At 37.3% G+C, this 72,089-nt stretch overlaps 3 protein-coding genes across 3 annotated transcripts in view; all 3 read right to left on the bottom strand.

The window, feature by feature from the left end:
* Positions 1-13,110, bottom strand: part of LOC128858580 (beta-parvin) — a 22,275-nt gene extending 9,165 nt beyond the window's left edge. Inside the window, exons 1-3 of the mRNA XM_054094973.1 lie at positions 12,888-13,110; positions 7,528-7,772; positions 6,451-6,567 (exon numbers count right to left, since the gene is read on the bottom strand). Of these exons, the coding sequence (XP_053950948.1) occupies positions 6,451-6,567; positions 7,528-7,772; positions 12,888-13,005 (480 nt within the window). The 5' untranslated portion in view covers positions 13,006-13,110. The remainder of the gene's footprint in view (positions 1-6,450; positions 6,568-7,527; positions 7,773-12,887) is intronic.
* Positions 13,111-24,402: 11,292 nt separating this feature from the next.
* LOC128858579 (ceramide synthase 6) lies at positions 24,403-57,477 on the bottom strand. Its single transcript, XM_054094972.1, has 7 exons — positions 57,185-57,477; positions 50,524-50,644; positions 46,353-46,574; positions 34,499-34,720; positions 32,629-32,744; positions 27,265-27,409; positions 24,403-24,622 (listed from the first exon to the last, which is right to left on the bottom strand). The coding sequence occupies exons 1-7, from the start codon at positions 57,367-57,369 to the stop codon at positions 24,503-24,505; spliced, it is 1,131 nt and encodes a 376-aa protein (XP_053950947.1). The 5' UTR covers positions 57,370-57,477; the 3' UTR covers positions 24,403-24,502.
* A 5,898-nt stretch (positions 57,478-63,375) lies between these two features.
* LOC128858578 (COA8 family protein CG14806, mitochondrial) overlaps positions 63,376-72,089 on the bottom strand; it is a 12,791-nt gene continuing 4,077 nt past the window's right edge. Inside the window, exon 2 of the mRNA XM_054094971.1 lies at positions 63,376-63,597. Coding sequence (XP_053950946.1) covers positions 63,391-63,597 — 207 coding nt within the window. The 3' untranslated portion in view covers positions 63,376-63,390. The remainder of the gene's footprint in view (positions 63,598-72,089) is intronic.

Here is a 72,089-nt window from a genome sequence, read left to right as displayed (position 1 = left end):
GCGTTGCACGAATAAAAAAGCAGAAGCTATGTATGAAGATTATAATAACAAAAATCCTCAAAAGGAGCCGCGCATATGGAAGAAAGTTACGGTAACAGAAATGTATTCTTTTTTTGGAATTTTGATATGTGCGGGTGCAAATAACTCGAACACAAATCACGTAGATGAAATGTGGAAGAAAAGCTCATTCCCTTTATACCGTGCAACGATGGGACGAAGAAGATTTCAATCACTTTTACGGTTTAAACGTTTTGATGATCATATTACACGCCGTATACGAGCAGCCACAGACAAAGCGGCACCAATCACTGATGCATGGAACATGCTGAATGCAAATCTAGCAACAATGTACACTTGACTATTGATGAACAGCTTTTTCCTTAAGTGATTTTGTTTTACAACAAAACCAAAGCCGTCGTTGATACTATGGATCAAATGTGCATGAGATACTCTACGCTATGGTGAACTTGCAGATGACCGCTAGCTTTCTTATACAATATGTTGGATATTGCTTGTGTAGCTGCTTACGTCATTTATTATGAAAATAATATGCTTTCCAGCAAAAGCAATCGACACAGAGTCTTTTTGCGCCAGACTTCAGAAGAGTTAGCTAGGACGGTGATTCAATAGCGAGCTTCCAACCAGCAGGTTATGCGAAACCACGCAACTAGGCTTGCAGTCGAAAGTTACTTCGAAAAACCAGTAGCGGTGGTAGTACCTGCTGACAACCAACGTCGAGACGTTACTGGCAGAAAAGTTGTAGTTGCAACGAGTAGCCTATTCGTAGGCGAAGATAGACAAGGAAGTGTTATGCCGAGTGCGAGAAGCCCGTTTGTGATGAGCACTCAGATCACTAAAGATCAATAAATGTTTACATTGCGATCAGTAATTTTGAATTACGCTAAAGATTAATCATTAAGGGGTTATACGCAGTTATGAAGCAAATAAAAGACGGGTTGTCAAGGATTTATCCTGAAAAAACTTCAGAATATTTTAATTTGAAAATTTTTGGCGGTTATAAAAGCATCCTTCAAGAACGTAACAAAATTTTTTATTTATGAAAATGTTGATTATAGAGCGCGCTGCAGGCGATTTCTGGAACCTCCTTTAAAAAAAGACGATTTACGGTGTACATCGTAACTCAGGATTGGATTATCTGAAATCAAAAAACCAAACAAATTTTGTTAATATATTAGATTATCTAGTAATTAATCGTTCGGTTAATCAAAATAGTGAATTTTCACAAAATGACAGCTTTTAAAAGAAATGATTTCGATTTTTACGTTAAAATTTGGCCGTAAATTGATTATAAAATGGAAAATAAGTATCAGATTTACAAAAGGAACGATTAATTACTAGAAAATGTATCTTTAAAGATTGAGTTAAAACGGTTGACCGATCAAACAAGCCGTTTTCGAGATATCGTGTACACCGACTTGAAAAATGCCGTTTTGAAAAAAACACGTTTAAAGTTTCAATACCTACCTTAAAACGTGCCGAGGCATCTCTACATATTTAGGTATAACTCCGAAAGTATTGCTTAGATCTACTTCAAATTTCGTGCGTATACTTTTGAATATATGTACATTACAAAAATGCAATAAAAAAATCGATTTTTTTTAAAGTCATAACTGCGTATAACCCCTTAAGACTTAATTATTTATATGTATTGCTCTGTTTATTACTTTCATTCTTTACTTTTATTAATTTTTCACGTTTTACTGACTGTGCAAATAGTGCAATGTCGATGTTTTTTTCGTAACAATCACATTGCAAAATGTAATAATAATTATTATATACAGTATATTTATTCAAAAACAATTTAAAAAGAATATAATTTATAATTAATTACTAATAATACTTATTTACTTTTTATTTGTATAAGTAAAGATATTTTCATGGCATAATACATGAATCTCTTGTTTTCTGTATAATAGGGGTAACCCGGGTACCCGGTGGCTTATACATTTACTTTTTTTCAAATGCAAAAAATTTTGATGTCAAACATTTTTTCAAAATATGTTTAATGCATATTTAGATATACAAAATAAGTCAAATCATGGGGATCCATAACGAGATAGGCCTATCTCTCCTAGGAAAAAAGTTATTTAACAAAATGTACGCCGATGGGCACCCGGGTACCCGGGTGGCAACACAAGGGTTAATCTCATTTATAAGCTTCTAAAAAGAACCTTCGAATTTGACTTCGAAAAGCTTCCAATAGTGAAAAAGTAGCAGTTATCCTTCTCAACACTGCCAGGTTGCAATCAATCCTCGAATATATTGACTGGCTATCTATTGCTAAGTAAGATGTAAAACGAATTGTGAAGAATTACGGATGTAAGAAACTCTACGTGTCACACCCGACTGTGAATATGTGAGAGAAAATTATTACCACGCGAAAGTTGCTGAGGATTTTGTCGTATTGGGATAATTTTGCACCAAAGCTACGCGAAGGCACACACAAACAACAGCTGATATTTTTGCATTGCCGCCATTCATCGGGCATCAAAAGTTCCACAAAAGGAAAAAACGGCGACACTCAGTAACGGACTTTTAAGCATTCGCCTGACCTAGTTTTCTTTTCCCTATTCGCTATTTCCAGCCGCCGTATCCGAATGAGTTATGTCATCATTTTTTGTGTACTTGTAGGACATTGTTATTATACGTAAGATATTTGATTGTTGTCGATGAATTTTGTTTATGTGAGGTCTTTTTGAAGTTTGTCCTCATTTATTTCGAAACTCCATTTCACAAACCATTTTTTTATATTGTTTGGGTAGATCTGTAATTTTTTTGCTGCGGTTGAAAGATTTTTTTCAGAAGACAATAAAATTCTGTTGTTGTTGTCATATATATACGGGGAATGCAGCTGAAGTAACAGTCCTTGGTCGGATATTAATTCGGGTCGTTCCGGTTACATAGCATCGTCTGTCGTGGAAACGCAAATTGGGTCGTCTGCAAATGTTTCTCTAGTTCAGTTAGTTAAATAAGACGAATAGCCGTGGTCCTAGAATGCTGCCTTGAGAAACTCCTGTTCTTATTGGATGTATTCGTTAGTATTTATCATTGTATTTTATGTACAATAGAACATCGTTCAGTAAGATAGCTCTTGATAATTAAATAATACGAGAGAATATTACAATATTAGTATAAGTAAGAGACCTTTGTGTTTATTTTCCATATCTGAAGTTATTTCTGGTTTACGCGATGTATTTGTTGAATAGTTTAAAGTTTTTTTAATTCGAAAATCGTATTGAGAATGCTATTTTTCGAGTGAAGGATTTACGTAATGTAAAAATTTTTCGGCCGCCGCAGCCCAATGGGTCGGTGCGTGACTACCATTCGGAATTCAGAGAGAACGTAGGTTCGTATCTCAACAAAAAAATTAAGAAAAAGTTGTTTCTAATAGCGGTCGCGCCTCGGCACGCAATAGCAAACCTCCGAGTGTGTTTCTGCCATGGAAATGCTCCTCATAAAAATTATCTACCGTTCGGAGTCGGCTTGAAACTGTAGGTCCCTCCATTTGTGGAACAACATCAAGAGGCACACCACAAATAGGAGGAGGAGCTCGGCCAAACACCCAATATATATTATATATATAAAAGTTTTTTTTTGCAATTTTTGGTATAGTTGGAAGTAGGCTTATAAGTCGATTTGAAGTTAAAGCTGTTGGATTTTTACCCGATTTTGGTAGCGAAATTATTTCAGCGACTTTCAATACTTTTGGAAAGTATTGTAAGCGGAACATACTGTTAAACAAATTTCTAAGGAATATGTATGCTTCAATTGGTAGCTCCGTAAGTGCTTTGCTCGTCAGCATATCATATCTGGCTGCTTGTATTGCTTATTTTTGTGCTGGTATCAGTATGAACATTATTATTCATGTCAATTTCGATAAGACTTTTTTGAAATAATTTACCAATGTCACTGCGTTTTCATCATTTTACAGATGCCCATGTGTTATCATCTTTTCTTAATAGTGGTTGATTGCTTTATCTGGTTTTTAGTTTGTACTTTTTGTACATTGCGAAATGTGTTTTCAAGCTATATCAAGTTTTCTGTGGAGCAAAAACCGCTTCAGTCGTACTGTACCAGTGAATACGAAAGGTAAGGTACGGTGCACGAGACAGGGCTAGTTCACTGAGGCGGCAACCCTTGGTCGGGAAACCGAGTCATTCCAGAAACGTAGAACCGACTGCCATGGGTATAGTATGGTGTCAATGGTGGCTTCAATCATGCAATAAATCGATTGTTAAGCGCAGTGTATGACAAGTTGTACCGTCTTGTTGGAACTAAATGTCGACGATGATTACCTGATTAATTTTTGGAAACAAAAATTCAGTCAATATGCTCGATAGCACTCGCCATTCACCGTAAGGGCAGCTGCTTTCGACCGATGATGCCCCAGTGCCCTATAAACTTCGCAAAAATATATATATATATATATATTTTTTTTTTCAAATAAATTTACACAGTTTATTGAGATTTGTTCTGGCGCTAAACGATTCATGATGACTAACAGTTCGGTTCATTTGATTAGAAGCAATAATTTTTACGTAAGAAAATTGTTATTAAAGAAACCGTATTTGACCTAGTAACTGACAATTCAAATGAAGATTGTCCTTTGCTGTTGTTGTTGTTGTTTTTAACAGCATAGGTAGCCCTGTCAGTGTAAGTATATCATCGGTCGCCTTCGTCTAGCTCATCTAAGGGTAGGCCCAGGAAACATGCTGTTTCGACGGGTTGGGTCCAGAGGGAGAGGGGGGTTAGATGAGTCGGTTTGAGGGGGCATGTGAAGAGGTGGTTAGTGTCGTGCGGGGTACCTTCACATGCCGGGCATGTGTTTGGTATGTTGGGGTCGATTCTGGATATGTCCTTTGCTCGAAAATATTACTTCAGCTAACGGTATTTCGCAGCAGTAAAACTTCAGCAGTTTTTATATTGTGCCTGATTATTGGCTTACTTGAGTAGAGGCATTAACCAAATAAAAAAATAATAATAACAAATATAGGAAAACATTTTTTTATGCGCGTATTTATTGTTTAAAGCTTAGTAGTTTATGCCGGCACTTTGTTTAAAAATTACTTCGATAATACGTTGATGAATGGATTTGTACAAATTCTCCAGATAGCCTAATGAAATTTCAGACCAGGCCGTTTTAATGATTCGAATTAAAGCACTTTTGTCTTCAAATTGTTGCCTATTCTCATACACCTTACGAGCAAGCCATCCCCATAATTTTTCAATAATCAGAATCAGATTCAGATCTGGGAAATTTGGTGAACATGTTAAAGTTTACACATTTTGGGAGGCAAATTGACCACACTTGTATTATCGTGCTGAAATAATGTAAAAAATCCAAATGTTTGACAAACTGTTTTCTGTCTTCTTGTTCTTCCTTCTTGATTGGCGCGATAACCACTTAAGCGATTTTGGCCGGGTTCAACAAAGCGCGCCAGTCGTTTCTTTCTCGTGCTAAAGGGCGCCAATTAGATGCACCAAGTGAAGCCAAGTCCTTCTCGACCTGATCTTTCCAACGCAGACAAGGCCTTCCTTTTCCTCTGCTACCACCAGCTGGTACCATATTAAATAGTTTCAGAGCCGGAGCGTTTGTATCAGTATTGTATTTGTATTTTTTCTGGCTGCAACATTTGCCAATTCTTTAATTCTTGCTGTTGGAAGTGCGGAATTTGAAGCAATCCAAAGGATTTTGCAGGGAAACCCAGTGTTAAAGCCATCGAAGTTCTGCCTTTATAGTTCATACCATAGGAGGCACATTGTTTCACGTAAAAACCGACAACGTTTGGACTTCAGCCAATCTTTTTGGCAATTTGGTGATTTGAAAGTCCCTCTGAGGTCAAGATATCTATATGTCCTTTTTCTCGATCTGTCAATCCTTTCTGCTTTCCCATTTTATTAGAATTAAGGAGTTTTCGGCCAAACACAAAGAGTGATTAAAAAACCTATCCCTTTTCACAGCTCTAATGCGCAAATAATGTAGGCAAACTGAGTGCCTTTATTCAAGTGAACCAATAAATCAAGCACAATATTAAAACTGATACAATTTTACTGCTGCGAAATAAAAATAGATAAAATAACATTTTTATGCATGTTTACTTTCGAGCAAAGTACAATCTTCACTTGAATTATAATAAACCCTTGGTTACTAGGCCAATCAATGCTTTAACATGCATTCCATGCATTCCATAAATCTTATTGTCTCTTTATCAAATGAAGCAGACCTTACTGAACATAAATGTCAACACATTTTGCCATTCTCAGCTATTATTCCATAGTTATCGATATCGAAATTTCTCATGCAGTCAAAAAAACACCCGATATAAGAGATTTTATTTGATTCAAGTAATTAATATTTTAATTAATCAAAAATAATTAAGTCATTCGGATATTTGATAACATATTATGTAGATGCATATTTTTACTTACATGATTAACTGCATTAAGAACAACATCAAGCTTTTGTCGTTGCCCTTCTTCAGACTGTGTTACTTCGAGTACATCAAGTTTTTTGCCTGTCAGTTTCTCCCATAATTTATGTAAAACCTAAAAGAAATTTGAAATAATTCTAAATTTTCAGGTGTGTACAGTTGCTATTTATATTTCTGGTATTGGGCAGTTCCAATGTTGTTTGCATTAGAAAATTGGACATATTTTACTATAAACGTACTCAGAACGATTTTATGATATTAGTGATCCATATTAATGTTGTTCACAGGGGCTTTGAAAATTCATCTTTAAGCCGTGAACGCTTTCGTGCGATTATTTTCCACAAATTTCGACGAGGATTAACAAGGGAAGAATTAAATAAATTAATTATACGGCGAGCCATTCTTTCGAGGAATACGAACGACTTAAATGAAACTTTTTTAAAAATTGACAAAATAGCCAACGATATTGGCCTCTTCGTTAACGAGTGTAAAACGAAATAAATGATGAAATCAAGGCGGCACACAAATGCACAGAATCTTCATGTAGGTGCATATACTTTTGAAGCGGTGCAACAATTTAAATATCTAGGTGTTATGTTCACTTGTAGCGGTAACTTAACACCCGCAATCAAAGATCGCGTCAACGCCGTCAATAGAGTGTACTATTCACACCTTAGTTTGTTCAGGTCTCGTCTTTTATCTAGATCTACGAAGCTGACCATGTATAAAACTCTTATACCACCAATTTTGACATACGGTTGCGAGGTATGAAAATTAATGGCAGTGCGCTTATTACTAACTTCGAAAGGAAAATTTTAAGGAAAGTGTTCGGACCCATTAAAAATTAAGATGGCAGCTACAGAATTAGGTACAACTCGGAATTGAACGAACTTATCCAAGACGAGACAGCTGTGCGTTTTGTAAAGGCGTACCTTGAAGTGGTAAAATAGATGTATTCGCGCAAGATCCCACACAATTAAAAAAATTAACATAAAACCGTTTTCAATCACAAATGTTAGATTTTCCATTACTATGCCAGAAATATAAATAGCAACCCGCATAATATAAGTCCAACCTGTCCGTCGTACAAATCTTCTTCAATGCTTTGTACTATAATTCGTTGCTCAGCTAATTCGTCATTCAGCCAGTCGATTAGAATTCGTTGGAGTTTAATAACTTGAGGATCATTTAAAGATTGCGGGTCTATTACCGCTCGTTGCTCCAACTCTTGCAATGTATAGTCTTCTGGAGGTATGTCAAACTGATTGGGCAATCCTGGCGATTCGATTGCATGTTTTCCTTCCTCTTCCACTTTTTGAACTTAAAATGTTAATGTAAAGATAAAAAGTGAAAGCTCTGTTAATGTTATTGAGATCGAAAATAAGTAATTTTTTAAAAATGGGTAGTGTTGTCGAGAAATATTAACATAATCTAATAAATTTATGAATAGCTATCATACGACACCATATCTGCTGCTAACCCTTTTGCATATTGTTGCCCCTATTATGTATTGGAGACATTTGTCAAGTTGTTGATCTAGTACTAGTATCGGTATTTGTATTATGCAATGCGATTAATATCGGTGTAAAGAAAAAGGCAGACAATATCCCTGAGTTTAGATGCATAGATAGAACAAAAAATGTGTCCTACTCATATAAAATTTACACGAGTAAAGAACAGCAGACCAACAACAAAATTAATTTTTGGACTGGATTGGATTTCCAGGTGTAATAGGTTGTGTGGAAGGCACCTATGTGCACATTTTAGCTTCTAAGGAGGAGTTACAACCCTTTTACATAAATCGAAAAAAAAATTTTAGCATAAACACTTTAATGGGAAGTAAATTGTCGTTTGTATTTATTTTTAATACATGTAAATTTCGTATAATTCAGGTTTACGACTGAACGAATGAACATAACTTAACATAACAGACATTCACGAACCACTCATGGCCTTTATATGGAATAACAGCACACTCAAGGAAATGATGTCAAATAATGCAGGAGAAAATACATGGCTTTTCGGTGACATATTTTTAAGCATAAACTAATGACTGTGATGACTAATGACAATTAACAAACGTATTTGTGAAGCCGGGTTTCCGTTGAAGACATACATGATGAGAGATGCAGAAAGTGGCAGCCGAGAAGGCCGACACAAAAAAAAGCGTTGAACATAATAGAGCATTGCCAAGAACATAATAGAGCGAACTTTTGGCGTTTTTAAGTCAAAATTCAAATGCCTATATTCCGAAGGTGGGCTTTATGTTGAACCAGTGAAAGCAACTATAGCTGTAACCATTTATAACATCGGGCGTCGCAGAATATGATACCTTAAATTATAACGAGGAAACAGATATACTCGTAAGTTCGGATTTTATATGAACCAGCAATAATCATATAGCTTAAGAAATTAACAATAGTTTACGTAATAATAATTTAATTGAAAAGTTCTTTATTGATTTAAAATCAACTAAAACAGTTAAAATTTCATTTAACAAAAAACAATATTTCATATTGCATAAAGCCTCTTAAAGTATTTACTTAAAACTCAAAAAATTCAAACCTATTACCGAAGTGTGTTGGCTTGGTCAACACAGCTTCGATGAGGGCGAAAACCAGCTTGGTCGTCTCTTAGGGAGAGTTCGTCGATATCTTTGAGCCTGCTTTGTATGATTACGGCTAAAATTGTGTAGATGGTGCTAAGTAGGGTTATTCCTCGCCAGTTGCTGCAGTCACGCAGGTCGCCTTTCTTGGGCAACTTCACTATGCTGCCTTTTGTCCAGAACGGAAGCAGCTTTTCATTGCTCCAGACGGCGGTGATGTGGGGATGAAGAATTTCCGCTGCTACTTGCGGGTCGGCTGTTATTAGTTCAGGCTGTATGCCATCTTCGCCCGCTGCTTTGTTGAGCTTCAGCTTCTTAATTGCATCCTTAATCTCCGTAGGCTGAGGCAGGTTGTTGCTATTTTATTGTTGGTTGTTGTGCTGCCCACTTCGAAGATAGGTATACTGCTGAGAGCGATGTTGCTAGTTGCTTCAAAGTGCAGCAAAGCACCATTCAGATGTCTGGTCGGCTGCTTGCTCTTACTCCGCTGGTTGGTTGGGCGGCCAACTATGTGGTACAGCTGTCTCATGTTGTTTATTCCTGCTGTCGCTTCGGCATCGCTAGCAAGGCCTTCAACGAACTTTCTCCTATCATTTCTGGCTGATTTTTTTTACTTGCTTCGCCACCTCCCTGTAGGCTGGCCGAAGGGAGCCATCGCTGATAAGTTGCGATTTAAGTTCGTTTCTGCGCTGAATGATGCCCCAAGTGGTGTCAGAGATCTACGGTTTGCTGTTGATGGTCTTTATCGTGCCAAGTTTTCCTGAGCGAATTGCCTGAGCGTGTCGTTTGTAGCTTCCCAATCAGTGTTGTTGTGGTTGGTGAGCAGCTTCTAGCGAAAGGCGTTAGTTGTTTTTTTTTTTTGGTCGCGGGATCGCGCAGCAGGTGGACGTTGATTTGCTTCTGCATGCGCGGTGTGTACTTTTTCTTACTGCATTTCAGCTTGATCTTGATGTCACCGGTAATTAGCTCGTGGTCGCTGTCTATGTTGGCTTCCCGTCTGTTCCTGACTTAAGTCACGAGCCTCTCCACTTACTCACGCAAATGGTTACGAGTTGTCCCAACAGGTGAGGTCCAAGTAATGGATTTCCTTGTGGGAGTAGATTGAACCACCAATGATAAGCTGAAACGTCTGGCACACATCAATTAGTCTGCTACCGTTGTTATTACGTGATCCGCAGCCATGCGCGCCCATGATTTGTTTTAGGCCAGAGTTGTTATTGCCTATTTTCGCATTGAAGTCACCCATGAGGAAAGTTATATCGCCTCTGCGGATGGAGCTAAGTGTGGCCGTTAACTGTGCGTAGAACTCAACTTTGGCAGCACAGTCATCGTCCTCTCTCGGCGCGTAGCATTGTACAATGCTAACGTGTCGATAAGCGTTACTGCAGAAGCGTGCTAGGATTATGCGGTCTGAGATTGGCTTCCAAGAATGCAAGGTGTTACGCATTTTCCTAGAAATTATAAGGCCAACGCCGCTTTCACCTCTGTCATCCTTTCCGCTGTGCAGGTTTGTGTTGCCATACGCTGACGTGCAGGATCGCACAGATGGTTGAGGACTTCGCTAAATTTGGTGTGTCTGCGCGCCACTGATGCAATGTGTAACTGTGTGTTTTTCTTTTTGATTGTTTAGCTGACAGAATGCAAATAATGCGTAGATATTGTGCGGGAGTAGGGATGGAAAGGATAAGGGGGTAAGTAGGTAAGTTCGGAAAAGTGCGAGGACCGTGCTTGACGTGGGATTCGAACCCACAACCTCTGGGATGGTAGGCTAGTGCATTTACGCTAGACTACCGAGGCCGCTGGATTTACGCAGATTTAAATACTTATGCAAATTATTTGCTACCACTTTTCTAGTGCGCATAATGTTCGCTCTTCCGTTGGACCTCCGATATTAAAACTTGGCTGTTTGTAGTCATTTTTTTTTCTTTTTTTCGTCTTATATGTAATATAGTTAATCTGCACCTACAGAATTGTGTGTACGAAATTATCATGCTTGAACGTGCGTATATTAATGCAAAAAAAACTATATACTATGTATTAGTTCGTTCGCGAAAATGTCCCATTGTTCGTCATTTTGCCAAAATTTCTGATTCTCCCTTGCAATTGATGAGTTGGATTCCGCTAAATGCACTCGAACGAGCTCGAACTGCTTCCTAGCCGTTAATATTACTGATCTGGAAAATCCATCCAAACCATTTCTTAATTATCTACATATACACATTCAGGTTTTCACATTTACTTACAATTAATAAATTCGCACAACTTCTCCTTCCAAAGAGGATAATAAAAAATGACAACTGGTGACGAGCAGATGCCTCACTTTGACGCGTATACTCGATACAATAAAATAAGGTAGTAGCCGATTTGTTTTTTTCTTTCACCTTGTACATGTGGCTGTCAGCCCAGAATGAAACAAGGCGAGTTCATTTTTTGTTTTCTACTTTGCCACTACTTTGACTTCCGACAGTTTTCAACAGAAAATCAAATTTGCTGTGACTCTACCGTTAGGTGACACTACCGCGACCGGAACGACCCGGATTTCCATCCGGGGTGTTTCTTATTTTATTTTCTGGAATATGCTCAACTCATCTTCCAAAAAAAGGAAATCAATTTGTGAAAATCGCTGTATCCGTTCCAAGTTACGCTTCAGGTCGGCCCTTGAAGAGCATTTCAGAAAAAAAAAGAAAAGAGCACAACTTTCATAGATAGATTGATAATAAATAATTAGCACTAATGCAGAATCATCTTCTCAACTATTTGGAACTCTGCTTCGAAGATAACTGGTGTCCACGAGTGTCTAATTAGCACTCTCACGGCAGTAGGGTCTCAGTTACCGGAAGGAGCCGGATTTATATCCGGCCAAGGATTGTCACTCTAGCAGCATTTCCCAAACTTGTATAGATAATGTTTGTGATGCTACAACAACAACAATATATAATATTTAGGAAATTACAAATAATTTGAAGACTAGTCATGGTCATGGGTATACTCTTGATGTTGAAGTTTTTTGGAGTTGTGCAGAAATAGAAATGCTTGGATGTCACACAATAATGCTTATGATATTATAAATGTGACTTATTTGTATCTCAAATGAAAGTGCTTAATGATCCCGAACTTAAAATCTATTGTAATAATCTCTATAAAAAATAATAGCAATTTCTATAAAAAATAGTATTAATCTCTATAAAAAATAATAATAATCTCTATAAAAAATAATAATAATCTCTATAAAAAATAATAATCTCTATAAAAAATAATAATAATCTCTACAAAAAATAATAATAATCTCTTTAAATAAAAAATACTGCGTATTCTGACAAAACATGATAAAACATTTTGATAAATAGTATGAATTATAAAACAAGTTACATGCTTGCTGGGTTAACAATTGCTTTATGCATTCCTCTTCTACGATATTTCAGTACAATAATTAAGTACGGTCGTAAAAAACCTAATTTTTAAGATTTTCCTGGGGATTCTATAGGGACCTTAGGAGTTTCGGACCTTGATCTTTCTATTTGGCGTGATATAAAGAAAAATTTATCCTCCGTTTTTTTTACCACGGTCAACCAGACAGAACTTTTCCCGAACCATCTGTCACAAATGAATTCAATAATGCGTCACACCATGTACATTAACGGTGTGACCAGTCGTGGTGATTCGTAAGTAGCGTAATTTCTGCCCGTACAAAGAACAAGTTAACATATTCAACTATGGCATGGCGATTCATAGTTTAATCAAAATTCCAATAGTTTTAATTATATTCATAGAATCTAATGATGCTATTGATATCTTAAAAACAGATGTTCATGTTTATATGTAAAACCTACCTTCCTTTGTTCCTTTCTTTCGACCTAATGTACTAAATTTATCCCAAAAACTTTCTTCCCTTTCTCCACTTTTCACATTACCAATGGAATGGGGAGATTTTGAGCGCCGTAAAGACATGGCAGATATAAATTTTCTATGTGAAAATATTGAGTTTTAATATATCAAACTTTGGGTGTATATATACTTCCTCAAACAATCTCAAGCTGCTATCGATATATACATTATCGATATAATGTACATTGCTAATGCTAAGTTCCCACGACATTGCTGTTTGTAATATTATAAAATTCGTTCTCAATAATAATTCGCAACATACAATATGTGAAGCAAATTATCTCATTGACAGGAAGATAATAAAATTTCAATAGCCGTACAAACTATAAAACCTTAGTTGTCTTCCCTAGTTTCAGAAATTGGATTGCTTTTTAATATAATGCTACTTGAACAGCGGCCGTAGTAGCCGAATGTTTAATGCGTGGCTACCATTCGGAATTCACAGAGAGAACGTAAGTTAGAACATCGGTGAAACACCAAAATTAGAAAAAACTTTTTTCTAATAGCGGTCGACCCTCAGCAAGCAATGGAAAAACCTACGAGCGTATTTCTGCCGTGAAAAAGCTCCTCATAAAAAAATATCTGCCGTTCGAACACGGCTTGAAACTGCACACCACAAATAGGATGAGGAGCGCGGCCAAACACCCAAAAAGGGTCTACGCGCCAATTATATATATATACTTGAACAATTTCAGGCAAAGTATAATCAATTATTTAATAAAACATGTTAAAATGATAGGGAGGGGTTTCTGAACAAATTTATAATAACCTGTTTTCCGGAAATAATACTTTTGCTCTTGTTATTGTAGCAACATGCACATTCACATACATGGACGGTAAATGACGCTGGGGTGGCAAATCCCATTCAAAAACGGAAATGGGTTAAGTACAATGCTGTAATATTTATAACTTCCAACATTCCAATACTCCCCACTCTAACATTCTCCTTCATAGTTCGGCACATAATTCAATTTTTTTTCTTAACTTAAATTTAATTCATAAAATACGCAGTCATACAGGTGTTTTTACTAATTTTTATCCTCTTCTTCTTCTTAATTGGCGTGATAAACCCTTACGCGATTTTGACCGAGTTTAACAAAGCGCGCCCGTCGTTTCTTTCTCGTACTAACCGGCGCCAGTTGGACACACCATGTGAAGTCAAGTCCTTCTCCACCTGATCTCTTCCTCTGCTACCACCAGCTGGTACCGCATCGAATACTTTCAGAGCCGGAGCGTTTGTATCCATTCGGACGACATGACCCATCCAACGTAGCCACTGGATCTTTATTCGCTGCGCTATGTCTATGTCGTCGTAAAGCTCATCGTTCCATCGTCTGCGATATTCGCCGTTGCCAACGTGCAAAGGTCCAACAATCTTACGCAGAATCTTTCTCTCAAACACTCCCAGCGCCGCTTATCGGATGTTGTCATCGTCCACGCTTCTGTGCCATAACTTAGGACGGGCATGATAAGAGTCTTGTAGAGTGTTAGTTTTGTTCGTCGAGAGAGGACTTTACTGCTCAGTTGCCTACTTAGTCCAAAGTAGCACTTGTTGGCAAGATACATTCTACGTTGGATTTCAAGGCTGACATTGTTATCGGTGTTAATGCTGGTTCCTAAATAAACAAAGTCTTTTACAACCTCGAAATTATAAATGTCGACAGTGACGTGGGTACCGATACGCGATTGCGCCGACTGTTTGTTTGAAGACAGGAGGTATTTCGTTTTGTCCTCGTTCACCACCAAACCCATTCGCTTTGCCGCTTTATCCAGTTTGGAAACGGCAGAACTAACAGCGCGATTGTTAAGGCCGATAATGTCAATATCATCGGCATACAACAAATTTATGCTCTTATAAAATATTGTGCGTGAGCGATGCTCTCCAACATCAGGTTAACGAAGTCATGCAACAACGAGACACCCTGTCTAAAACCTCGTTTGGTACCAAACGGCTCGAAGAGGTCCTTCCCAATTCTGACGGCGCTGTTGGTGTTGAGCAACATCATCTTGCAACGCCGTACAGTTTTGCGGGGATGCCAAATTCAGACATCGCGGTATACAGATAACTCCTTTTCGTACTGTCAAATGCAGCTTTGAAGTCGACGAAAAGATGGTGTGTGTCGATTCTCCTTTGATGGGACTTTTCCGAGATTTGGCGTATTGTAAATATTTGGTCGATGGTAGACTTTCCAGGTCTAAAGCCACACTGATAAGGTCCAATCAGTTGGTTGACGGTGGGTTTAAGCCCTTCACACAATACGATCGATGGGAACTTATAGGCGATATTTAGAAGACTAATCGCGCGGTAGTTGGTACAGATTGCAGGATCGCCCTTCTTATGGATTGGGCAGAGCACACTTAAATTCCAATCGGCAGGCATGCTTTCATCCGACCATATTTTGCATGGAAGATGATGCATGCACCTTACCAGTTTCTCACCACCATGTTTGAATAGCTCAGCCGCGCTATCGCTATTCTCACCCCGTCATGGTCGGGTAGCGGAACGACAATTCCGTCGTCAACGATTGGGGTATCGGGATCTTCACATTCTCTGTGACATGCGCAGCTATCCGTATTTAGCAGGTTCGAGGAGTGTTCCATCCATAATTTAAGTATGCTCTGGATGTCAGTTACCAGGTCGCCGTTTTTGTTCTTACAGGAAAACGCCCCGGTCTTAAAATCTTCTGTTAGCCGCCGAACTTTCTGGTAGAATTTTCGGGCGTTGTTCCTATTGGCCAGCATCTCAAGCTCCTCACACTAACGTATTTCGGCCTCTCGTTTCTTCTTTCGGATAATACGTCTCTTTTCCTTTTTTAGCTTTCGGTAGCGATCCCACATGGCTCGCGTTGCGCCCGATCGCCGCGTGGCTCTAGGTTAGGTTAGGTTGATATGGTTGCCCAGGGAATGGGTACACTTGGACGAAGAAGGATTCGTCCTTTGTGATGCCATTATGGAGGGGTGAAGCGGGAGAGAAAGACCGATGGGATACAGGGAGAGGGCGGGGAGAGGTGGTGCTGGGATAGTTGGAAGCGTGCGGATTATGAACGATGACTATGTTTGCGTCAATCGCTTTATGCTGCTGATGAAATTCATCAGATTTTTAATGTCAGCGCCAGCTATATCAGCAGGCGTGACAAAGAAGTAGGAGCCAAGATGCCTAGATCTTAGCCCCGCCAGAGCAGGGCAGCTAAGGAGAAGGTGCTGAGATGATTCCACCTCATCCTCCATACATCCAGCGCAAAAAGGACTCGAGGTGATTCCAAGTCTCCAGCATGCATTCCTCGCGCATTGTGTCCTGTGAGAAAACCCACGAGATTTGAGAGCTGATATTTTGTCAGCCTCAGAAGCTCGCCCGAGCGCCTCCGGTCCACACGTGGCCAGAAGGATTTCGCGACCTTACACGTTTGTGTACTTGCCCAGCGCTCGCTGAATTGGTGCGATGCCCATCTTTCCAGGAGCAGACCGCAGGTAGTCAGGGGGATCCCGATTCTCTTCCTTCGCGGGGAAATCACCTCGCATGTCCCTTGTCTGGCCAGCTCATCCGCCTCACAGTTTCCAGCAATGTCGCTGTGACCAGGAACCCAGATGTGGCTGATGTTAAAGAATTCGGACGCAGTCGAAAGTGAGGTCAAGCATTCCTTGACCAATTCCGAATGCACCGTCGTAGACCCGAGGGCCCTTATTGCCGCTTGGCTGTCGGAGTAAATATTTACTTTCTTGACCGTTAATACGCATTTGAGCAGCCAATCGGCTGCCTCCTTGATTGCGGCTACCTCTGCCTGGAACACACTGCAGTGGTCCGGTAGCCTGAATTTGAGTCTGATGGGGAGCTCCTCGCAAAAGACTCCTCCGCCAACCTTACCTTCCAACTTGGATCCATCCGTGAACAAGTTCACCAGGCCCTGTCCCCAAGTGTAGCCCCCCCTCCACTCTTCCCTTGACGGAATATGAGTGCGTGGCTCTATGGGCAGCATCTTTTCTTTCTGCGGCAGCATGACATTCCTCATCGTACCAACTGTTTTTTCGGGCCCGCCGTAATTCAGTTTCTTCTTCGGCGGCGGTACGTAGAGAACGAGCGCTGCTACTCCATTGCTCGTGCATGCCGGTTTGTTGGGCAGAGCTCTCTGAGAGTCGAGTGGCGAATCTTCTGGCTGTCTGTTGTGATTGCAGCTTTTCGATGTTGAACATTCTTTGAGTACGCAGTTTGGCTGCACCGAGGTAATAATCGGAGTTGATGTTGGGTCCTCGGATCGTACGTACATCTAATACACTAGAAGTGTGTCTTCCATATATCACAACATGATCGATCTGGTTTCGCGTTTTTCGAGCAGGAGATAGCCGGTTATCTTGGTATATCTTTTTGTGCTGGAATCTGGTGCTGCAGACTACAATGTTTCAGGACCCGTCGAAGTCGATCAGCTTCTGTCCGTTTCCGGATGTTTCGTTGTGCAGGCTGAGTTTTCCGACTGTGGGACCAAAAATTCGATCCATGTCCACCCTGGCGCTGAAGTCGTCAAGCTCGATTTTTATGTCGTGGCGTGGCAGCGCTCATAGGAACGTCCTAAGCGCTCATAGAAGGAATCTTTTCTCGAAACGTCCTTCTCTTCCGTCGGGGCATGGCCATAAATGAGCGAGATGTTAAAAAAACGGGCTTTGATGCGAATTATTGCGAGACACTCGGAGCGAACTATAAGTACTGTCGACGAAAGGCTCTCTCCCACAACAAATCCGACACCGAATTCGCGCTCTTTTATATGGCAGCTGTAGTAGACCTCGCAAGGTCCTATGTTTTTCTTGCCATGCCCCGTCCATCGCATCTTTTGAATGGCACCGATGTCAGTGATTTTAACAAATCTGATGTCAGTTCCTTTTCCAATACTAAACAAAAGGAGGAGAAATTACATGTTTGTAAAAATTTAGTGAGTGGCTGGGTAATATTTAGACTTGTGAAATTGAAACTAAACACACTAATCAAAACGAAGAATCGGGTATTTAATTGTGGAAGAACATTTAATATAAAGCCTCCACATGCATGAAAGTGTGTGGGTGGGTGTGTATAATTTATTGCGTTTGGGAGTTTCTATTGCGTTCGCTACTCTTCCTCTTAACAAACAGGTAATTTCCCTTCCTTTTGTTTGTTTTTTCATGGAGCCAACCGACACAGCAAATTCTGAGAGCGCAATCTTGTATTCTATAATTCTTGACTCAGATCAATCATTGGTAGCAAGGCGAATCCAAATAAGGTGAATTCGCTACAAGGTGAATCTATACAAGGTGGTGACATTCGAAACCTTTTTCTATATTAGAAATGTTAAAGGAAAGAGACTATAAAATGGAATAAATAGCAAATAGATAAAATTAGTTTGTCGCGCATTCACAACACGTGGTAAACTTTAAGTACCACATTATTACAAAAAAAAAAAAAAATGTACGAAATACAATAAAATTGACACCGGTAAGTTGAGCTTTTGTACATCTATCATAATTACTTTCTTTTGACTAATTTATATCAGTATAAGTTCATATAACATCTAATTGTACAAATTAAGTCCAGAATATGGCACTATACTATGGCACCTGCTGACGGTACAGGATGTTTTTTTCCATATAAGAAAATTGTGTCGAATAGAGAAAATGCGCAAAATGCACTTCATACAAAAATTGTCAAAAATCAGTTTAATTTTGAATGTACTTAAAACTTGCACTTTATTGTACCAGAATTCAATAATCTAATATACAAAACTGCGTATCTGAAATTTTTCTATAAACTCCTAGTAAAAATTGTGAAATTTTGCTGAACATTTGTAGAATTTTCATAAATTTTGTGCTAAGTTTGAAACCTTAGTTTATATGAATTTTATTTTAGTACGAACCATATTTTTATAAACAAATAATTGCAATTATAAAATAAGTAAACAAATAGTCAAATCTTAACAATATGTGGTGTACACTTTATTTTGACGCTGACGGTATATAGTCCATAGATGAAAAATACAAAGAGCTAATTTTCGAATATGGGTTTAAATTGACGCCGCACGATTTAGACCATATTTTGCTTTTTATTACGTTCGTTGGAACGTAGAACATCTTGACGGCTTCTTAAGTCCATGTTTTGTAACATAAGGCGCAACTTGCTTTTGGCATAACCTTATTTAAATATTTGAATCAAAAGCTAAAATTGTTGCAATCCATATTTTTAATTAAATGTGTTTTCAATCGAATTATTAAGGAACAATATTTATAATGCGGCAGCACTTACGCTTGGTTTCCCAGCGGCTACAGGAACATAACCTATGTATGTATACATTTTTCCAAATATAAATTCGGCAAAAAAAAATTAAATTTCTAGGTCACCTGATCTATTCAGACGGAATAAATCCCCTTCCCGAAAAAGTTCATCGTGGTTGGATTTCCCTAAGCCTTTAATGGCGAAGGACTTAAAATGATTTATTGCCTTGCTAAATTTTTATTTGATAAAAAAAAATTAAATTTCTAAGTCACCTGATCTATTCAGACGGAATAAATCCCCTTCCCGAAAAAGTTCATCGTGGTTGGATTTCCCTAAGCCTGTAATGGCGAAGGACTTAAAACGCTTTATTGCCTTGCTAAATTTTTATCGAAAATTTCTTTCTTATATTACGTATTCGACAATCAATACAAACTACAGCAGTTAATCATGTACACTACTCTTTAGGAGTTCGAATGCCGAGGCCGCATTTCAACATTTCCGTTATATGATAGAAGTCCCAGTAGCGTTCGCGTTTAAACAGAAGCTAGAAAAACCGCCCCTCGTCGTGCTCGCCAAGTCGACTACATAAGCCAATTTACCACCGGCATTCGTCGTATATCGAGTGAGTCCAACGTTACTGCGGATCTTTTCTCTCGGATAAAGACTCTAGAGCAAGTTGTCGATTATAGCGCAACTGCAAATGCACAACAAGACGAGCAGGAACTACAGATGTTACTGAAAGCAGAGATATATATTCAAAATCTTCACTAATAAAATCTTTTAAGCCTCCAGGAACCAACGTGCAATTAATTTGGATACGTCAACAACTATAATGCGTCCAAAAATGTTCGACACCAAATCCTATCTAAGATGCACAACTTATCACATCCTGGAGTTCGTGCCAAAACTAAGTTAGTTACAACTCGTTTTGTGTGGAAAGGCGTGTACATGTGTACATGTGTTTTGTGTGTACGTCAATATTCATGAAAAGTTGTGAGACAGCCAGCGCGCAAAAACTCATCGCCATACGAAATCGCCCCTCTCTAAATACGTACCACCTCGAGAAAGATTAGCCCACGTAAACATTGACAACGTTGGTCCATTTCCACTGTGCAAAGGACAACAAGTATTATAGACCATCCCAAACATAACAGAATGTTTTTTCAAAGTGCTAATATCGCAATGGATTTCGAGGTTTGGTGTTCCCGAGCATACCATGTCCGACCGCGCCCTTCAATTCGATTATGCAGTTTTTTGATATTCTTCATCAGGACCACTCATTTACAATCTCCTCCATACCATCCCCAAACCAACGGAATCATTGAACGATGGCATAGGTGCTTAAAATCTGCAATACTTTGTCACAATGCCAAGAAGAGGGTACATTATTTTCCAATAATCTTTCGTATACTCAGAGTAGCATTCAAGCCTAATATTGGGGCGCCTCTAGCAGAGCTCGTGTACGGAACAACCTTAAAAATCCCTAGCGAGCTCTTTAATACCACCAGTCCTACTGAAGTAATAATAGTAATAAGCTTTCGTAAGTCAATGGAGAAATTACCCCCTACTGAAACATTACATCACTCGCTTTCAGTAAACTTTGTATAGCAGGAGTTGCAGTCAGCCACACACGTTTTTGTCAGAAATGAATCTATACGCCCTGCACATATGACGGACCGTATAAAGTCACACGGAAAACCTCTTAATCATTAATCATTCGAGGGCATCAACCAACATATGCCTGGATAGGCTAGAATCAGATTTTCTGACACACCTTGACACCGAAACGCCAACAAATGTCACTGTTATAAAGTATTAAAATAATTTAACGTGTTTATCTTAAAACTCTCAGTTATTTCTTTTCACTTATTTCAAAGAAAATTATTCATAGGGGTTATGAACAAAATTTTTTGGAGTTTGAGCTGCGTCGTGTTCAGATAACGGGATTGTAGTACAGTTACTTAAATAGGCTAAGCAGAAAAAGTGTGCGTTCATTTCGAATAGTGACGATTATTTGCATGGCAATTACGTTAAATTAAATTTTAAATCATTCATGTAGTTGACGCGGTTAAGAACAAATCTAAAGAGGGAAAAATTGATATTAGAAATACATTTTTTGTTACTATGGACCAAAGGCGAAAAGAAATAGATATTGGTGAAAGGAAAATCATTGTAAGCTTGTGGCAAAATAGTATGAGCTATCAGGAAATCGCGAAAATTGCTGGGAGGCAATACTCCTCGGTCCAAAGAGTGATAAACAACTTCAAGCAAACGAATTGTTTGGAGTCTAAGCCTCGTTCTGGGCGTCCAAAAAAACTGACGGAAAGAGAAGAACGCAACATAACTATTCTTGTGAATTCTAATCCACGACTAACAGCAAGCCGAATTTCAAAAGGCATAGAAGTAAAATACCAAAAGAAAGTACATCCAGATACAGTAAAAAAAATTCGAAAAAGAATCGGATTTCACGGCAGAGTGGCCCGAAAAAAACCCTTCATATCGTGAGTAAATCGACTTAAGCGGATGGCTTTCGCCAAGGAATACGTAAACAAGCCACCTGAGTTTTGGAATAGTGTGATTTTTTCAGATGAGGGCAAGTTTTGCATTTTCGGGATAAAAAGTCGTAAAATTATTTGGAGGAAAAACGGAACGGCACTTGGAAAGCAAATCTGGTACCTACGGTAAAGCATGGGGGAGGAGGTGCCATGATATGGGGGTGTATGGCTAGTTCGGGCGTTGGAAATATGCAGTTTTTTGAGTCGATAATGAACAGACATGATTATCTCGATATTTTAAAAACGAATTTGTGAGAAAGTGCAATCAAACTGGGACTCGGTGAAAGATTTGTTTTCCAACAGGACAACGACCCGAAACACACAGCAGAGATTGTTAGGTTGTGGTTGTTGTATAATGTTCCAAAACAACTTCGCACACTCCCACAATCACCTGACCTTAACCCCATTGAGCACTTATGGGACGTTCTAGAAAAAAAAAATACGAGAGCGTACAATAACTAGCAAGGAAATGCTTAAGAACGCGCTTAAAGAGGAATGGGTACCCATAAGTCCAGAAATAACAGCCAACCTAGTTGGATCAATGAAAAGACGCCTCCTAGAAGTCATAAAAAGCCGGGGATATCCAACTAGCTATTAATTTTAAAACATTTCTATGATCTTAAGCCTTTTATTTTATTATTATTGAAGTGAACGCAAACTTTTTCCGTTTAGTTTGAATGGCCTTTTTAATTTTATGTGATCTCATTTTAAATTTGATTTTGTTATTGGCAGCGAAATATGTGTGATAGTTACGTTTAAGTGAACTTAATAAAACTCATTAAAAAAAATTTCTGAAATATTTATTGTTTTGAACTTTTTCTAATGCAAAGAATATTTGCATAGGTGAACGCAGACTTTTTCTACTATGTGTATTTATCGCGACCATTGGTTTTTGTTATAAAAAAAGTCAAAATTAAGGACTAAAAACTTGGTTTTTATTTAAAAACATAAATAGTCAAAAATAATAAATAGAATATAATAAAAGACTGTGTCATATTTTATTTGCCGGGTTTAAAACGAGAAAATTTCTGGGTTAGAGAACTCAACAAAATAGGAAATGCTGCGGTCACCGTAGCCGAATGGGTTGGTGTGTGACTACCACTCGGAATTCAGAGAGAACGTAGGTTCGAATAGAAGGTGGAAGATCAAAATAAAGAAAACGTTTTTTCTAATAGCGATCGCCCCGCAGCAGGCAATGGCAAACCTCCGAGTGTATTTCTGCTATGAAAAAGCTCCTCATAAAAATATCTCAAACTGATGGCCGTCGGACGAATTACCTATTAGGATTCCCTCAACCACACATTTCACGCATCACTGCAACCCTTACAGGTCATTGGAAGGTAGAAGAGATCATTCAGCCAGATTAAACCTCCCTTTCAATGCCATCTGCAGAAGCTGTCAATCGGAAGGGGTGAAGGAAAGTCTTTTTCCACTACTTATGTGAATGTTCAGGGCTAGTTAGGGCAAGACTTCGCTCTTTCGGTAAGCCTTTCTTACAGCAAATTAATGAGATCTCAGACATCGAGATAAAGAATTTGCTGCTATATTTGGATCTTACAAAATGGATCTGACTCAGAAAAAAACAAGACATCGTCACATAAGAACAGTGTTAGTACACCAGTGCTGGTCGCTCATTAGGATTATTTCAGTAGAAATACTCAACCACACACGCAACCCCATTTACAAAAATTATAAATTTTCTGTTAAGGTGATTAATTTTGTGCCACCTTGTATAAAAAAAACTTGGCAAATCAAAAAACAATTGTTAATAACAGACTTTGTTACAACGAAAAAACTAACTGCAGTCGTTAATAATTTGAATAAAACCTGACAAATGGCCTGCTGGGCATATCTGACATACATATTTACTTACATTTTTGGTATAGTCCGTAATAAACGTGCGCGTTTCTTATCAAGAAGCTATAGATATTTATAAAATTTTTTTTTTTCCTAATTTCAATTTGAATTTTTATATGATTTGTACTTATAATTGAATTTTCACTATGCACTAATTCTTTCTTTTTAATAGAAATATTTTTTTTTTCGTTTTATATGTACTTATGTAATACGGATTTCATGATTCCTTCTATTTCACGGTTTTATGGGAAAATATTAAGTTTTGTATTCAGCTTACACGTTTTTTTAAAGTTGTAGAGCATATCCCCAAATTTACCATATGTCGCATGTTTATTTTTATAAAATTTTTTTGCACGCTTTTCTAAGGGACGTATCTACCGTGTCAAAAAAAGAGCTGGGTTTTCACTGGGTTAGTAACAATTCTGCTGTTAACTTTGCATTTCTTATGGCAATTATTACTTTTGTTTTTCAATTCAAGGAAGAAGGATGAACGCAGAGAATATCATGAGTAGATGAATCGGCGCTCTTAGGTTTGATTCTCTTTACGAATCATTTCTGTATGTTATTTGAATTAGCAGAAATTCCCAACGCGCCAATTAGAATCTTGTGTATACAAGATTCCGCATTGCTACTGCTAAGCTTTGGTACGCCAGCAGTCATATATATAAAATTCAAAGGGAAGATTTGTTGTATGTAGTAAGAAACAAAAATTGTAAGAGAAAATGTGGTAAATTAGCGTAATTATAGATTAAACATGTAATAAAAAATCTATTTCTCTATTAGATATGCTTGTAAAAATCCTAATACGAGTACCGCTGGTATAGTTTCACTAGAATCACTTTTATTACATTACATTTTTGGTTCAAAAAGCAAGCTTTTTATACTATTTATTTACATATTATACAAATGTGTTTTTTTTTTAATTAACATTGTACATTTTTTTGGTAGGCTCCCCAATGTTGCCATTCGGAGGAATAGATGCGTTTTCAGAACTATCTGAAACATCTTCGCTGTCACTTGATCTTATATCACCAGACATCTGAAAAAGGCAAGAAAGAGTTTTTATAACTGCATATTAAAAAATTAAAAAGAAAAATAAGCAAGATTTAATAATAAACTAGATTTTTTTTCTTCAGGTTATAGAAAAACGAGTTTGTATTTCTAATAGTCTAAGTACCATAAAACAATGCCTCAAAAATATTCTATATGTATGTATATTCGTGTTACCCCAATCCGCTGTATGAACTTTGTTATTAAAACTAACTGTGTTATTGCAAAACATGAAACTAGGCTTGCAGTGCTTTAATAAAGTGCTTTATTTCATTACACGCCATTATAAAGAAATGCGTTGGACTTAGGTTGTCTTTTGATCGGAAAACTTATAGCTCCTGGTGACGCTCAAACATCCATGTCCTGCAGCTTATACATATGTGTGCGTGTCGGATGCATGACGCTAATATCTAAAATTTTTGATTTTCATCATGCGAACGCCGACAACAAGTATAGTATGTGTGACACGAAGCAAGTTCGTGTGTCATCCGACACGCACACATATAAGCTGCAGGACATGGACATGCATGGTTCAGCGTCACCAGGAGCTATTAAATCGTTAATTTTGCGATAGAGGGAAGTGTTTTAGAGAAACGACTGATCCATAGCAAATATTAGCGAAGCAAATGACGATAATGATATTATTCCTTTTCTGAAACTTAATAAATAACCGAAGTAAATGAGCGAGGAGCCGCGGTTACAGTAAATGGCGAGCGTTACCGTGACATGCTCAACGAGTTGTTTCCAAAAATTGAAGAGGATGACATGGACGACATTTGGTTTCAACAGGACGGTGCACCTTGTCACACTGCCGAAGTTACACTCGAACTTTTGGCTACCGTTTTTGAAAACCGAATAATCAGCCGAAATTCCGATATCAATTGGCCGCCTCGGAGCTGTGATTTAAGCCCGTTGGACTATTTTTTGTGGGGAGCCGTTAAGGACAAATGCTATACGAACCATCCAGAGACGATTGATGCTTTAAAACACGAAATCGAAGTTGCCATTCATGAAATTGGAGCCCAAACAATCGAAAATGTGCTTAAAAATTGGGTTGATCGAATGGCCTACTGTAAAGCCAGTTGTGGCAGTCATTTGAACGATATTATTTTTCATTCATAAATGACAATATTCAATCTTCAAAATAAAAAAAAAAGTTTGAAAAAATATTGATTAGTTTTTTTTTTTTTATAGCCGATTCAAAAAGCAAATTTTACATGGCCCACCCTTTATGTGTGTGTATATGCGCATATGTACATATATAAATTCACATATGTAATATATTTGTATTTGCATATGCCTTCTTCCTGTGTGTATGGTAATGAACCATATCTCTGTTGAGAATAGGAAGATGATAGGAAAATTAGGAAATGAAAGGGGGTGTTTCGAGTGTAATGTGTCTTGAAAAAGGCAAATCGATGATGTTGTCTCTTAGTGTTGTTGACTTATTATTGCGATTCCATTTACCTCCTTCTCTATATCGTGTCAAATTAAAATTTTGTTTTGAAAATTGCAACCATTAATCAGTATTTTTTTATGACGTTGTCACGTTAAACTATCGTCAGTAAACCGACTTTACAGACAACAGCTTTTATATTTACACTTTATTTTAAATTTTGTAGTTTTATTTTATCTTTAATTTAAAGGTATGAACAAAGTGGTCAAGAATTTCTTGAGCAACCATAAATCGCAATAATATCAGAGTTAGAAATGAAATGAATGAAATCGCTGAAAATTCAATAGTATAGTAATAGCTTCAATTAAATAGTAATTTGGATTTCTTTCCGGTGACCGCAACCATGAACACGGAAAAAGTGCCATAAAGACATCGCATTAATAAAATAACTCTTCGGACAGCATATTCCCAAAACCAAAGTTAAAGGAACTTATACGAATCAAAGAAACTTGTTTGAATACAGTCCTTGATAAGTTATTTGCATTCTCACCCAAACATTTTAAAGCTTCACCTCCCTGTAAAAACAAAGTCGGAGTTTCTGGGATAGTACTGTCTTCGGAAAAGTTAATTCTGGAGGCATTATCTTTCATAATTGAAGCATTCTGATTTATAATCATAACGTATGTTCGTGTTGAGTAAATTTTTGTAAAGTTGTTAGACTGTGCAATTGGAGGTGAAGTCTGCAGAAATAGCTCTTAAAACGAAAAATGTTTTATTTTTTAAGCATTATACATTTTTAAATTTGTTTTATTTAATGTCTAAAGTATGTATTATGTAACTGCGAAACTTTATTATTTAGGTGTTCATTTATTTTATACGCCTTTTCCCAAAAAAAAAAATTAGCTTAGGTTTTTTAATGAATTTTTAAAATTAAAGTAATATTAAAGCGACAAAAATTGTGTTATATGCTGCTAAGAAAATATTAAAATAATCAAATATTAAACTTTTGTTGATGATTGGTGTCCAAAAACTGAAAAATAAGTGTTGGTCGAATGGACTAGTATTACTTTTACATATTATATTACAAAGTGTACTTTGTCAGAAATGACGCAAAAGTGGTATAAATAAATCGGATGGCCTACAATAAAGCGTGTTTTTTAGTTTTCACATTCAACTATATATTTTTTCGCTCTTATCAATTTGTATTAATATGCAGTTTAGTTCAGTTATCTTACCAATCCTTTCTGCAAGGAGTCAACAACAATTTTCAGAATCAGGTATGTCCAAACTATATGTAGAAGCAGGAGCAATATTAAAAGTGTGTTAAATATGTAGTACGCTGGGAACATCGGCAAAATGTTTGGAGCTTCAACAGAAGAGCTGTAAAACAAAATATATTTATTGTTTAAATCGCGAAATTTCATAAAACTATAAGTGTTTCTTTCAGATATATAAGTATAATATAATACTATAGAAGTTTCGTTAGGGATATATTAGCACAGAGCCTTTGACGAAAATACAACCGTGTGAATTTTTCCTCTACAGGGTACGTACGTTATTTGAAGACAACTTGAGAATAGAACTAATAAGCTTTAATTTTGCACAAAATAACACAACATTAACTTATTATATATCTATTAAATAGTTCAATAAAATTTCCATTAGCAGCAATAGCCTCCTCAATCCGGGTCCGAAAAGGATTGCATGCCCGAATCATCATTATTATTATAATTATTTTCAGAGAAGAAACCGTGCAATGAGAAGGTTTCACGCTCAGCTATGCCCCATATGTAATAATTCATGGGAATGAAAATTTTCAGCCATCCAATCTGCGTCGCCATCGCTTTGTGTGAAAGCGTTGCTGAAAGATGTATGGGCTGTCACCGCATACACTATAAATCAAAAAATCTTCGAGTGCACAAAAATAAGAACCTTTGTGGGATTGGAACATAGCCATCTGTCATTTCTGCAGCTGGTCTTTTGATCTTGATCAACCTTTTTTCGTCAGAAAAAAACCGATATCATCTTAGGCGCTTCAGGGTGTCTTCATAGAAAACTCGACGAATAAGACGCTTACAACCATTAAGCTCCCTCGGAAAGTTCTCGTCAATGATCGCTTGCACTTGTTGAAATAGCCGAATGGGTTGGTGCGTGATTACCATTCGGAATTCACGTTGGTTCGAATCTCAGTGAAACACCATAATTAAGAAAAAATATTTTTCTAATAGCGGTCGCCCCTCGGCAGGCAATGGCAAACCTCCGAGTGTATCTCTGCCATGAAAAAGCTCCTCATAAAAATATCTGCCGTTCGGAGCCGGCTTGAAACTGTAGGTCCCTCCATTTGTGGAACAACATCAAGACGCACACCACCAATAGGAGGAGGAGCTCGGCCAAACACACAAAAAGGGTGTACGCGCCAATTATATATATATATATATATACATGTCCTCAAATAGAAAACAAGAAAATGTATCCCTAACAGATTAGTTCAACCGAGTTTACCAGAACTTGTTGACAAAATAGACGTTTGGCCAGATGAGCACCCTAGATCAGCTTAACCACTGATATAAGACCCAATATAAGCGCCACATGTTTCTTGCTTTGTCTTCTAGCACATGCAATAGATGGGCGTCGACGTTTAAACGTGGTTTTAGCAGCGAAAGTGTTAGAAGAGGATCATATTGATTTAATTATTTCAGAAAATTTAATTGAAATAGCGACAAGCTATGACATATTAGACAAAATATTATTATTTTACTGTAAGATTCTCATCTAAATTAATGTGTTGCTCAACTTGCTTACAGCTTATAATAAAAACGGTGCTCCTTGTGATATAATATTAAAGACGGTTTTGATGAGGCAACTGTGATATCGACCCCAGCAATCTCTGATAAATTTGCAAATGATTTTACACAAAACTGAATTAAAAAAATATTCAGACCAACCACTTATTCTTCGTAATGTTAATATATTCTGATATAAGCATAGTTCCAATTTTCCTAATTTAAAAACGGCTGCGAAAGAGTCAGTTGAATACTCTCCACCCACGAGTGTCGCTAGCGAGCAATTGTTTAGTAAAGCACGTCAGCTGTACATCTTTGTTTTCATTCTTCAGTGCGATAATTTTGATTGTTAGCTTTAAAAAACGCAATAGCAGCAAGATTCAAGTTTACAGATATGATATGAAAGTAGTTTTTGCAATCGATACAATCAATTGCTTTTGTTTTTTTTTTTTTGGGGAGTAGAAGTTTCGCGCGATTAATATTTGTTAAACGAATCAACACTAACTGTAAATGACAATGTATGATATCCGCAAGTTCCTCTTACAAGAAATGTAGGTGGCTTTGCAAAAATATAATGTATTGTGTGCCGATTCTTAATATCCATAAAATCCATATATCTGCAAAAGGTCGTCAGATGGTATTCAGTGGACTCCTGCAATAACAGAACTGTAGATGTTATGGGTGCGTGTCACCAAATGGTGACAGTGTTAACAGGTGGAGTATGTTCAACCGCAGGATTATTGGAACTTATACATGTGTCCCACGCTAAGCGCCAAATGTTGTATCAAGAAGCCTTTTCCTTGTTGCTGTGATTTGTGTAGGTTGTGAGCGACGGTGTATAAACAGTCAATAGTCTTGTAAAAAAATGCAATAATTGCCAAAATGACATAACAAGAGCACATAACATAGCAATGTCACATGAAACTAAAAAAGTACGACCACTCTTCTTCAGCGGATATTAGAGATTAATTTGCTAGCAATCATGTTAGTTACTTATAGCGAATACTAGTTGGTAAATATGAGTGCTAGAAGATTATAGTGCTTATGAGTGTGATTATGATAACTAACAATGTGTGAATGTGTATGTGTGTGTATGTAACTCACAGGGAACTTGAAGTGTAACCAATTAAAAAGGCCATAAATTTAATTTGGAAAATTACTTTTATTCAATTCAAAGCAAAAAATGTGTGAAAATAATACAAAATTAAGAATCAATTAACTTTTGCTCAATATGACCACCTTTTGCCTTGACTATGGCCTTGAGACGGTCCAGAAACGAATCGCAGGCTGCCCGAATGTGACTTGCAGGTATTTTGGTCCACTCGCAGACGATAGCTTTTTTCAGCGCCTCGAGACTGATGAATCTTTTAGTTCAGACCTTGCTCTCCAAAACGGGCCAAAGAGAATAATCCATCGGATTCGAGTCTGGCGAATTTGAGAGCCATTGTGTGGACGTTATGAAGTTGTGAGATGGTGCCGAGTCCTGTTGAAACGTCCATGGTCTGCCACCGAAATGTTTGTCTGCCTACGGTTTCAAAGCAACCCGATAATATTTCGCATTTACCTTGATGTCAGTATGCGACGGATGCCTTTTATATTCAGATATTTGTCAGATATTTTCAGTTTTTTCGCCATTTGATTGGCACTTCTTCGGGGATTTTGCTCAAGTCGCTTCTTCACTTTTTGAACCATTTCACGTTACGTGCAGCCTTTCGATGACCACCTCCATGACGTTTCGCGATGCTACCAGTATCATTGTAACGAGTAATGGTGAGATAAACAAAAACTTTATTTACTTTAAGGTGCTCGAGCTTATGAACAATCGCTGGTTGCGATTTTCTAGCTAAATATAATGCAATGACACTAACTATTACGTTTGAAATCCATTACTGATTTTCTTTTTTCGCCTTTACTCTCGGCAAAATGATTTCACGCGCTGGTTAACAACACTTTGGACTGTCATTAAGCTAACTAACAGACAACCGATGCCCGTGCATCAGCTACGCGAGCGATCTGAAGTTGGTTACACTTCGAGTGCCGGACCCTGTAAATAAAAAAACATGTTTATAACGGTAGTCTTTCTTAAGTGTTCTTGATTAAGGGGCAGGTCGCACCGAGAGCCTTATTATAGCTACTGGTGAGTTTTTGTACTACTTGATTGAGGCTGACGTTTGTATCTACACTTTGCATATGCGCCTTTTCAAGTGATTTCATAAAGGTGGTTCTATACAAAGGCCAATTGGTCTTTCGATAAAATGAATATATCCAGATAAGATCTTGGTAAATTGAAGGCTTTAGGTTTGCTGTTAAAACTAGACACCAGTAGCATATAGCCTGGCGTACTCAGTCCGCAAACTCTATTGGTACGAACCTAGTACTCTTAGAAGAGAATGACGTCATCTCCGCGATTTGCTAAGCGGATTACTAAACCATCAAAGGTCTATTTCAAATGGTGGAGATTAAACTGCAAACATTTAATGCCGATCAGGCTTTGCAGTTTCCACCTATATGATCGTAATCGCCCTAGTCTTCATTGGTCGTTCTCTTCATAGACCTCTTATCCCTGTCAGTCTTTCAGAATCAGAGTAGTAGTAATTCTCTATCATGGCATCCGCTGATTCCTTCTTAAAGGTATTAGGATTTGCACTGGGCGGTCCCTTTTCGACGGTCCCATGTGACTAATTTGATGCAGCCTTCTTATTACCCCGCACCACGTACTCTGAAGAGAAGGTCAACGTTCAGAACTTCAATCTATCCCCACTGATCTTTAGGAACACCGCAGTCCATTTTCGACCTATCCACGACAGCTCTCATCCTCCCGCCACCTTTAATGACAGAGCTATAAGATATCCATGTAAATGCTTAGTAGGATGCACGGGAGGTACGAGGCCCATCGAAATTGATGTACTTTGCCGAAGTCAAAGAGGCCTTATCCTTCTGGGACAAAGAATTCTCGTCTATAGCCTCATCTGCCAGCTTAGAAGAATGCATGTCTCTAACAAATCGTGTCTCTACGATCCCTGCTGTCACGGCAGAATTGATAGCCGGCAGTGGAAGCTGAATTGGAGGGATTGCCACCTTTCGCATTTTTAAGAAATCCAGACTCGGCACTTTTAGTGGGGAATTAAACAGGAAATTGATTTTTGGTCCCATTGGTCCGCTCACATGGAGGATCTTGTGCAAGTGCTGGAAAATATGGAAAGTCTCGGTTTAAGACTGGGCTATTTGATGTCAGGTTGAGTCTCGGCACAAATCGTATGCCACCTTACGCCTACACAGGGGATAAAAGGACAGGAAAGAAAGGCTAAGGAAAGGGAAAAGAAAATGGGAATGGGATGACCTCTTAACTTCAAGATTCTTATGGGTGTGAACCCAGAGTCTTTGCCCTTATTATTTTTGTTTCTTCATTTGTTTTAGTTGTTGATTATTGCTGCGCTGGCCGACAGGGTGGAGGCATTGCTCCCGCCATGACAGGACGAACCGCAACGAACCGTTTGTTTATTTTAAATAAAAATATTATATGTAAGCATTCTTTTTATTTCCCGAGAGTTTACGGTCTTCGGCGTTACTCATTTCTTTTTATGCCGATAGGTTTACAATTTGTGAAACATTTATTTCTTTCAACAATTGTCAGTAAGCAAACACGTCTGCTCATGCCGAACAAGTAACTATACATATGTAATAAGTCAACTACGACACGTACAAATTGAAAGTACATGATCATAGTTGACTTATTACAAATATATTACGTAAGTCTAGTATAGAAATATGTGTAGCTCTGCAGATATGTATGCAGGCACATATACGAGTACTTACCTATAGATGATTCGCGGGTAGAAACCGAGCCTTGAGATAATCCATACAACAGTAAATACCGCAAATATAAAATCGCATAATTTCTGATATTTTGCGTATTTTGTTAATTTTGCAGCCTAAAAAAGTAAGAAAAATAGATTAGTAAACGTAGTACAAAAGGGGTCCTGGTGGTCTAGGGTCGAAAATTTGGGGTATTTTCAGAAATTTTTCGTTACAATAAAAAACTTCAGACTTTTTATTTAAATTTTTTTACATACAAAAATGAAAAAAAAAATTTTTAACTTTAATAATCTCAAAAATGGAGCTGAAGTTGGCCCTCCCGAAAAATTGGACCTGGACGGTGTTGTCCATTTTGGCTCTTCTCCTTATCTGAAACACAAAAACGAAAAAAATTTTTTAATCAGTATGGCTGTAGCTATGTCCCGTACTAGAATAAAAAAAAAAACAATTTGACAAAATGGCGCGGTTTTGAATTTAACACTCTAAAAATCGGGATTTTTTCCAGTTTTGAATCAAATAAATACGAAATAAATAAAATAATAACGTAGCTCTAGTACGGGCTATAGCCATTAATGTTGTGAACAACATTTTAAAATTTCAAACGATTAATAGTTTTTTTTTTTTGACAACACCAGGCCGAAAAAAGTAGTTCTGAGATAATTGAGTTTTGACCATTTAAATGCTGTCACCGCGTGACGAATCTGACTACCTGCTAAATCGGCTGTAGAATCGAAATTACTGGGAATATCCTGACGAAATATCAAAAACAAAAAACGATTTTTTGAAAATTCTAGACCACCGGGACTCCTTAAGCATTCCATATGCTTCACACAGGAATCTTATGTATTAAGGATGGGCTAGATATAAAAATAATGCTGCAACCCAGCGCTATTACCAGAATATAGCTCTCAGAATTGCATGGCAGTGAGAATGAAAGTTTCTGGTTGGGAACGTGTACTAATACTATTCTATTCGGGCATAAGTTATGTATTTTCTTCCATTTAACGAGAAGCACGTCTTGTGCCAGCAAAATAGATTGCCAAAATCAATAGGATTTTTTAGCCACCCCAACTTGCAGTTTATTATACCAAAATTCAATAGGCCATAAAACTGCATACTGGATATTTTTCTGAGAATCCTGATTAAAAATTTTAATTAAATTTTGTTCAAATATTATTTGGTTACTGTTGTATAGCTGTTAATAAGAAGTTAGCTCACAAACACAAAAAAAAATTTAAAAAATAGAATACCAATAGTAATTAAGCAAAATAAAAAAGCGAAAGAACGATAACAGAAATAGTGTGAATCTGTTTGTTTAGATAATTTCTAAACAAATTGAGGAAAAAACATTCTTATTTATAAAATTTTTACCGTTTTTCCGCGCATTTTTGTGACCGGTAGGGTAGACTGCAAAAGTAGCTAGCTGGTTGAGGTAAAACTTAAAAGAATTCAGATAGAAAAGGGTCGCAGGATTTTTCGATAGGTGGTCGAGATAACCCCACAAAATCCTATTTATGGTCCGATTTGGCTCAAATTAAAAACATATTTTACTTTACTTGTAACTGGGTAAGCCATCATCGCATGGAAAATCCCAGTGGAGAGTAAAGGAACAAATAAAGCAGGGTGAACACCGTCGGGCGGACTAGGGTCTCAAGGCCGGCAACCTCCTACCTGAAACTAATTGTCGCGAAACCGCACCAACAGCCTCGAGTTGATAATCGAACCCTACGATGCAGGCCAACGCAAAAGTTAAATGCCAATGATAACAGACTTTCAACATGGAATATAAGTACGGAAGCAGTTGTCCACCCAGGACTGCTATGCTAAGAAAGAAGTAGATCATGTTGATAGTTATTAAGTCATTACTCACCTCTAAAAATATGTCTGCACAATCATGTACCACGAGAACTAACGAGCCAACCCGATGTAAGTTACATACCCAGCTTAACGACATTAGAAGCAAGGTTACCATATGATGAGCAAACATTTGCCAAAAATCCTTTCGTTTTACGTCAATAAATTGTGTTACAGTAAGAGACCAATAAAATGACATTGAAATCATATAGTACCACCAGATATCGCTGGAAATAGACTAACAGAAAAATATTAATATATATACAAATACAGTCAATGGCATTAAGTAAAAAAATTAATAATCTGTCATATCATATCATTAATAACATATACGGGTTTGATGGGGCATGTGAAAAGGTGGTTAGTGTTGTGCAGGGTGCCTTCACATCCCGGACATGTACTTAGTATGTCGCTATCGATTCTGGATAAGTAGGAGTTTAACCTGCTACAGTATCCAGAACGTAATTGCGCCAAGGTTACGTCGGACTCTCGGGGAAGTTGGAGCTCTTCGTCTGCGATAGGTGGTGGTTGGACTCCGACAACGGCATTCGGGGGGGTCGGGAGCTTAGGAAGGTGGTGATGGTCTCCCGATGAATGTCGTTTATGGTCGGTCTGTACACTGTCCGATCCAGTAGCCGTCTGTTTGTTTTGTCTTGGTTCTCGTCCGCGTAATTGAGGAAGTGCCTCCTGACGTGCCTGGGAGGTGGCTCAGGCTCAAGCAGGTGTCTGCATGGGTGAGGCCTGCGGTAACACCATAGCAGAAACTACTTACTGAGCAGTTTGTTATGCTCCTTCACAGGCAGCATATGGGCCTCATCGTGTAGGTGTTGTATCGGGGACATTATGAGACATACTGTCGCGGTCCTAATTGCAGTCTTTTGGCAGGTCTGAAGCTTCGTCCAGTGCGAATAACTGGTTCCAGGCGACCAGACAGACGCAGCATAGTTTAGAACCGGTAGGCCTATTACCTTGAAAGTCGAAAGCAACATTTTCTTGTCTTTACCCCAAGTGCTGCCGGCAAGCGACTTGAAGACCTTGTTGCGATTCTATACTTTAGTTGCAATAGTGGTTGTATGCACTGAGGAGAGAAAGGTGTCAAAGGTAACTCCCAGTATTTTGGGGTTGTTAACCGTCGGCCGCCGTAGCCGAGTGGGTTGGTGCGTGATCACCATTCGGAATTCACAGAGAGGTCGTTGGTTCGAATCTCGGTGAAAGCAAAATTAATAAAAACATTTTTCTAATAGCGGTCGCCCCTCGGCAGGCAATGGCAAACCTCCGAGTGTATTTCTGCCATGAAAAAGCTCCTCATAAAAATATATGCCGTTCGGAGTCGGCTTGAAACTGTAGGTCCCTCCATTTGTGGAACAACATCAACACGCACACCACAAATAGGAGGAGGAGCTCGGCCAAACACCTAACAGAAGTGTACGCGCCAATTATTTATTTATTTTTTAACCGTCGGAATTGATGTATCATCGACTTTTACCTTAAGTTGACCCTCTTTGTCCAGGTGGTGAAAAGGGTCGCCGTGGATTTAGTGGGGAAAGTTGTACGTTCCTCGCAGTGAAGAAGCGAGAAAGGCGGGCGAGGTAGTCGTTTACATTGGAGCATAGGCCATCAATGTCATTGCCCGACGCCATTATCGTGTAGTCGTCGGCGTATGAGACCAGGGAGACTCCCTCTGGTGGTTGGGGGAGCTTCGATAAATATAAGTTGAACAGCAAGGATGAAAGGACACCACCCTGCGGAACACCTTGCTTTACTTTCCTCTGTTTAGATGTTTGGTCTCTAAAAATAATTGACGAGTGAAAACCGCTCAGATAGTTGGCGGACCACTTCTTCACCCCTGGTGGGAGTGTCGAGTGAAAAATATCATCTAGTAGCGTGGTATGGCTGACAGTACCTAAGTCCAACGCTACTAGAACAGTCCTCTCGCAGGGGCGGTTTCGGTTAAGCCCGCGGTTTATCTGGGTGTTTATGACGGTGAGTGCCGTGGTGGTGCTAATCACTCTTCGGAAATCACGCTGGTGTGAGGCTGGGGTCAGGTGTTTCGTAAAGAGTGGGAGTAGAAAGGCTTCAAGAGTCTTCACTACTGGGGAAAGGAGAGTTATCGGGCTATAAGACTCCTCTTGGTTGGAGGGTTTCCCAGGTTTCAGTAGTGCGACCACTCTCCCTAATTTCCACTTATCATGATGAGACAAATTGAAGACCCAGCTTTTTCAGCATTAGCATGTTTAGTCCGTCAGGGAAAATGGCTTTAGATGGTTTCATGTGGTTGCAGGTGACAGGGGGTATGTAAATGTTATAAATTTCGAGCTCGGCATAACCTGACCGGACAGCTATCCCTTGAGATTCTAAGGTGGTGTCCCTGCGGTCGATGCCTTCCATTTGCAGCCGATGCCTAGTCATTGCAAGAATTGCACTGGACTGTTGTCAGGTTCCGAGGAACTCTGGTCTGACACACGGAACAGACTGTGCGGGGGAGCAAAAGCTGCTGGTTTGTCCCCGCACTTGGATAGGAGCAGGAGGGTTATGGGTCAGTAGGGCAGTTGTGTTGCGCCTGAGAGCTCCTTACCGTTAAGGTATGGTTGGCGGCGGCAGTTTGACGTGCCGGCACTGAGGACGGTATCGCCGTTGCAGCAGGGGCCGCCTGGTGGGGGGAGCAACACATGGCCACATATATTACCTTGCGGACCACTCCCTGTGAGTCTTCAGGCCTGAACAGGTCTTAAGATGGCACCACTCGTTGCACTTATTGCACCTAACCGAGGTGGAGTTCGGGTGGAGCCATTTGTGGCAGATGCAGCAGCAAAATACTTCTGGTCCAGGGTCGGGTTCAACGCCAGCCCTGAAGAGAAGTATTTGGAGCAAAAGTTCTGCAAGGGATTGCTCCAGCGGCGAAAGATTGGGGGTGGGATACCGTACACTAGACAGGGCTAGTTTATTGGGGCGGGAAAAACCCGTGACATTCGGGTAACGTAGAACCAGCTGCTATGGAAATGTAAATGGTATATCCAATACGGCACATGGAAATCATTGGAGTGGAACCAATCCCTCCGAAGTTCGGCTATAAAAAAAGTTTCAATATTAAAATATTTTTTTGTTATGAAATATCATTGCACGTTGAACACAATTTGAAGCAAGCTACTTTCTGGCTTTATAGGAGCGCATTTAGTCAATCCGATTTTAAGTACGGATTCGCGTGTTTCCTTTTATCTAACTAATGGTAACTTCGATTTCATGTTTAAAGTCTCCAATCGTTCATGGATTTCGACATAACATTTAAACTAATCGAGCCAAATCGCAAATTCTAAACGGGCAATTAACATTTAGTTTCAGCTGCTTATTCGATTTTGGAAGACAGTACGCTAAAGATTGAAAGTAAAGGTACCTGTGTGTTGAAACAAAATGTAGTCAACTGGGATATTCCCAAGAGTGACGCAAGTGTCATATTGTTGCACGTGCCATATGTCGTAAACTTTAACCCAAAGACCGTGACCGTAATCAATAAGTTTTATCGAACATATTTATACTTAAACAGTATTTTGAAATTTTAATACTTGACTATTAATAATGATAATAAATTTCTGAATTTTATAGTAAAGGGTTTTCCAATAAGAAGTGTTATTTTGATATTCAAAGAAAAATGCTATTTGCTTTAATATATATGATCGGACGTTTATTTCCTTATAAAGAGAAAGGTATGCAATTAATAGTGGAAAATTAAGCTGATGGCCTAGTCGCTAATGCTTTTTAATTCTTTGTGATTGTAATTCATTACTTTTCCAATTTTCAAATAAAAAAAAATAAAAAAAAAAAAAAATAAAGGAAAATAACAATAGGCAAATGACCACCACGACCACGCTTACAGGACAATATCTTTGTTATGAAATTTTCCAAACCCGAAATGCAAAGTGGCTTCTTGTTGTGGCCGTCTTGTTGAAAATAAACGTTGTCCAGATTAATGCCATCCAATTCCGACCATAACAAATTGTTAATCATCTCTCGATAGCACAATCCATTCACCGTAACTGTTGCTCCACCTTCATTTTCGAAAAAGTAAGATCCAATGACTCCGCCGGACCATACACCGCACCAAACAGTCATATGATGACGATAGAGAGGCTTTTCAACAATAACTCTTATATTTTCAGAGCCCCAGATCCTACAATTTTGCTTCTTGACGAAGCCACCGAGGTGGAAATGGACCTAATCACTCAAGATGGTTTTTCGATGGGATTCCGGATCATTGTCATGCATTTCAACAACCCAATTAGCAAAACCACGTTGTTGATGATCGGCTGTCTTAAGTTCTTGTGTTAACTCGACACATCACTAACTTGACGCAGCTCAAATTTTTTCACCAATTTCTGAATTACAATCCGACAAGGTGCTTCACGATGACCCAAGAACTGTCTCTGCCAAATTTTCACCATTTTTATAGTGATTTTCAATAATTTCAATGCGTCGTTCCAGTTCCACTTGTTCACTCGTTCTGAATGCATCGGTAGTCATCGTGGTAAAAATTAGTTTCACTTAAAAATAATTTTTTACGACAAATGTTCATCTTCAAACAAGCAAAATTCAACTGTTAGGCGCACTTAAAACACATCTGTTGGTCATGTGTTCTCAGCTCTTGCAATAATTGAACTCTGCATAGATTTTGTAATCTGAGCAATAGCAGCGATGTTGTCGGTTGAGCGAAGAGGAGTATTATGGGAACGCGTCATTTTATCTTATAATGAACCAGTTTCACGAGCTTTGTTGATCCACCTACTGTACTAAACGCCTTTCATATCCACATAAGTTTCTTACAATTTGCGTTGAAGACACATCGCTTCGGAAATACAAGTATATTTTTTAATATTTCTAAACTTTGTTCATAAGAAAACTACCCATGAGATATTTATCCATAATTTAATAGTCTTTTCTTTCCTCTACAAAAATATTGCCTCAACATTTCGAAATGTTTTATATAAGAAAATAATAAGACATACTCAACCCTTCCACAAATTATATAGCTAATATAATAAAATATATATATGTATATATATTTTTTTTTGTCGGGACAGACTAGCAAGTACAGCACTCAGACACAATTAAATCCATTGTACTGCACTCGGATTCCCTTTAATTTTCTTTAAATCTACTCGACCTCCGAAGAAATCTGAGTAGATCTTGTGGTGCCAAGGAGTCAAGGTGGTCGCTTCTTAAGACATTAGTGCCAAAGACCTCAAACCTGATTCGAGCGAAGGCGGGCAGACATACAAAGTTTTCCGCCGTCTCGTCCGTCTGAGATGCCCACCTTTTACATGTGCTTTGCCCACAGAAAGTGGCCCGCCATCAGTCCAACCAGGTTCGTACAGTCCCCTCTGCTTAGTGACAGGAGGAACTGCGCGGAACTGTCGGTCGTACATGACAGGTAACATTAGTTTTGTCCATCTGCAGTCTCTCTGAGCCTACCAAGCTCGCTTGTGGATTAGAGTAACCCGTTTGCTAACCGTGGCTTTGATGGCTGCAGAAGGGAGTGTCAGAATGGACTCTGAGGCCAACTTTCTTGGCCCGGAGCCCATTCCTTCTAAAGAATCAGAGATCTCGTTACCTATGATACCCACGTTTCCCGGGACCCATGCTAGCATCAGGCTATTATGTCTACTGATATAGTTCAGCCTGGATTTACAGGACTCGACTATCCTTGAATTGGTTGGGGGGCTGTGTAAGGCCATGAGCGCAGCTTGGCTGTCGCTGCAGACACATATAGATCTGCCCCTTTATCTGCTTTCCACAACAAAGTTCATCGCTTCTTGAACAGCATACACACAGATGCATGCATTCCAAGAGCAAAGTGCGGTTTTGTCCTGCTGGATTCCACGCAGACACGTGCTCGGTCCTGGAGCCATCCGTGAAAATGCGAAAACTGTGTTTGCTGGGCTCATTTTATGAGTTGGACCACAGTTGTTCCTCTGGCAGCAACACACTCTATCTCTTGTCAAGCACGACTCTGGATGGCTTGGAGTCAAGGGGTATGGCGAGGATCGTTGGATCGAAGTCCATGCCTACTCTGTTGTTCAATGCGGGACAGAGCCGGGACCAGTTCCCATTGTGCTTCAGCCTGCAGATGGTCTTCAAGGCATGTGCTTGGATGAAAACATCAAGTGATGGTAGACTAATCAGAGCATCTAATACAGTGCGTTGTAGTCTCGATAAGTTCGTCCTGACTCCCACGAGAGGGAGTCTACTCATCCAGACCACTGATGCATAGGTGATAATAGGTCTTATCATAGCCGTGTAGATCCATAGGACCTTGCTAGGAGAAAGACCCCACGTTTTTCCAATAACACCCTTGCACTGCTAGAAGGCCGTCAGTGATTTGGATGTCTTTGTTTCAACGTGTGATTTCCAGAGGAGTTTACTATCGAGGATTACTCCGACATATTTAATTTCCTTGCATAGCTGGATTGCGATCATTTTAGCTTAGGCAGAACGAGTCCATCAAGCTTCCTCCTTCTGGTGAAAAGGACGATTCAAGTTTTGGTGCGATTTGCTGATAGCCCATTAGCACAGCACCAAGTGTCAATCATATCCAGAGTTTTCTGCACTTTCATCAGCCATGAAAATTTACTTTGCACAGAGAAGGTTTGGAATAATCAAACCCACAATATCTATGCAAAAACTTCTAAAGACGAAAAAAACGTTGTTCTAGGGGTTCAGGGTGGCAACCATCCGGCCTCCGTAATGGTTTGTTGGGAAGTGTCTTGTAAAGGTGTTACATCTTCATTTCTGCGAAAAAAAAGTTACGATCGGAAAAAAAGTGGATGAAGGAGCATGTCATAAAAGGCGCGGTGAAGCAGTTGAGGAATACTTTCTTCAATCGAGAGCGTTGGATCTTCCAGCAAAATTCCGCTAGAACCCATAAGGCAAAAACCACCCAACAATGGCTGAAAAACAATATTTCTGTGTTCATAGTCACAGAACCATATTGGGTTCGAGCAGTAACGTCAATATCCATGGAAACCGTGCGTGCTGCAATAGCTAAATGGCCTAATCGTTCGAAGACTCGTGTAAAAGTAAATGGTGACCATTTCGAAAGAAAATTAAAACTTTTTGTTTTAATATTTACATATTTAACCCTTTGGGGACGGAGCCACTCGACGGGTGACCTTGCTGAGGACGAAATGTATTGGTGTGCGTAGTAAAGAAAATAAATACGTTGAACGTTATAAAAACTAAGGCTTTATTTAACACAAGAAAATTTTTTGATATAATCAAAAAATAATTATAAACAAAAAATTATAAAGAAAACAACAAAAAGATGTTTGTGTATACCTTTTATAATCCGGTATTGTGTGGTATCGTTCAAAATGCCATCATCCTCCGTCTTATCAGATTTAAAGCAATATTCGTCGGAACTGTCACTATCTAACGTTTCATCTCTAGATCACTTAGCGTAGGATAAAATATATACTATATAAAAAGCTTTCTGTTTCCTCTAGCATTGACCCTGAAAGACTGAATCGAAGAACTGAAATTCGTTCTTACTCTACCGTCGTCTCACATCGTAAGTTTTTATTATAAGGAAGATAAGACTTCATTGCTAATGGCCCCTAATGTCTTTGAATAAAAACGTGACTCTTTGGCTATACCTATGGGTATCTTATCGCTCAGAACGACAGAACGACGGTAAAACGGCATGGGCGGCTATATCCCGACAATCGTCCCCAAAGGATTAAGTAAAACTAACTTCATTAAAACAAGTACAGTGCACTCGCGATAACTCGAACTAATTAAAACAGGCGCTGTTCGATTTATCGAATTTGTTCGACTTATCAATTGAGTGTGCTATGTTAAAAAAACAATCATCGATATCGATTTTTCGATCGATTGTTGAAAATGGAAGCCAGTAGAAAATTTCTGTAGTATAGTTTCGTTATACGAATTACATTTTGGTCCATTGGCTGGATCAATGGTGTCACATTCGGCGGCATAAACATAGTTAAAATTAAACCATCCTCGGACTTTAATTCGATTTCGTTGGGATGTGATGGGGCATTATCAATTAGAAGAAGAGCCTTCTCAGGTAGTCCCCATCTTTCAAATTTTTTCTTACCTAAATATTAAAGTCATTTAACTTGGTTAAAAAAATTGTTTTAATGAATCTGGATTTTACCTGCGGCACGAACGAATTATGAAACCAGTCTTTGAAAATCGCCGAAGTCATCCAGGCTGATTTGGAATTTTTGTACTCCACCGGACAGTTAAAATTTTTGAAAACACGAGGATTTCTTGCTTTGTCAATAACGAGAAGTTTAAGCTTATGGTTGCCGGTAGCGTTAGTGCAAGCCATAAATTGCCTTATCTTTCTTTTTTATAAGACTTATGGTGGACTTGGCTACCCCATATTCCATCGCTAGAGAAGTAACACTACGTCCACGTTTAATTTTGTTAAGGACTTCAGCCCTCTCTTTTAATGTTAAACACTTTAACCTTTTACGATCCATTACTCACGTGCTCTGATATACTACAAATGACAAATTTAAAGCAATTTGGTCAATGCAAGATGTTGTTCCCAGAAAACTAACGGGATATTAACGCCGAAATATTCATATGGACAATACACTAGTATACATATAATTTATATACATATACTATTACATATGTATCTAATATATGTACAAAATGTACATGTTTGAAAATAATGTGTGTACAAATAAATTTGTTTTTTTGTTCGAGTTATAGCGCTTTTTTATTGTTCGAGTTACAAAGAAGTCAATAGGGGAAAAAATGTGTTCGAGTTAGCACGTCGTTCGACTTAGCGGCTATTCGAGTTACCGCGAGTGCACTGTATTATAATTTCATATCAATAACGGACTTAACTTGTAACAGAACTTTTGGCAGGACTAAGCAGATGTGATGGATGTGACTTTCGACGCATTTAAAAAATCCGTTAATTCTAAATTTATTAAAAATCAATAAAAGGGCAAGAGCAAGATATTTTTTGATGGGTGATGAAAAACCGCCATTACATGCAGCAAGCAGCTTTTAAAGGCCTGAATTCCATCACAAACGCAATCAATAGTTAGCAAAAGAGCGCCAGAATGAATAGTGCATTAGATTTCCAACAAGTACCACTAAGAGCCCCCGACGGTGGGTTAGTATTGGAGGAAGGCTCCCTTCGATTATGGTGCTATATCATATTCTATGTCAAATACCCACACATACATACATACATTCAGTATATCACAGATTCCACCTAGTTAAAATGTATTAAAATTTACAGTCTGTCTAATAGAAGCGTGACCAGCAAAATTCATAAAGAAATGGGTGTAACAGTATACCGAAGTTAAAAGCGTTAACGACTTCCCCGGACGAGGTCCTAAACATATACCTCTCCAAAGAAAGATCAGAAGATTATTGAGTTTTGTGTTATAAAGCTAAATTTATCGTTGCGTGAAGCTGAAGCAGTTTTAAGGAACAGTGGTGTTAAAAGACGTTTACGTGCAGGAGACCTAAAATTCCGGAGCTCATTTAAAAAACCGGTGCATACTTGCATTGGCTAAGGACACTCAGAACTGAATTGGACAAACGTAATATCTACGAGTGAATCTTTTTTTTTGGGCGAATAATTACCAGATGTCCTGGTGAACTGCTAATAATCGACAACTTCAATAAACTTTTAAGCAACCAGTTAAGATTCACGTTTGGGACTGCTTTTTCGAAATAGGATTCGGCCGTTTATTTGTGTTTACAGCAGATGTGAGTGCAGTGTTTACTAAAATCGAATTGGATAAACAGTTTCTAAGTTATGGCGGTCACGATACCGAAGTTAAAAACGTTGACGACTTCCCCGGACGAATGGAAGTTTTGTTTGTCAAAGTCGAACTTGTCGTTGGGTGAAGCGGAAGCAGTTTTAATGAAAAGTGGTGTTAATTCTGGCGCATAATGAAAAAACCGCTGCTCTTCTTATCACGTGTTGAAAAAAGACTGGTGTGGGTTAAGGCAAATTCAGAACGGAATCAGGCAAACATGATATACACGGACAAATCTCCCTTATGGGCGAATAGTTGCATACGTAATTCCTGGTGGACCGCTGACTATCGACAACTTCAACGAACGTTTAAGCATTCAGTTAAGGTTCAGTTTATACCTCTTCGTTTATTTCAGTTTACCGCCAATTTAAATGCAGTTTTGACTAAAATTTAACAAAAAGCAGTATTACCGTCAGCTGCAAAGATGTTTTGCAGAAATAACCAATCTTCAATTTTACAAGAACGAACAGCAAAATGGGATTGCAATGTTGGGTTGGCCTTCACTGTCTCTGATGCTAAGCCTATTGAAAATGTTTGGGCAATACATAGTTAAGCAAAAATTCAAAGGAAACAAATACGCAGATTACTTCCCCAACTCGGCTATGCATTTTATTGACTATATTGCGTATAATAAATATTATAATCCCATACAATGCAGATTATTAGAATCAAATTGGTCAAACAGTTTCTAAGTTATGGCGGTCGCGCTTCTATTGGACAGACTGTATAAACTTTTTTAATACATGAAGGAATTGATATTAATTTTCATTAGTTAAACTCTTTAACATCATATAAGAAATTTTTTTTTTAATAGCTCATAACTTAATCAAAAATGAACCGATTTTAATGATTCTAGGTTCAAAATGATCGTCATTACTTGCACCAGCGACTTCATGTACAAACAATAGCAAAAAAGTAGTTGAACATTTTTTATTTTGCAAAACACAAAAAGTGCGAAACAGGTTTTTTACTCAAAACTTCATTACTCAAAATAAACTGATTTTAGCAACTGGACATTCAAAAAACAAAATACACTTTTTGAAATATTGAGTGTCGAAAAAATTTCGCATATGTCATATGCATATTAAGGGGGGAGCCTGGTTTATGAGGTCTAAAAATCGCATCTCTTTGCGATTTTTTTTTTTAAGGAAAAAATTAATTTAGCACTGCAAAGTGTTTTCTATCTTTTAATGAACATTTAAAAAGTATAAAAAATTTTTGTACTGGTTAAAATAAGTTGAAAAAAATGTTTAACATAGAAATTAGTAGAGCGCTGCAACGCTGGAGTTTCCAACTGGCGTACAAGATACAGCTCGTAATTATTATCTAAAGTAAACAATTCAAATGGATTTCTAATTATCATGATTTTTTATTCTAGATGAACTAAGAAAACTGAGAGAAATTCCAAAATTTCAATTTTTTGGAGGTTTTAAAGAAAAAAATGCCTTTCTATAAAAAAAAATTCACTTCAACTTGGTATAAAAATCTTGAAAATTTTTTTTTATCTATTTTGTTAGTTCAAATAGAAGAGAATTTAATACTGAAGGGAACAAGCTATGATTCATTTCAAAAGGTTCATTAGTTTTTTTTCATTCATGTACGCCAATTCAAAGAAATCATAAAAATGAAAGGTCGAGAAAAGAAGATAAAGTTTGTACTATAGCTGTCCGGTCACAGCGTAACTACCACTCTACTCTAACTAACTCGTCTACCTTTGGCTTTGTATCTAGGGAAATATGAGAATTAGGCTCTGTTACTTTGTGTGAATATTCTGTAATATATTAGGAATCGCTTAAAACGAAAAAAAATTGATTTTTTTGACCTTATAAACCAGGCTCCCCCCTTAACAAAGCTAATATATTATCGCTACGTCCATGATCCTGTCTACAATAATTATGTTAGTTATTGTGTTTTGGTATTTTATCAGATTTAGAAAAATGTGCAGAGAAAAAAGCGTATTGACTCATATAGATGTAGAATTTCTCCGAGCTCTATAATCGACGTACGCTCACAGCGATTGCTACACGACGACTGATCACTTTATGATATTAAATAAATACGCACCTGATGAGGGTAACCATACCAACAATACTTTATATCCCAAAACCAAGGTTTATCCCAAAGCACGATAACTCCAAAAATAAAGCTGTATGAATAATAAATGCATCGCCATGTATTTTCGCAAAATTTTACGAGAGTGGTTGGTTTGTCTGCTGCTCTTCTTAAACGCCACCATCGCTGTATTTGGCGTTCCGACATATCGGTTTGTTTTTTTAGAGAAGGTACCTTAAAGAATATAAAGGTAATTTTTAGTTTTCAAATCACATTTAAATGAAATAAGTAGATACAAACAAATATATGTAGTTCATCATAATAATAACTAAGAAACATTAGATAATACAGTTCACCAACGTCTATTTTATTAACTAGAAGTAGGTCGAAGATTCCAGTAAAATGGTATTTCATAGGTTAAGTTGAACTTGCTGTCGATTTTCAATTTCTTCATTTTGGTCTTTCGCCGAGATTCGAACATACGTTCTCTCTGAATTCCGAATGGTACGCACCAACCGATTCGGCTACGGCGGCCGCCTTTAATAATAATGTTTCTGAAGCTTTTCCTAAACGCGAGGACTGTTAGTTGCGAATAGTAAATTTAGCTGCTGACAAAAAACTGCTTTTAAAAACAATGCAAATAAAGAAAAATTTTGCGAATTTTTTTTCTTCTACATGGGGTATTCCAGCTATCCGTTATCAGAATATGGGTAACATTCGTACTAAGCCGGAGACTATTCGCACCCGTAGTACTCATTTAGATTTTGACGTCACCATTTTTGTTGAAACCTGGCTCAATGCTAACTGTTTTGACGAAGAATACTTCGACTCAAACTTATATAGTGTTTTTCGAAAATATCGAAATGTAGAAAGTACGGATTGCTTTTTAGGGGGTGGAGTACAAGCATTCCATATCTCGCTTTTAAATAAATGAGAATCCCATTTTTGATCAGTTGTGCGTTTGTATAAAGGGATCATCTCGATATGGCTCTTTATATTATATTTAATTGTATCTTACATATCGCCTAATAGTAATTTTGATCTTTACAAGTCGCATACCGACAACATTTTTTCCCTAGTTCTAAATAAGCTTGATGATAACTATATTAGTGTTTTTGGGGATTTTAATTTTCCGAATGTTTCTTGGTCTACTAACTTCTGTAAGCATAGTCTAATCCCAACTAATGTCACATCTGCACTAGAATCATATGTAATTGATAACACAGGCCTGCGAAATCTCGCCTTTTTACAGTTTCTACAACCGCTATGGGTGTTTCTTGAAGGTTTTTTTATGCTGAAAACGAATATGACCTTGAAAATGCTCCAGCACGTCAGGATTTTTGGCAATTTGAGGTTAAATAGTCAACAAATTCAGATTTTGGCCATTTTTTTAATTTTTTTTTTGAGCAAGGCAAAGTTTTTTTTTAATTTTCCACAACGTGGACGTGCTGGAGCATTTTATAGGTCATATTCGTTTTCAGCATAAAAAACCTTCAAGAAACACCCATAGCCGTTTTAGAAACTGTACCTCATAGGACTGTGAAATATATCCGATACATTTTGGTACATAAACTTTATTTTTACTTAATTGTAAAATGTGAAAAATTGATGGATGATATAACTTTTTAATAATTTTTTTCGTAATCAGGACACCAAATTACAAAGTAATTAGTTAAAATTATCGAAAAAGTTTTTTGGTTGTTGGCCTGTGTAATCTATTAAGCCTTGATTTAGTACAAATTAATTCTTTCAAAAATAAGCTTAATCGAATTCTTGATCTCATATTCATCAGCGCTAATATTAATACTTTTATCTCTGAATGCTTCTCATCCTTCTCGCCTGCTGATACACATCATGTCACTTTAATGCTTAACGTTGAGTTTTACGAGTTCGCGAGTAGTAAACAAGACGAGACAATAGCTTTCAATTTCTCCTCTTGTGACTTTTTTAGGTTAAACAGCATTTTACAAGGCTTCAATTGGAAAGATTTGCTTTCTGGGTTAGATATTGTTGAGTGCGATTCTTTAAAGCGCAGTTCCTCAAATTTTTTATGAAATATGTACCACAATTTAAAAAACGACCTTTTAAACTTCCATGATACACTTATAAACTTAAAACGCTTAAAAATAAGCCGAATAAACTTCACAAGCAATTTTTAGAATCTAAGAATGAATCAATCTTTATAAATTACAAGCATTGCATTATTTAAAAAATGCAACTGTTTAAATACATTTTTATACAGGAACTATATTCTTCGGATTGAAGAAAATATTAAGTCTAATCCTAAGGTTTTTTGGCGATTTGTTAAATGTAAAAAGTCAAGCGCTGGAGTCCCTTCTGCGGTTCGGTTTAATGAGAAATCAGCATCTACTCCTGTGGACGTAGCTAATTTGTTTGCCAATTTTTTCAAATCTAATTTCACTAGTGATGATACGTACTCGTTTTCTCCTTGTCATGATAATCCACTTTCATCTTTGAGTTTTGGCTTGTTTCTCTAGACACTGAGAATGGGATTTTGGGTTTAAAACATTTCTTCGCAGATTTATAAGGAATTTAATTTTTCTTAAAAACTGACCGGCTATTGTTATTTCTCTCAAATTAGTTTTTAATCAATCTGTATCTTCGGGAGTTTTTATCAACGATTGGAAAATCACAACTAGCACCCCTATTTTTAAAAGTAGCAAAAAGAATGATGTGTGCAACTATAGTCCGATCTCGAAGCTTTCTATTATTTCTAAACTTTTAAAAGGAAGTGTAAAGAAAAATGAGAGCTTAATCTCGCCCACCCCGCATGGATTTATCTCGGGTAGGTCTACACTTTCCAACCTGGCTGCTTTTGGTGAATACTGCTTTGGAACTTTTGCTGAAGGTTTTTTACGTAAATTAGCCATGCTTGGTTCCCATTCTGCTTTCTTTTAATGGTTGAAATCTTATTTATCCGATAGACGACGTGTGGTAACGATTGAGGGTTAATGTTCGGAACCTTTCATTGCATCTTCAGGGGTGCCACAAGGCAATATTTTAGGGCCTCTTCTCTTCGTTTTATTTATTAATGATATTTGAATCTGCTTTTCATTTGCCAACTTTCTTTTGTATGCTGATGATTTGAAAATATTTTCGGCCATTAGAAAAATTGAGGATGTTCCTGATTTTGAGTTTAATTAACTTAAAGTCTCTAGAGAGTGGAAGGTCTATACTCTCACTGTCTTTTGTTTTTAGTGTAATTAAAGGAGAAGTGGACTGTTCATCCCTATTACGTTGCATTTACTTTCATATTCCTACTAGATCGTTACGCAATACTTATCCATTTCATCTTAAATTTCTTAACACGAATTATGCGCGTAATGCTCCTATTGCCCGCACTTTAAGAGAGTTCAATGAGATCTTGAGTTCTATTCCGCTTGACTTTTCGGTTTCAAAGAATGAATTTTATAAATTTCTAAACTCTTTTTTCTAATTTATTTAATAATTATAGCAATATATAGGGTTATTCAACAGGTGCGCTTCAACTTTTTTCCGATAGGGAGGGCGAACGACGCAATATTTTTTATTTTTCGTTTTTCATTTGTAAACTTCATTAGTATACATTTCATCATGGAACGCTACACACTTGAGCAACGACTGCAAATCGTGCAAATTTTTTATGGAAATAATCGTTCTGTTGCTGCTACTTTAAGAGCATTACGTCCATTTTACGGTCCATTTAACAAGCCGTCCCGTTTTGGGGTTATGTGAAGTCATTGGTCTACAGCAACAAGCCGGCGACGATTTGTGAGCTCAGAGCCAATATTGAATATTGGTCTGTAAAAACAATAATTACTTTTTAGACTTATAATAAACGAAAACATATCAAGAATGAGCGAATTGCCATTTTGAGTAACAGTCAGGCGACACTCATGGCCCTATCGTCCTGTGAGATGAAATCCTCACTGGTCCTTGAGTGTATCGAGAAACTTAATCTACTAGGAACGCATAATTGCATCCGGCTAATTTGGGTCTTATATATGACCTTCCGAAGGGAAGGATTTTAAAAACATTGTTCGGAAAAGTAAACAAATTTCTCCACTTTGCCATATTACGCAATTTTTCCATTACAACAGTTTTTTCTTTATAAGCCGATAAACTGCAAATTCTTTCGTTGTTTATAAGGGCCCCGGAAAAATATTAATTAAGTTTTACTTACCATTTTATAGCTTAACCGATTACATTTTTCGTATGCCCTTTCCAAAACAGGAACATTCATCGCCTTTTTTGATCGAGATGATTTAATACCTAATGATTTGCCGATTGGCATTATCCAAAACCTGAAAAAATTTTAAGGCGTAATGTCAATTTAAAAAAAAAAACTCAAAGAAGAGCACATGTTTTTTATTCTAGTATAGCTACCGGTACTGAAACCAATAACATATTTCTATTGAATATTAAATGTTAAGCTGAAGAAGACAAAATAATTTAGTTTATGTAGTAAAGTTTCACAACGGTCATTAAAATGAGATTGTTGTTTTGTAAAGAAAAATAAGGCAAATCGATATAATCTTTGCATCCAATCTTTATTTTCAGACATAATATATCATTACTTCATGAAGTTGAAAACGATTGTTTCACTGGAAGTATAAGTACGGTGAGGACTGAAAACCCGGTCGTGGTAGAATCTAAATAAAAACGATAACGCTAAATATAGATACATAATATTAATATACTTAGTCTTACCATAAGTTCTGTTACAAGTCAAGCCCGTTATAGATATGAAATTATAATAGTTTTTTTAATGAAGCTCGTTTTATTTAAGCATGTAAATAGTAAAAAAAAAATTTAATTTTCATTCGAAATGGTCACAATCATGGTCAAACGATTAGGCCATTCTGTTATTGCAGCACGCACGATTTCCATTAATATTGACATCGCTGTCCAAATTGTATGTTATGTTCTCCAATTCTGACCACAAACTGTAGTCCAATGGATTCAGATCTGGACTTCCAGACGGCCAATCTTCTGCGAATATGAACCCAGGAATACTGTTTTTTAGCCTCTTCTAGGTGTTTTTTGCCTTATGGGCTGGAGCGGAATCTTGCTGGAAGATCCAACGCTCTGCATTGAAGAGAGAACTGCTTCACCACGCCCTCTAAGGCATACTTCTGGTACACTTTTGCCCAAGTCTTACGTCTTAACCCATTTTTCGCAGATATGTAACTTTTTTACAAGACGGAGGATGGATGGTGGACACGCTGAACCCTTAGAACAAAATTGTCTTTAGAAGTTCTTTAAAACTGCAACAGTGAAAATTTTCTCATCTGTGAAAATAATATTTTCATGTTCGTTGACCACTGCCTCGGATAACAAAAGCAAATCCACCGTTGACTATCTTCGGCTATCGTATTAGGATTATATAAAAACCTTAAGAGACAAACCAACATGAACTCAAGATTTCAACAGGTTAAACGCGAAATGTTACGCTATGGTATCACCATTCTCTGTCTAAGTGAAGTAAGGATGGCTGGATCAGGTGAATTTCCCTCCCCAAACGGACACACCGTACCTTTTGTATTCTGCTAAAGCTCAAAGCAGTAAGCCTGAGTCGGGAGTCGGCATTCTTTTAACCCATGATGCAAAGCGCAGCTTAATATCATGGATCCCTGTGTCGCACAGTTTGATGTGGGCGCGTTTTAAAACCAATATGGGGAACATATCTATTATTCAGTGCTATGCTCCAGTACGACTAATGAAAAAAAGACGACTTCCGCATCTAGCTGAATTCGGTTTACGACACTGCGCTCATAACATGCTGGGCCCTATACCCAGAGGAAAAAACGTGGAAACATGGAGGAAAATAAACGATCTCAAGTCGATTAAATAACAAACCACAAGTAAAGCAAATCGTAGTGCTCCACAAGTCAGACAGCTGGAAGAGCAGTATTGCAATATTGCCGTTCGTGGAGACTGGAGCCGCCATATCAACAACCTCGCCTGCGACGCCGAACGTGCAGCCAGCGCGGGTGACTTCCGGTCGATATTTAATATTACCAAAAACTTGGTTGACAGAAGCCTCACTGTTGAGCAGCCTATAAAAGAGCTGAATGGCAGCACCCTAATTACTGAGGAAGAACAAGAGGTGGAACGAGCATTTATCGGCATTACTCAACAACGTACGTGATCTCTACCAATCAGTCCACCGTTTGCAACGATAATACCGAAATACATTCGAGAATAAAAACATCACCACCAAATCTGGCTGAAATCTCTGCTGCAATAAAACAATTAACGAATGGCCTTCACACCAAGCTGCGTATCTTCAACTCGAACGTCAAATCCGTTCTACAGGGTGGGCCATATAGCGTTTGCTTTTTGAACCACCTATTTTTTTGAAAATGGTAACACAAATGACATGTCAAATGTGTTCAAAATTTACTTAAAGGTGTGACATTTACGAAATGGGACGCTATACGCTTGAACAAAATTGGGAAATATTGAAAACCTATTTCCAAAGTGGTGAGTCTTCTTCTTCTTTTCTGATTTTCACGTTGGTGGCTACGTCAATAAGCAAAATTGTCGGATTTGGGGCTCAGAAAATCCACACGTTACTGTAGAGAAGCAAATGCATCCACAACGAGTCACTGTTTGGCGGAGTTTTTGGTCTGGCGGCATCATCGGGCCATTTTTTTTCGAAAATGAGCGAGGAGCCGCGCTTACAGTAAATGGCGAGCGTTACCGTGACATGCTCAACGAGTTTTTTCCAAAAATGGAAGAGGATGACTGGACGACATTTGGTTTCAACCGGACGGTGCAACTTGTCACACTGCCAAAGTTACACTCGAACTTTTGGCTACCGTTCCTGAAAACCGAAATTCCGATATCAATTGGCCGCCTCCGAGCTGTGATTTAAGCCCGTTGGACTATTTTTTGTGGGGAGCCGTTAAGGACAAATGCTATGCGAACCATATAGAGACAATTGATGCTTTAAAACACGAAATCGAAGTTGCCATTCATGAAATTGGAGCCCAAACAATCGAATGGCCTACTGGAAAGCCAGTCGTGGCAGTCATGTGAACGATATTATTTTTCTTCAAACTTCAAAATAAAAAAAAAATTTGAAAAAATATTGATTCGTTTTTTTTTTATAGCCGATTCAAAAAGCTAATTTTACATGGCCCACCCTTTAGTATATGGTTGCACCACCTGGAAAGTAACTTTCAGATTTTGCGAATTTTCTGGCCCCGGACAATAACCAACGCCGAGGTGTTGACGCAAGCTAAGCATGTAAACGTCGCATCAGAAATCAAAAAAAGGAAATGGCAATGGATTGGCCACACGCTAAGGAGAAATGACGACAATGTCGCTAAACAAGCGCCACGCTGGAGTCCTTATCAACAAGCCGGTAGAAGAATTGGCAGACCACCTGGCGGCTATAGGATAGTATATATGTATATATGACCGCGAGCCATGGGAAAGCTGCTTGCACTATACAGTATAATTTTCTTCAAGCGCGTTGTCAAACGATGACCAGCTGAGCGACGCAAGGTTTTCATGTGGAGATCATCTCTAATTAGTCTTGACATAGATCTGGTCGATACAATCATTTCCCTGGACATGATTTTCTGGATTTTCAGGATTTCTGCGAATTCTTTTTCGAGCATCTTTTATGGCTGCACTGGTTCGAATCACGCGCGGACGACCACTATATTTTTCTGTCACTTCAGAAGTTTGGGGAAAACGATTAATGGTGTTGTGAACCCCTGATTAGTTGTAAAAATATTGGGAACCCCTGATTACTTGTAAAACGTTGGGAACCCTTGATTAGTTGTAAAAATATTTGGTGTACTATATACTTTATGTATTTGATTCCCGCTAATTCTGTGTATGCGTGTTTGTACACAACTAGTATGTCCGCACAATAGGTAACGGTCAATGCAGAGTTCCTATTTCGTTGTTTCTTGTTCGCGTACATATGTACAAACGCGCATATATAGAATTAGCGCTAATTTGTATGTGTCCTTCGCCGAATTTGCCGCTGCGTTAATGACTGGTTCGATTTCAGAAATCAGTCGTTAGCCAGCGGAGGGAGGACACACTGCGAAATAAACGCTACAACGCACGGAAAGTTAAATTCGCAATTCCCTCTTTTTTTTCACAAATGGTGAGGTATGTTTGTTTACAAAGTATTAAGTTTTTTCAGCCATACGAAAATTTCACTTGCACTTTTACGACACTTGCCAGAAAAAGTATCCGGACACGAAGAAATGAAAGACACATTAAGAAATGCATTGTAAAAAAAACTAAAACATTTTAAACTTTCGCAAACTTAAGCGCAATTGGTGATTTGTGTCATACAGTAACCAGAGTTTAACATTATATGCCGAATGATAGGGATCATTATCATGCTGAAACCAGAAATCATCACCAACCTCGAACTCTTTAAAATATTTAAATAAGATTTAAATTAGCAAATTGATAAATTGTTGACTTTATAAAAATCAGTTTGTCAACTCCTTGCGCCGCCATACACCCCCAGACCATTACAACTCCCCCGCCACGCTTTACACTTGGTACAGGATTTGCTTTTTCGAGCGCAGTACCGCTTTTACGCCATACTAGATTTCTTCCTTTAATGCCAAATATGCAATATGTATTTGCTTTCATCCGAAAAGAGAACAGTTCGCAAAATTCTGGAGGAGTTTCAATTTATTTCGGATATACGGTTTTCTACGTGCTACACGTCCGCGATACCCATGTTTTTTAAGTATTTTACGTACAGTATCGTAGAACACATACCTGCAAAGGAATTTGAAATGGTTTTACATATTTGAGAAGCCATAATTTGACGATTATTTTTTTACTGATTGCAGTGAAACGTGGCTTTGACACAATTGAACCATAACTGCAAACTTTCAACCGATTTTCATAAAATGATATGGAAATACACCAAAAAAAGGCAGCGCTTACCTTTTTGTAAATTTATTACACAAATAAATATTTTATATGAATTTTTTTCGGAGCTCACTCCTTGCACTACTATAATATTTACTGACTGATTAGCCAATACACTTGAAATAAAGGGTGATTTTTTAAGAGCTATAGGAATGTTTTTCCAAAAAACTCACGTAAAATTCAGAAAAATGCATGCAATTTTTATTTAAATCGGGGATTCTGCTGTTTCCGTGGCGCCGCAATCTTATGGCGGATTCTTATAGAACTCGACAAAAGAAAACGAAATGAAGGAGTAAAATTTTTTGATATCTCGCTTAGTTTTCGAGATATTGAATAAAAATACTGTGGATTGCATAGCCGGAGTTGGACTGATGAGGGTTATTTTTTGAAGCGCGGGATATCGAAAAATTTTACTCCTATATTTCGTCTTATCTCGCCGAATTCTATCGAAACTGAAGAAAAAATTATTATTATTATTATTATTTTTTATTTAATATCTCGAAAACTATATCAAAAAATTTTACTCTTTCATTTCGTTTTCTTTTGTCGAGTTCTATAAGAATCCGCCCATAAATTGCGGCGCCACGGAAACAGCATTATTGCCTTTAAATCTATAGTACAGTCCATATAATTTAATATTTGAAGATTATTTCATGCAATTGTTGACCGCGACTGCGCTTCAAATGGTCCATCCGCTTAGTCCAATTTTGGCAAACTCATTCCAATGCTTGCGCCGCTCTTGCATTTTGGGGGAAAAAAAAGTTGGATATCATATCACAGTTACGTTACGATTCGCAGCATCTTTGAAGTAGTGCGGTCCAATGATACCTCCAACCCATAAACCGCACCAAACTGTGACCTTTTCAGGATACATTGGTAGCTCTTCAATTCTTCTGGCTGATCTTCACTCCAAAATCGACAATTCTGCTTATTTACGTACCCATTGATCCAAAAATGAGCTGTATCGCTGAACACATCTTTTCGATAAAAAAGTGGATCTTAAACTTCCTTAACAGAACATTTTTATAACTCGCAATTGTACATACATGCTATGCATCAAAATATCTGCCGTTCGGAATCGGCTTGAAACTGTAGGTCCCTCCATTTGTGGAACAACATCAACACGCTCGCCACAAATAGGAGGAGGAGCTCGGCCAAACACCCAGAAAGGGTGTACGCGCCAATTATATACATATATATAACTGTATACATGAACATATACATATCGGCGGACGCCCTAGCCGAATGATTCGGGAGTGCATAAATTCGAATAAACACCAAACCTGACAGAAAGTTTTTGTTAATAGCGGTCGGCTCACGGCAGGCAATGGTCCCTCCATTTGTGGAACAACATCAAAACGCACGCCACAAATAAGAGGAGCTCGGGCAATAAACCATAAATAACATGGTTTGAAGGAATTTACATATGTTGTTGTTATTGTAGTAGCATAAACACCCTGCATAGACGAGGAATGCTGCTGAAGTGACAGTCCTTGGCCGGATATAAATCCGGCTAATTCCAGTTACGTAGAACCGACTGTCGTGGGAACGAAATTTAATTTTTCTTTTATGGTGGTTTACACTGTTCGTTATAAAGATGTCTGTACTTCTTGTTCAAATAACCAAAATAAATGAAATGTTGGTAAATTTTACAAACTTTCAAATCAAATAACTTAAAGACTATATGTAACCTTTCTAATGGTTGGGTTTTATCCGATTCATATATCAGACACACCTTGTATAATCAAATTCATACAACTTAGTTTGTCATATCAGTCTGATCAACAAATAACCATGCGATTACCATACTCGTCCAGCCATGTACTTACATACATACATATGTATATAGCAAACATTCAGCATTATTAACTAAGCAAAAAGTAATTTTATCTTATTTGACAATTTTTAATGATATTAGATACCTTTCTAAAGTATATCGAAGTAACATAACTACTACTGCCATTGGTAAAGGCCATATAAGGTCTCTGTAATCAGCGTGTGTCACATCCGGGCGTGAACCAGGAGCTATGTCCTCCCAAGTCGTGTTAGGCGGTAACCATATATGGGTCGACCAGAACGATTTTCCAATTCTATTAAACACGTCCATTTTTCTCTTCGCACAATTAAATACAGCTATAATAAATTAATTGACAAACACTACATGAATCGTAATTCCAAGCAACTGTTCAAAACGTATCGATATTCCAAAACATAAAACCCTTATTTTTTCGATTACAATATACCAAACTTAAGCTGACGACACAGTGCCACCGTACTTACTGCTCCAAGTTGATATATACAGTGCTGGAAAAAATAATAGAAACGATGTGAATTTTTCTTTCTCTTGGGTATATTTCTTGCAAAATAATTTTTGCTGTTGAAGTTCATATCTTTTTATAAAGAAACAGTTTTATATATAAAAATAGAGGTACTCAACTCTTGCTACATTTTTGTAAAAAAGAAATCATGAAGTTCATTTTATTGTCCTTGGAAAAAATAATAGAAACGAAGCTAATAAACATAAGTATTTTTCTTTAAGATAATTAAACAAAACTTTTAAAATTGTTAACAAATTAATATTTGGTTGTTGCACCCTGGGCTTTAATGACTGCGGTGCAACACCGGCTCACTGAGTCCACTAACTTGGCACAAACTGATGGGTTTATACTAAACCAATCTGCTTGGACTTTTTCCCACAAATCTGCTTTATTTTATGCCTTATAGGCGGCAATTCTCTTCTTCAGAATGCCCCAAAGGTGCTCTATTGGATTCAAGTCCGGGGATTGTGAAGGCCATTCTACTAACTGTACATTGTTATCCTGGAACCATTTCTTCGCCAGTTTAAAGGAGTGTTTTGTTTCGTTATCTTGTTGAAACTCCCAAATCAATTACATTTCTGCTTTGGCATATGGAAGTTTTTTGTCTAAATAAAAGTATTCGGTAAAAACCCAACGAACTTATGCCTTAACCCAATATATATATTGGACATAATATATTACGGCAAATTGATAACATTTTAATTGATTAGCTTTTATAATAATTCATTTGAAATATTTTTCACATTTTTTATTCTTAGTGTTCAGAAGTAGATCTTGATGCTCTTCCGATTTCTTAAGGAAACTATACTTACCAGGCCGTGGATATCCCGTATCCCACCACCTCCTGGGGGTGGAAAAAATTACGATATGAGCGAATTACTAATAAAATTTAAAGATATGGAAAATTTATGTTTATCTCTAAAAGAAGAAAATTTTCAACTAAGAAATGAATTAACTAGCATAAAAAAGAAATGGAAAGTAGTGACATAACTGCTCATAAACAACAAAATGAATTTTACACAGATGAAGAGGAGTTAGAAAAAGAAACTGCTTGGTTAGTCAGTAGAACAAAAAAAGCCAACAGGAGAAGAAAAATTGAATCGTCTCCAGAACTTGTTTTTACCGATCGGATCAAAAATAACAAAAAACACGAACTGAAACCTCCCCCAATTATACTATCTGGCACGGAGTTATGTCAGCAAAATATCCAAACATTATTTAAAGACAGTGCAAAAGAAAATTATTCCCTACGGCTAATTGGCAAAGACCAAATAAAAGTAAATGTGTACGATAGCACAGACTATAGATCTATTACAAGCAAACTGTAGTCCAAACTAGCTTGGCATTCATACGAAAACAAGCAAACACGACAAATACGCGTAATAGCCAAAAACCTGCATCACACATGACAACCAGAAGAAATTGTTGAAGATCTTCAAAGGCAAGGCCTGAAAGCTATAAGCGCATTCAAAAAATTTAAATGGAAGACTATGCAACCACATAAAAAGATTTACGAAATAAAACAAATTCTTAAAAAAATCATAAAGATTGAACCGATCAAATCTTCAAAATTAATCCCACAGTGCAAAACCTGCCAAGGATACATGCACACGAAAAATTACTGCTGTACAACAATTGATTGCACTAAAAAGGACAACGAGCTGCCTAAGTGCTGTAACTGTGGCCAAAATCACCCAGCGAGCTATAGAAGTTGCCAAGTTGCTAAAGAATTGCAAAAACAACGTAACAAAAGCATTGCTGGTCAAAAAGAGCCAGAAGTTAAAAAATTACAAAAACCAGTGCGTGATTCGCGTGTTGAGAACGGTAAAACCTTCGCTGCAATTGTTGCAGAAAAGTCAACTGAACCGAAGAACGACGACATTTTGTCCCAAACATCTTTTAATACACTCTTGCTTAGCCGCATTGTAAAACTTGAAAAGGCTTTAAATGTTGTATATCGTCCCCTTAGTATAACAATAGCCTATGTGCTCATAGGCTATATTATTATTTTTTTATTGAATTTTTGGAATCTCCATCGTCGATTTTATATGTGGTCAAAATTTGGTCAAATTCTAGTTCCACAAAGTGGGTGAAAACGTCAGTCAAAAATAATAAATATTTACAGACGTAACGAGATTTGAGTGAGAGCTACTTTGGACAAAAAGTTTGAAATTCATTTTCTCAAAACATCAAAAAATTTATAGGCTATTTTAATACTAAGGGGACGATATGACGAAAAAAATCATATTAAAATTATGGATTGGAACGCAAACGGTATCTTGAAGCACAAACACGAGCTTGAACTTTTATTGAACAAAGAGAATATTGATATAGGTAAGTTTTATATCTGAAACGCACTTAGCTTCCCAATCGTTTACGCTTTTTCAAAACTACAGTACATACTGCTCTAATCATCCCCTTAATAATGCCAGAGGAGGTAGCGCAGTCATAATTAAGAAAACTATAGAACACCATGAAGAAGACAAAATCTGCTCATCAGAATTTCAAGCCTCATCAATTTGCATCAATTTACTTGGAACGGATCTCTTTGTGACAGCGTTATATAGCCCGCCAAGGCATAACATTAAAATAGAAGAATACAAACAACTTCTTAATAGACATAAAGGAAGGTTCGTCATTGGTGGCGATTTTAACGCCAATCACGTTAATTGGGGCTCGCGCTTAACAACTACCAAGGGTCGTGAACTCTGGAAAGCCGCTGAAGATCTAGGTTGTCGAGTAGTATTTACAGGTAAACCAACATACTGGCCAACTGATCCTGATAAATCCCTCGACCTGATCGACTTTTTCATCGTCAGACATATTCCGAGCAATATGATATTAGTTGAAGATGGCTTCGATCTAAATTCAGATCACTCACCTATATTTATCACTATTATATATATAATTGGCGCGTACACTCTTTTTGGGTGTTTGGCCGAGCTCCTTCTCCTATTTGTGGTGTGCATTTTGATGTTGCTCCACAACTGGAGGGGCCTACAGTTTCAAGCCGAATCCGAACGGAAGATATTTTTATGAGGAGCTTTTTCATGGCCGAAATACACGCGGAGGTTTGCCATTGCCTGCCGAGTGGCGACCGCTATTAGAAAAATGTTTTTCTTAATTTTGGTGTTTCACTGAGATTCGAACCAACGTTCTCTCTGTGATTTCCAAATGGTAATCACGCACCAACCCATTCGGCTACGGCGGCCGCCGTTATTAGTGGCGTAATAAAACAGAACGTAAGAAACTGTGCGCTTTCAATTAAGTGTACGGACTGGGAGTTCTTCAAACACAAACTTGACATCTATGTAAATATAGATACATCAATTATCAACGCGTATGACATCGAAAAGGAAACAACAGATATTAAAATGCAAGTACAGAAATCTGCTTGGTTAAGCACTCCAGAATTGACCCCAAAATACATTCCCTATATTAGAAAAAAATGGCAAACAACAAGATTTCCTCCTTTAAAAACTGAGCTAAACAAACTGACCAAATTGCTCAAAGACAAAATACAAGAACATAAAAATCGAGCGTTCAATACAAAAATACAAAACCTATCAGCAGATAAAAAAGCTGATTATTCGCTTTGGAAAACTACAGCAAATTTAAAAAAGTAAAAGGAAGTATCATCACAAATATCTAAATTGAAAACAAAGAAAAGTCCTAGTTTTGACCTTATACTCTTCGGCTGTTTTTAAAAACCTAACGTACAAGGCATTAATTAAACTAACAACGATTATAAATGCGTGCATTAACCTGAAATATATAATGATCCCTAAAGCAGGACAAAATACAAACGAGGCAGCCTTATATCGCCCAATTTCATTACTACCACTCATGGGAAAACTTTTCGATAAACTATTTGTCTTACGCCTAAAAGAAATAATTTCACTCAAGCAACTAATTCCAACACATCAATTTGGCTTCAGAGGAAAACACTCGACGATAGATCAAGTTCATCGAATAGTTCACACAATAGAAGAGTCTCTGGGAAAAAAATAACATCTGCTCTGCGATTTTCATAGATGTAGCTCAGGCTTTTGATAAAGTCTTTCATGAGGGGCTGATCTATAAACTTAAGACGTTACACTTCCGATGTAATTTACCGAAATATTGACTTTTTATATTGAAGATCGATATTTTCGCGTAAAACATGGACAGGCATAGAAAAATCAATGCAGGCGTTCCGCAAGGCAGCATTCTTGGACCCGTATTGTACTTGTTGTATACTTCCGATTTGCCTGTTCCTAAATCCTGCAAAATAGCGACGTTTCCGGGCGATACGTGCGTCCTCGCTGTTGGCGAAAACGTGGATGAATCTACTGCGAAGCTACAGGAATCGATTACTGTTATAACAAACTGGACTAGTTTGTGGAATATTAAACTTAACGACACTAAATCGGTACACGTAAACTTTACAAACAAAAAAGTTATCTGCAAACCCCTTCAAATATTTTCCGTAAACGTTCCGTATGCTTGTACAGCAAACTACTTGGGCCTGACATTACACACTAAGTTCAGGTGGAAGGAACATGTTAAAAAGTCGCTGAACTCAATTTTAATTATAGAAAATTGTTCTGGCTTATCGGCAGAACGTGTAAATTACGCATTGAAAATAAATTGTTAATTTACAAACAAATCCTTAGGCCAGTGTGGGCTTATGGAGTTCAACTGTGGGGATGCCCAGCAAAAAGTAATGTAGAAATCATTCAACGTTTTCAAAAAAAGGTTATCCGGGACATCGTAAAAGCCCCCTGGTATATACGGAATGACGACCTATATAGAGACCTACAATTGCATACACTCAATGAAATGATAAATCTCTGCGGTGTCAAGCATGTCAATAGGATTGAGCAACACGTCAATGCTGAAGCCTCATCTCTTTGCGTTGAAGCAATATATACTATGAGGCTGAAGAGGACGTAACCACTGGACCTAGCGGTTATTAATAAGTAGATTCATAAATTCACAAACTAAAATTGCTTGTTAGTTATATAACTAGGTGTAATAACATGAAATGTATCTATTTATTTATAACGTTTCAATAAATAAAAAAAAAAAAAATTGAAATATTTTCTGTTCAAAAATCGTTTTTAAAATGTGTATCCTTTACAAATCCTTCATCTATTCATTCTATTAATGTTTTATCTTCAATGCTGTCATGTTGCAAATAGCAAAAGTTGCGTAGAATACATAAACATATAATTATTTTAACTATTGAGTCCAAGTCTGTATTTTTCTTCAAATGAAGTAATTGTCTGAGTCTTGTTTAATGTATCCCGAATCCATTTTCAACAACAAATCGTTTACCTCTATTCTTCACCGTACTATGGAAGTTTTATATCAGTGATGCCAACACCCATACAAATGATCGGATTGTTCCAATGGGAACTGATCGTGACACTTAGCTGGGTAACCCAAGAAGCACGCAAAATATTCGACCCTTTTAGAGCTTATAAATTTCACCTTCCGAAATAGTTCTGAGGAGCATTGCAAGTCCAGCCTCCTATTTCCTTCGATGGCGACACTTTTTACTTATTTTTTGAAAAACAAGTGTTTGTGGAAGTGATTCGAAATTTTATATTCGTTAACTTTTTTGATATTTATTGTTGCTGTTACTCTGATCAAAAAAAAACATAGGAACGTCATTACGCAATGCTGGAAATGGAATTCTTCCTATATCATTGGATCAACATCCAAGGCATTTTCTCTCCAATAAAATAAATGAACTCAAAACAATGCGTTTACTTGAAATAAAATGTTAACAAACTAGTTTTTTATTCACAAAAATTGAATGATATTTATTTAAATTTTTTCAAAAGTCGCTCAATATAAACTCTAAAAGATAGTTTTAACATTTCAAAATTTTTTAAATACCATAAGTAATTATAGCGGATATGAGTTCCTCTATTCTTATCTAAAAATGACTTATAGAATTCGCTCATTTTATCTGCTGATACTTCCGTTTTGTTTCCAGACATAGACGCATTAACAAAGTCCTCCCGTTCCTAAAAAGAATGTTAGATATGTTTAAAGTTATATGATTATTCATTTGAGGTTCAATTTCTATTTTCATTTAAGACTAGAAAAAAATAAAATAAAAATAGTATACTTTAATAAATGTCATATTGTCATTAGCATTCTTCTGGTTTTATAACTTCAGAATGTAATGAAAAAATAAATAAATAAAATATATCTCCGACTATTTATTTACCTTGTATATTAAAAATAAATAAATAATTGGCGCGTACACTTCTGTGGTGTGCGTCTTGATGTTGTTAGATATTTTTATGAGGAGCTTTTTCATGGCAGAAATACACTCGGAGGTTTGCCATTGCCTGCCGAGGGGCGACCACTATTAGAAAAATGTTTTTATTAATTCAAATTTTGCTTTCACCGAGATTCAAACCAACGATTTCTCTGTGAATCCCGAATGGTAATCATGCACCGATCCATTCGGCTACGGCGGCCGCCTTGTATATTATTCAACTTAAAAAAATTTCAAGGCGAAAGCAGAATTTCCAGTATTTACTCGTATATTCATTTCCAAAATTATAATATCAATAATAATTAACAATTTATTTTAAAATACTTTTTTATGAAACAAAATGAAGCGTCCGCGTTAGTTAAAGGAAGCGAAGGAACCAGGCAGGTGAAAGAAAAGGAAGAAGGGGCTTTGGATTAGAGATGGGGGTTTCAGCAGAGTGTGATTTTAAATATAAATAAACGAAATTTATTTCGAATTTTTGAATTCAGTTTTGAGTTTTGAAAAGGTTGGTTTCCGGACTTTCAGCTTAGAGCTGAGTTTTTGAGTTTTGAATTTTGAAGTGTTCGAACTTTCAGTTTTAAGCTGAGTTCTTGAATGTTTGAATCCTTTGCTAACTAACGCGCCACTTCTTTTGCAGGTGGAATTTTTCGGTAGCGGTACATTTTGTTTTTTATTAACATTTATTCATATTTTCTTTTTAATTTTGCACATTTTCAAAAAATTTCTTTATTAAAATTGTCATTTTGCTTAGTTTACTTAGTACTAAAGCGCTTGATGTAAAATCATTTTTTTTTTCACTTGCTTTTGCATTTATGTACCTATGTATATAATTTTAGACTGTTACTTTTTTGTTAATTTTGTGGTAAGTTGCTAAATTACTCGCTGAGTTGAACTTCTTCTACAAACAAATTTACAGCTTTGGATGTGGATGATGAAGCAGAACTTGCTCGAACTGCAAACAGTGGGCAAATTAAAGATTCTCTGTCACAAAATGTAAATAAAGGCGATAAAGAAAAAAATATAAGCCTCCGTCAATATATGTTCAAGGTGTAGATTGCATAAAAACATCAAAGAGTGCTTAAAATGAAGTAGCAAATAACAGCTTCACTCGAACAAGTTTAGCAAATAATGAATTTCGCGTTCAAGCAGAAAATTTGCAAATATTTACTAATTACATCACGTGCTAAAAGAAAAAGGAACGAAATTGTATACATTTAGGCCAAGAAGTGAGAGAGGATTTAAAGTAGTCTTACGAAATATGCACCACTCTACAGACCACGAAGAAATCAGAAAAGAATTAAATGAAAAAGGCCACTAAGTACTTAACATTACCATAATAATATAATACAAAGATCAACAAAAAACCACTACCATTATTTTTTATCGTACTACAAGCAAGTGGCAACAACAAAGACATTTACAATATAAACAAGCTAATGAGCTGCATAGTAATCTTTGAAGCACCTCACCATAAGCGCACCATTTCACAGTGCCAGGAATATGGGCACACATAAAATTACTGTACAAGGGATCCAGTATGAGTGAAATGCGGTGGTAGAAATCCTTCAATGGAATGCAAAAACCAAATAAAGGAAGTTAAATGCGTCTTATGTGGAGATAACCATGCCGCCAACTATAAAGTATGCAAAATTTATAAAGCACTTAATAATAATTAATAAAAAATCAACATTAAACACGAAAAAAATACACCAATAACAACAGCCGTAACAATCATAATTCCCGGAGTAAGCTATGCTGATGTTGCATCTTCTTCAAGGGAACATAAAGCAGACCAGGAACTGATTAACAAATCTAAAAAAACAATGATATTGAAGAGCTTAAAAACATGGTATAATCCCTAGTCAACCAAATGACAAATATGATGAATATAATTACAACGCATTTAAAGAATATGGAATGGGCACAAGCGATAAAATTGAAATTTTAATTTGGAATGCAAATGGACTAACACAGCGCTATTTAGAACTAAAACAATTTTTAGTTGAGAAAGAAATTGACATAGCATTGATTGCAGAAACACACTTCACTGACAAAAGTCTTCGGAAATTTCCTAAATATAAAGAGTATGTGACAAACCATCCTGATGAAAGAGCCCACGGCCCACGGTATTCGGCGCCTTATCTTTAAACACGAAAGTTCAAATCTATGACAAAAATGAATCAGTATCTATCTCCTATTAAAATGACAAATACATAAAGATGCTTCACAATAGATTTATTGCAGCTGAAGATCTCAATGCAAAACACATTGATTGGGGCTCAAACCTCACCAACAAACAGGGGTGTACTCTCATTAACGCCATTAACAAAAACAATTGGAGATTTATAACTCCGATGCTTATATACCTACCTTATACCTACCTATTGGCCAACTGACGTAAAGAAAATTCCAGACTTGATCGATTTCTGCATAACTATAAACATAAGCCATAACCAATTGACAATTCAGTCGTGCTATGAACTTTCTTCTGACCACTCGCCAATATTACTTGAATATGTAACTTACATAGTAAATCTATAGATACATCTTTTCTTACCAAATGTGATATTAAAAGCGCAACTTGACATAGAACACGCCGTTATCTATGTCAACGACGTAGTTCTAGAAGCAGGGATCAGATCGGCACCAAAGCAAGCAAATAGAACAAATACAGCAACAACTGACATTTCTATTAGGAAGCAAATTATAAAAAAAAGAAAGTTAAGACAATTAAACTTAACTACAAAAATTCTAAAAGATACTTTAAGCAGGAGAAATAAGAAAGAAATCGAAAGCTATTTGAATAATCTGACTCCCTATTAAGATACAAACTACTCTTTATGGAAATGTATATTAGTAAAAAATTAAAAACTCAAATAAAACATCAACCACCATTAAAAAAAGATGACAATTTATGGGCCATTACAAAATACGAAAAAGCGAAAGCATTGACAAATTCCTTCGAAAAAATTCTATCAAATGATGAAGAAAAGAAAATCGACAACCAAAACAACTTTCACTATGATTTTAAAAAATAAAAAGGACGAATACACACAAAATAATAGCTTGCATCAAAAAAGAAATAAAACATAAAAAAGCTCCCGGATATACATACCTACATACATGGTAACAGGAAAAGCATTAGGGGAGCTACCAACCAAGGCATATATATTTTTGCAAAACGTTTTTAATGCAATGCTTTTCCTTACAATATTTTTCGAAACTCTCCGAAGTGGCAGAAGTTATTGCATTGCCAAAACCGGGTAAAGATCCAACTACCGTGTCATCATATAGACCAAGAAGCATACTACCGACAATATCTAAAATTGGTGAAAAATTATTACATGATCGGCTAAGCCAATTTCTAGACCAAAAACGTATAATACCCGATCACCAATTTGGATTTAGAAAAAAAAAAATCTATTTTTCAACAGATCCATAGAATTAAAAATAAAATCTAATAAACAATCGATACTGTGCCGCAGTATTTTTGGCTATATGGACTACAAGTGTGGGGAAGACTAAAAAACTCATATACTATAGTAAAAATCCAATGACAACAATCGAAGATTCTTCGAATTTTGTCTGACAGGTACACGAAAAATGATGACATCCACAGGGCTTTTAATATAGCAATAGTAGACGAGGATGGTTCCATATGTAGAAGTCCGCGCAAGTGGGGAAAGTTACTGATCGCCATTCACTTGGGAGTGGCCAGGACGATTCTTTTGCATATGGTTCAAGTAGCACACAACTTCCGGGATTAGCCCAAGTATGCTCTGGGTAGCTTCCGAACACCCGTTCGGGAGTGAACCAGCATGCGATGGCGAAGCATTCCAGGATAGCTGGTTGTGCGCTGGGTTTGGGACCCGCCACTTCAAAAAATTAGATGTACGTACGATCCAAGGGCCCAACATCGACTCGGATCATTACCTCGTTGCAGGCAAACTGCGCACACGCCTCTGTGCAGCAAAAAACGTGCATCTAACGACGCAAAGAATGTTCAACATCGAAAAGCTGCAATCACAACAGACAGCTAGAAGATTCGCCACTCGAATCTCACTTCTGCTCTCAGAGAGTACTGCGCAACAAACCGGCATGCACGAGCAATGCAGAAACATTTCTCATTCACTACGTACCGCCGCCGAAGAAGGAATCGGATTCCGGCGAGCCCGAAAAAACAGTTGGTACAACGAGGAATGTCATGCTACCGCAGAAAACAAAGATAGAATCGCTGTCGAGAGCTAAGAAAGGAAGAGAGACGTATTATCCGAAAGAAGAAACGAGAGGCCGAAATACGTCAGTGCGAGGCCTGCGATGCTGGCCAATAGGAACAACACCCGAAAGTACTATCAGAAAGTTCGGAAGTTTTAAGACCGGGGCGTTTTCCTGTAAGAACAAAGACGGCGATCTGGTGACTGACATCCAGAGGCTACTTAAATTATTTAGGGAACACTTCTCGAACCCCTCAAATAGTGATAAATGCGCATGTCATAGAGAATGTGAAGTTCCCGACACCCCAATCGTTAACGACCAACGAATGGGTCTGGTGGTGAACGAGGCCAAAACAAAGTACCCCCTGTCATCAAACGAACTGTCGGCGCCCTTGCGTATCGGCACCCACGTCACTGTTGACAGCTCTGATTTCGAGGTTGTAAAAGACTTCGTATACTTAGGAACCAGCACCAGAACTTTAACACCGATAAGAATGTCAGGCTTGAAATCCAACGTAGAATCTCTCTTGCCAACAAGTGCTACTTTGGACTAAGTAGGCAAAGCCCTCTCTCGACGAACAAAACTAACACTTTACAAGACTCTCATCATGCCCGTCGTGGACGATGACAACATCCGATGAAGCGACGCCTTTAGTGTTTGAGAGAAAGATTCTGCGCATGATTTTTGGAAAGTATTCGATGCGGTACCGGCACTGAAAGCATTCGATGCGGTACCAGCTGGTGGTAGTAGCTCTTTCTCTAGGCCTCCTCTGCGTTGGGAAGATCAGGTGGAGAAGGACTTGGCTTTACTTGGTGGGTCCAATTGGCGCCGGTTAGCACGAGAAAGAAACGACTGGCGCGCTTTGTTAAACTCGGCCAAAATCGCGTAAGCGGTTATCGCGCCAATGAAGAAGAAGATATACCAATAATGGTATATTGGGTATATACATATTGGTGTGTACCAATAATAGTATATTGGGTATATATACCTATTGGTATATACCAATAATGGTATATTGGGTATATATACCTATTGGTATATGCCCAGTATATTGGTATATACTAGAAATGGTATATTGGGTATATATACCTACATAGCACATACATATGTATGGTGATATATAGTTAGTCCTGTCATAACTTCTGTTACAAATTTACAAATTTTTAAGCTTTTCCTGGGAGTTCTGTAGGGACGTTAGAGGGTTGGAATTTTCATAGTTATCATGGTGGGACTTTGATCTTTCTGTCATGGTCATCATTTGCTTTTACACAAGGATTCAAACCATTAGGACATTCAGCTAGTGCAGCATGAACCGTTTCCATGGATATTAGCGTCATGTTTCTTTTTATTTAATATCTACTGAACAAATGATACTATCATTGTCATTTTTTGCTCGTAGCATTGCGCTTGTAAGGATCTTTGATTTTGCAAAACATTTTTTCCCATACACTCTCTTAATTTTTTCAGAAATGATCCTGTACATAAATATGGATTTTTCTCGAAAGAATGATTTTCGACTTATTCTGCTGTTGCTTGTGACCACAGATAAATAATTGGCGTTTATACTAACATTGGATGTTTGGCCGAGCTCCTCCTCCTATTTGTGGCGTGCGTCTTGATGTTGTTCCACAAATGGACGACTTTTAAACCGATTCCAAAGGGTAGAAACTTTTTCTATCATTTTGGTATTTCATGTACGGAGATTCGAACCTACGCACTTCCGAATAGTAGTCACGCACCAACCCATTCGGCGGTCGCTAAGAACATTTAGGCGGGTTTAATGGAAATTCTGAATATATTCCGAAAAACAAAAATTTTGATATGTTAAAATCTGAAACAATTAAGAGTTATACTAGAAATAAACACGGTATCGAACAGTTTGAAGTGCCTGCCTACCACAGTAAATCAAACACCAAATAGAATGCTTTCATAGCACCCTAACAGAAATAGCCAGGTGTATTAAAAATAAGAATAATATGAATGATGTCGTTGTGACCTTTTTGCGAGTGACAATCAATTTTAATAACACAGACCACTCAGTAACGGACTGCAAGCCAATATACATAATGTATGGAAAGGAAATATCAATGAAGGATACTTAACAATATAAAATAAGGAAGAAGAATAAGTATGATTTAATATGTATATCATAATGAAAGTACAATACATAAAACATACAATGAAGAAGACATAGTGTATGTAAAACTCAATAAAAGACTATAGAACAAGCTATTACATAGTTATGTAGAAAAAGTAGTTCAATAAGATTTAAGATATATGACAAGAATATTCACAAAGATAATATTAGTTAGTTTCAGGTTCAGTTTCACAATTGTTTCGACGAAGACTATACACTATTCTAAGTATTTCTATATACCTACAAATGTTTAATACATAAAACGTGATTAAATGATTTTGTAGAAATCGCCAAACAAATGTCAGTTTATCACAAATGGAATAATTTCGAATAAAAACAACGAAAGGAATCAATTAGCTAAAAACGGTAATTCAATAACTACATAACTACTATTGCGCATAGAAATAATATAATCATGTAATTCAAAAATGTAGGATATTACAGTTAGACTATAGAATTATTCGAAAACTTGGAATGAATTTTAAATTATTAAACAATTTTAATACTAGAATTATAATTAATTTTTGTCAAATTGGGGAAAAACGGATTAGTTAGATCTACTCAACTAAATACAGCACATTGTAGTAGTAGTTAAGATAAAATCTATAAGAGAACTGACAATGTAAAAGAGGGCGGGTTAATATTAAATAATAACAAATTTATAATACAAAACGAAAATAATGAAGATCTAGTTGTAAATGGAACACATGTAATAATATTTCAACATTAACAATAAAAATGTTTAGACCAACGAACACAGTGCTTATAACTACATAGAACACGCCGCTTTACCGAAACTAAATATAGTAAGAGTTAAAAGAACTAACCTTCTGCAGTTACGGGTCACTACTTTTAAGTTTCTAGAATTAAGTTAATACATTGAAACAAATTCTGTATTTATTGCATTCTTAGAATTAGATCGTTTTTTAAAGGTTAGACTTAAAGATATATTTGTATAAACCTCAATAAGTTTAATTGATAAATTAATAACAAAAGTATAACTTATTTTTATTCCACAAAAGGGCTTATCCAACTGATATAAGCACGGTTCCTGTATTGATTTGTTTTCGTTCGTTTGAATATAAAGTGTTTAAAATGCGAGTGTATTTTAAAAAGATCTAAAAATGATAAAACGGTATGTGAAAATTGCATTTAATATATCAACATTCGGTGAAGGTAAAGTTCAAAAACACACTAAACCAACATTTCCAATAAGCTTCGTTGGAAAGTCCTTAAAATTTCTAACAAAAAGCGAATGGCGCACGGCCAGCACCCATTAGAAAGAGCGAGGACCCACCATTCGAACTATGAACGTCTCAAAGGGCTTAGGTTTTTCACCACCGTATTTGCTTACATATTTACATATACCGTTATACCAAATTATAATGCTTGTTTTAATGAAGTTAGTTTATTTAATCATGTAAATAGTAACAAAAACAAATTCTACGAATTCTACGCAAAAATACTGTGGATTGCGTAGCCGGAGTTGGACTTATGAGGGTTATTTTTTTGAAACGGGGCCAAAGGCCGCCTACGCGAAAAGGAGTTCTACCCAAAACTACTGTGGATTGCGTAGTCGGAGTTGGACTAATGAGGGTTCGTTTTTTGAAAGGAAACGAGTTTTTTAATAAAGACAACACAACCACGCTATTTGTTTTGCAGACATGGTAATCGAATGTTTGTGGAGAAAATCTGTTTATAAAAAGCATGAGGACCCGTTTGTAAAACTGATCGAAGCAATACAATATACTTATAAACCGTAATTTTTGGTTTCTAATTACTTTATTATTTTTTGCGATACCTTTAATATCATTGTTTTTAAGCTTCTAGAAGTTAAATACGTTGCTAAATTTTTTTATCCCATTTATTTATTCAGTCTG

This window comes from Anastrepha ludens, chromosome 3 (genome assembly GCF_028408465.1).
Source record: "Anastrepha ludens isolate Willacy chromosome 3, idAnaLude1.1, whole genome shotgun sequence".
Taxonomy (NCBI): Eukaryota; Metazoa; Arthropoda; class Insecta; order Diptera; family Tephritidae; genus Anastrepha; species Anastrepha ludens.
This window is presented reverse-complemented; position numbering and strand designations above follow the sequence as displayed.

Bases quoted from the DNA above. Each gene is read 5' to 3' on its own strand.
- LOC128858579 (XM_054094972.1), bottom strand. From the start codon at position 57,369: ATGGACGTGTTTAATAGAATTGGAAAATCGTTCTGGTCGACCCATATA. The intron at 46,575-50,523 runs GTAAGTAAAACT...ATATTCTTTAAG, and splicing joins ATCGGTTAAGCTATAAAATG to GTACCTTCTCTAAAAAAACA. The intron at 27,410-32,628 runs GTAAGTACTCGT...TTTGTTTTACAG, and splicing joins TACCCGCGAATCATCTATAG to CTCTTCTGTTGAAGCTCCAA.